The sequence below is a fragment of the Crinia signifera genome, chromosome 2, assembly GCF_055691185.1.
Source record: "Crinia signifera chromosome 2, ASM5569118v1, whole genome shotgun sequence".
In the NCBI taxonomy this organism is placed as follows: Eukaryota; Metazoa; Chordata; class Amphibia; order Anura; family Myobatrachidae; genus Crinia; species Crinia signifera.
Window position 1 is genome coordinate 22,542,669 of NC_139218.1, and position 72,089 is coordinate 22,614,757.

Sequence of the window (72,089 nt, forward strand, 5' to 3'; positions counted from 1 at the left end):
GGCCACTTTTCACCCGATTCCGACAGATTGGGGTGAGAAAGTGGCCAAATCGCAAGCGTTCGACATTAGATTCGATTGGATGGGATCGGAGGCAGAGATCGGACCTGTCTGCACGTCTGACTCAGACAACCCCCCAGGGGCGGAGAATGGGATTGCATGCGATATATAAAAAATATAGCGGTAGGCAACAAAGACACAATATAACTCTTAGATGCACGTGGTAGAGAATGTAGATCGTAAGCTCCATTTACATCAGGGACTGATGCAAAAGGCCAAATATTCTCCGTACAGCGCTGCCGAATATGTGCGCGCGCTACATAAATAACCGGTATTAATAAATATAAATGTTTTTATGCTAATGAGCTGGGAGCAACTAAAGTACAGCCAAAGTGTACACCCTCTGTTTAAATTCCCTCTTTCTCTCTCTTGTACCATTTCCCATATTTCCAGATTTATTTTTTGGGTAAAGTGAAAAGTCCCCGTCCCATCTTGTAATCACGCGTTGAGTTTCCATTAGAACGCAGCCTCCTATTCACATTGGCTGTATTCCTCATCTGGAATAGTTTCCCTGAGTGTGTAATTCCTCCCGCCGATGTCAGAGACTCACAAAGACTTGTTTTACCGAAAAGCTACATTTGAATTTTGGTGATTTATCCAAACTGAGCTTTCTGTGTACATGGCTGTAAATTTATACTAAAAATTCATTTTTTTGGCTTACGCGTTCAAGAAAATCATTTTAACAGTTGCGGAATGTAAGTGTTTGTGAAAGTGCTCAGGATTTGTGCTTGTCCACGTCACCGCGATGTGTGCTGGTCCTTCTGTTCTGGAAGTAATGGCTTGTTCATCTACATGTATTACAACATACATCATCGTTACAAGCGTGGCTACTGAAGTTTTCATTATCGCCACTTTGTTATCCTCAACTCATTTGTATTGTATTATCAGTGGAAATGAGAGGGGGCATCGTGTGCTGAGCTGGGAAGGCAGCTGCACCATTTATTTATTTTTGCGGGCCATGGCCACACCCCCTCCAAGAGGCCACGCCCATTTCCCCGGGGCCTGGGGGACCTGCCGGCGCCCCGCTGTGTATCATTATTGTTTCTGATTTATAATGTATAAATATAAGGTGTGCCCAATCGAAAAGGAGACTATGGTTGTATGTAAAGAATATTTAATTACAGGTCATGTGTATCAATACAAGTACACATAATTGGCATTAATATAGATGTACTGATCCCAGCGTGTGGGAAGGGAGTGGCTGGCTTCAGTGTAGAAACTCCTGGGTTGCTGATGGACCCAGTTTCTACGGTGTCCGGTACTTCATGGTCACAAGTGAACCATTGATCTTTCAGTGATCGGAGGATGTGATGAAGGATGTTTCAGGACCTTCCAAATGATTTGCATGCTCCTGGATATATATATATATATATATATATATATATATATATATATATATTCCCTTTTTGTCCTATTAAAACCATGATATTACTGTATATTCATATAAGAAAATACCCACCACACTAAATATTAAATTGTATACAAGCAGGAGGTGGTGTGCAGGCAGGAGGCGGTATGGAGGAATGTGGTGGTATGAAGGCAGGTGGTGGTATGTAGGCAGGAGGTGGTATGCAGGCAGGTGGTGGTATGTAGGCAGGAGGTGATATGCAGGCAGGTGGTGGTGGTATGGAGGCAGCTGGTGGTGTGCAGGCAGGAGGTGGTGTGCAAGCAGGTGGTGGTATGCAGGCAGGAGGTGGTATGCAGGAAGGAGATGGTATGCAGGAAGGAGATGGTATGTAGGCAGGAGGTGATATGCAGGCAGGAGATGGTATGCAGGCAGGAGGTGGTATGCAGGCAGGAGGTGGTATGCAGGAAGGAGGTGATATGCAGGCAGGAGGTGGTATGCAGGCAGGAGATGGTATGCAGGCAGGAGGTGGTAAGCAGGCAGGAGGTGGTATGCAGGCAGTTGGTGGTAAGCAGGCAGGAGGTAGTATGGAGACAGGGGGTGGTGTGCGCCTCCTCCTGCATTTGCATTGCAAGCAGCTTATCATCTGCGATCCCTACTGAATAATTAGGCCTTAAGACCGCTGTGACCTTGGTAGCTCTGTCTGATTGATTTAATGACCCCAGCATTGTGAAACCGCGATACTAACCACTGTGCCACTGTTCTGCCCAATTAACAAAGTGATCATTAATTCCTAATAGTTTTGCTACATTTACTACCCGAGAGGAGTCGTGGAATCTCCTTGTATTTCCCCACTGCTGCGATACAACAGCATTTCGCTGTCCCCTTATAGGCAAAAGGATATTCCCACTGGATCTGTATTACAAGGGCACAAAACCATCAACCAAACTCAGTATCAGCGACCTCTTTATTAAATGTGTTTGCTGAACAGATAATGCTAACACCTCCCCAAACACACCTGCTCTCGCCCTGCCATTGGAGCCATGCGTCTGCAAACAGACCAGCCCGGAGCCAGCTAGAACAGGAAACATAAAGCGCTTTGTAGCCTGTTACAAGACAGCAGAGGCTTAGCTGAAGCCAAGGTGTGTTCAGATACGGCGAGCAGGAAAATATCCCCATCCTTCTTAGTCAGCAGCGTGTGTATTGTCACTACCATAGCCTAAGCCCTGCTCAGCTCAGCGTATTGACATAGCACACCACTAGAGATGTGTATTAGCAGCTAATCTAGATATTGTAGCCCTATTATCACCTAGAAGGTGTGTGAAATGTCACCTTTCCCAATCTAGAGCTCATTACTGTGGGTCACTTGCTTACACATGGAGATACTCAGCGGAAGGGTGGGAGGTGTCTGTAAAGTAAAACATCAGCTGTTGGATTTTATTATTACTAGCTGAGGTACCCGGCATATCCTGGCCACTCCAAAAGCCATCCCAGACCATGGGGGAGATTCTCTAAACTAAAAATGCGGTAAAAACCCCGTTATCTGGGTTTTCACTGCATTTTAGGCAGCTCTAAGCATCCTCCGACGGGTTACCGCGACGGGGGGGCATCGCCAGAAAAATCGGGTGATGCCTCGTAGAAGCCTATGGGCTTCTACCGTGACCCACCACCGCCCTGCACCCACCCCCGCCGCCCCGCATCGACACCCCCCCCCCCCCTCACTTGTGTCCGGGCAGCACAGTGCTGTGCTGTCCGGACCTGTGACCTCCTCCTTCCATGCACTATGATCCTCTCTCGGGTACATGGAGGAGGAGAACCGGCGCATCAGCGCCGGGTAAGGTAGGGAGGGGAGAGCCGCCGGGTACCCGGCGATGTGCGGCGGTAAGGGGGCGCGGATGTTAGAGCATCCCCCCCATATGCCATCTCTACAAAGTTCTATTTGTTCTTTTCGACTAAACGTGGGCATAAATGTCATCGGAACTGTCACCAATCAGCTTAGCGACCCCGAAAACTATGAATTTGTCACCAGTGTTGGTGATTTTGGACATTTTATTTTTCCCCCCTTCTCACCGCCCATGCTGATGGGGCTAAACATGGACAGAAACGGCATCGGGAGTGTCACTATACATCTTAGCGACCCCAAAAACGTTTAATCGGTCTTTTCAATTACTTATTTTTACACGTCACCCCCTTTCCCACCCATAGGGGTGCTAGTGGTGTCTTACCCCCACTGTATTGTTTTCCAGATTGTACTGTAAGTCATATGTGTACCAAGTTTGGTGTAAATTGGTCTAGTGCAGGGGTGGCCAACCCGCGGCTCGCGAGCCACATGTGGCTCTCCTCCCCTTTATCTGCGGCTCGGTGGCGGTGTGCCATGGCCGCACAAGCTGTGAGTAGTATTGAACAGGCGCTGGAGACGCTGCTGCTGCCAATGTCCTCCTAGAGCGACAGCGCACATGCCAGGTCACTCCTTATGCTGCCGCGGCCCCACAGTGCTGTGCGCGCCCTGGCCTTGGTCACATGAGGAGTGATCCGGCGCATGCGCTATCATGTTAGGACGACGCTGCCTGTTCAATACTACTCACAGCATGTTCGGCTCCTGCTCCGCCTGCCATCTAAAATGGGTTTTTATATACTGTGTGTATAACTATTTATGTATATATGTTGATATGTATATATATATATATATATATATATATATATATATATAGTAGAAAACGGACCGGCACTCTCCCCTCTCTTGCAATGGCCCCGGTGCCTTTCAAAGCAATGGTTAGTTGATAGAAGAAAGATGGCACTCTGAGGTCTTTTTAAAGTTGTAAAGGTGTATTAAACAGCAAGTAAAAAGGCCAACGTTTCGGGGCTACAAAGCCCCTTTGTCAAGGCATAAATGTGAATAAAAGTACAATCCTGGTAGCCCTGAAGAAGATCTGCGAAGCGTACGCCGGCCTAACTAGCCGTGCGGTCGCTCCATATGCACCACTATATTTGTGTCTTTGATTAGTCCTTGTAAGGACTCTAATGTAATATACCTGTGCCTTCTGTGTCGGACCAGACGATACACATAATCCCGCTTCACAGGAAAGTCTCTGTGTGCTACAATAGATACTGTGCAGTGTGTAACAATCTATGAGAGTGTGAAGAGCTGCAGCAACGGACTGTTCAGCCCTCCCACATTACCGCTCATACTATCTGTACTTCATATCAGAAGCAGCATATGACCCTGCGATCCACAATATAGCGATTGCAACAGTTTACAATCATAAAAGTATTATCACTATGAGTGCTACTCAGCCGATTGGAATCGCAATTAGAGAATGCCCAGATTGTGCAGAATAAATCTGCCAAACTAAATTGCATAATGTGTGTTCAATTTATTGTTACTGTGTGCCACAAACTGATTGCAACATGGTATATGAGCATTTGAGCCTCTAAATAAAAATCCAAGTGCAATCAATCCCTGCAAGAGAATTGTTGCAGTGTATGTCAAACACACACACACCAATTGGAAAGGCTGCATATTGCTGTCTTCTTTAATAAAATCATCTTGGAACCACATCTATTGAATATCACACAGTAATAAATACGTTTTCAAATGTGACTGAGAATACTGACACAGTGACACTTCTTCATGTGCCTGGATTGATACATCTGTAAAAATCCATCCACATGTCTTCAAATCGGTCCGTTATATTAAAAAGTGTTGTAGATACTTTGTCCTCCACATAAAGAAAATTTGAGGCATTTTTGCCCACATTAATAAAGGTTCGGACAGATAGTAGCTCACACTATTTTCATTAGAACATAGAAATTTATTAGTTAGCGCATATGGACACCGCACATGCATGTTAACATTGCACTTATTCACCCAGTCTCTGTTTTATGTTATATGTAGTCTGTTATATTTCGCAGTTTTTTAACATTAACCTAATTAAAAGGTATATTTTAAAGTGTTGTTTTTTGTTTTTGTTTTTTGTTTTTTTTGTTGTTGTCCGTGGTAGCACACTCCCGCATATCTATCTATTACATTTAGCAGGAGGCCTATAGGATCATAAGATTATTTAAACTCTTGTTGGTCTTGTGCGATTGACACTCAAAAACTTTGTCTGTCTTAGTAAATAACCCCGCAGAGTCAGTTCATATCGTTACAAAGGTCTTTTAAACAGGTTTGTTCCATTATTCCATGAAGTGGGAAGGAGGGGGGATAAAGGTTGCGGCCAAATCTAATTTGCATTTGGAACCGCCGCAGCACAAATAAACAGTTTTGCCCCTGCATACATGTAAGAAAAACATACACGACTCCACATACATAGTCACGGGTTCCGCACATGGAGATTCAAATAAACCGTGGCTTGTTTTTGCGAAAAGTGTCTTTCTAAATAAATAAATGAAGCCTCAGATCGCTCCCTGACCCGCGGACTCTTTGATAGTGTTTGTTTCATTGGCAAGCAGCAGTAATAAGAATATTATTGACAGACACGGCTGCCAAAAAAACAAAAATTGGACTGTAAAAAAATAAAATAAACCACTGGAACATCGGCCAAGTTAATCACGGATACCAGCTCTGCCCGCGCTCATCTGACTATGCCGCGCTCAGTGGGGGTCATTCTGATTGCATCGCTCCCCTGTGTGAGCGCGCAGGGAAGCGATGTTTTGCGACTGCTCATGCGCATAAACTTTTATGAGTTTGTGCAGCCGCTTGGTGTCTATCTCACAGGGGAGCCCCAACCTAACCATCACTGCCTGTCTCACAGGACAGCCCCAACCTAACCATCACTGCCTGTCTCACAGGAGAGCTCCAACCTAACCATCCCTGCATGTCTCACAGGACAGCCCCAACCTAACCATCACTGCCTGTCTCACAGGAGAGCTCCAACCTAACCATCCCTGCATGTCTCACAGGACAGCCCCAACCTAACCATCACCGCCTGTCTCACAGGACAGCCCCAACCTAACCATCACTGCCTGTCTCACAGGAGAGCTCCAACCTAACCATCACTGCCTGTCTCACAGGAGAGCTCCAACCTAACCATCACTGCCTGTCTCACAGGAGAGCTCCAACCTAACCATCACTGCCTGTCTCACAGGAGAGCTCCAACCTAACCATCACTGCCTGTCTCACAGGAGAGCTCCAACCTAACAATCACTGCCTGTCTCACAGGAGAGCTTCAACCTAACCATCACTGCCTGTCTCACAGGACAGCCCCAACCTAACCATCACCGCCTGTCTCACAGGACAGCCCCAACCTAACCATCACTGCCTGTCTCACAGGAGAGCTCCAACCTAACCATCACTGCCTGTCTCACAGGAGAGCTCCAACCTAACAATCACTGCCTGTCTCACAGGACAGCCCCAACCTAACCATCACCGCCTGTCTCACAGGACAGCCCCAACCTAACCATCACTGCCTGTCTCACAGGAGAGCTCCAACCTAACAATCACTGCCTGTCTCACAGGAGAGCTCCAACCTAACCATCACTGCCTGTCTCACAGGACAGCCCCAACCTAACCATCACCGCCTGTCTCACAGGACAGCCCCAACCTAACCATCACTGCCTGTCTCACAGGAGAGCTCCAACCTAACCATCACTGCCTGTCTCACAGGAGAGCTCCAACCTAACCATCACTGCCTGTCTCATAGGAGAGCTCCAACCTAACCATCACTGCCTGTCTCACAGAACAGCCCCAACCTAACCATCACTGACTGTCTCACAGCGGAGCCCCAACCTAACCATCCCTGCATGTCTCACAGGAGAGCCCCAACCTAACCATCAATGCCTGTCTCACAGGGAAGCCCCAACCTAACCATCCCTGCGTGTCTCACAGGGAAGCCCCAACCTAACCGTCACTGCCTGTCTCACAGAGGAGCCCCATCCTAACCATCACTGCCTGTCTCACAGGAGAGCCCCAACCTTACCATCCCTGCCTGTCTTACAGGGAACCCCAACCTAACCATCACTGCCTGTATCACAGGGAAGCCCCATCCTAACCACCACTGCCTGTCTCACAGGGGAGCCGCAGCCTAACCATCACTGCCTGTATCACAGAGGAGCCCCATCCTAACCATCAATGCCTGTCTCACAGGGAAGCCCCAACCTAACCATCCCTGCGTGTCTCACAGGGGAGCCCCAACCTAACCATCACTGCCTGTCTCACAGAGGAGCCCCAACCTAACCATCACTGCCTGTCTCACAGAGGAGCCCCATCCTAACCATCACTGCCTGTATCACAGGGAAGCCCCAACCTAACTATTATTGCCTGTCTCACAGAGGAGCCCCATCCTAACCATCACTGCCTGTATCACAGGGGAGCCGCAGCCTAACCATCACTGCCTGTCTCACAGAGGAGCCCCATCCTAACCATCACTGCCTGTATCACAGAGAAGCCCCAACCTAACCATCACTGCCTGTCTCACAGGGGAGCCGCAGCCTAACCATCACTGCCTGTATCACAGAGGAGCCCCATCCTAACCATCACTGCCTGTCTCACAGAGGAGCCCCATCCTAACCATCACTGCCTGTATCACAGAGAAGCCCCAACCTAACCATCACTGCCTGTCTCACAGAGAAGCCCCAACCTAACCATCACTGCCTGTGTCACAGAGAAGCCCCATCCTAACCATCCCTGCCTGTATCACAGGGAAGCCCCATCCTAACCATCACTGCCTGTATCACAGGGAAGCCCCATCCTAACCATCACTGCCTGTCTCACAGAGGAGCCCCATCCTAACCATCACTGCCTGTATCACAGGGAAGCCCCATCCTAACCATCACTGCCTGTCTCACAGAGGAGCCCCATCCTAACCATCACTGCCTGTATCACAGAGGAGCCCCATCCTAACCATCACTGCCTGTCTCACAGAGGAGCCCCATCCTAACCTTCACTGCCTGTATCAGAGAGAAGCCCCATCCTAACCATCACTGCCTGTATCACAGGGAAGCCGCAACCTAACCATCACTGCCTGTCTCACAGAGGAGCCCCATCCTAACCATCACTGCCTGTATCACAGGGAAGCCGCAACCTAACCATCACTGCCTGTCTCACAGGGAACCCCCAACCTAACCATCACTGCCTGTCTCACAGAGGAGCCCCATCCTAACCATCACTGCCTGTATCACAGGGAAGCCGCAACCTAACCATCACTGCCTGTCTCACAGAGGAGCCCCATCCTAACCTTCACTGCCTGTATCAGAGAGAAGCCCCATCCTAACCATCACTGCCTGTATCACAGGGAAGCCCCAACCTAACCATCACTGCCTGTATCACAGAGGAGCCCCAACCTAACCATCACTGCCTGTCTCACAGAGGAGCCCCATCCTAACCATCACTGCCTGTCTCACAGAGGAGCCCCATCCTAACCATCACTGCCTGTATCACAGGGAAGCCCCAACGTAACCATCACTGCCTGTCTCACAGGGGAGCCCCATCCTAACCATCACTGCCTGTATCACAGAGAAGCCCCATCCTAACCATCACTGCCTGTCTCACAGAGGAGCCCCAACCTAACCATCACTGCCTGTCTCACAGAGGAGCCCCATCCTAACCATCACTGCCTGTCTCACAGAGGAGCCCCATCCTAACCATCACTGCCTGTATCACAGGGAAGCCCCAACCTAACCGTCACTGCCTGTCTCACAGAGGAGCCCCATCCTAACCATCACTGCCTGTCTCACAGGAGAGCCCCAACCTTACCATCCCTGCCTGTCTTACAGGGAACCCCAACCTAACCATCACTGCCTGTATCACAGGGAAGCCCCATCCTAACCACCACTGCCTGTCTCACAGGGGAGCCGCAGCCTAACCATCACTGCCTGTATCACAGGGGAGCCCCAACCTAACCATCACTGCCTGTCTCACAGAGGAGCCCTAACCTAACCATCACTGCCTGTCTCACAGAGGAGCCCCATCCTAACCATCACTGCCTGTATCACAGGGAAGCCCCAACCTAACTATTATTGCCTGTCTCACAGAGGAGCCCCATCCTAACCATCACTGCCTGTATCACAGGGGAGCCGCAGCCTAACCATCACTGCCTGTCTCACAGAGGAGCCCCATCCTAACCATCACTGCCTGTATCACAGAGAAGCCCCAACCTAACCATCACTGCCTGTCTCACAGGGGAGCCGCAGCCTAACCATCACTGCCTGTATCACAGAGGAGCCCCATCCTAACCATCACTGCCTGTCTCACAGAGGAGCCCCATCCTAACCATCACTGCCTGTATCACAGAGAAGCCCCAACCTAACCATCACTGCCTGTCTCACAGAGAAGCCCCAACCTAACCATCACTGCCTGTGTCACAGAGAAGCCCCATCCTAACCATCCCTGCCTGTATCACAGGGAAGCCCCATCCTAACCATCACTGCCTGTATCACAGGGAAGCCCCATCCTAACCATCACTGCCTGTCTCACAGAGGAGCCCCATCCTAACCATCACTGCCTGTATCACAGGGAAGCCCCATCCTAACCATCACTGCCTGTCTCACAGAGGAGCCCCATCCTAACCATCACTGCCTGTATCACAGAGGAGCCCCATCCTAACCATCACTGCCTGTCTCACAGAGGAGCCCCATCCTAACCTTCACTGCCTGTATCAGAGAGAAGCCCCATCCTAACCATCACTGCCTGTATCACAGGGAAGCCGCAACCTAACCATCACTGCCTGTCTCACAGAGGAGCCCCATCCTAACCATCACTGCCTGTATCACAGGGAAGCCGCAACCTAACCATCACTGCCTGTCTCACAGGGAACCCCCAACCTAACCATCACTGCCTGTCTCACAGAGGAGCCCCATCCTAACCATCACTGCCTGTATCACAGGGAAGCCGCAACCTAACCATCACTGCCTGTCTCACAGAGGAGCCCCATCCTAACCTTCACTGCCTGTATCAGAGAGAAGCCCCATCCTAACCATCACTGCCTGTATCACAGGGAAGCCCCAACCTAACCATCACTGCCTGTATCACAGGGGAGCCCCATCCTAACCATCACTGCCTGTCTCACAGAGGAGCCCCAACCTAACCATCACTGCCTGTCTCACAGAGGAGCCCCATCCTAACCATCACTGCCTGTCTCACAGAGGAGCCCCATCCTAACCATCACTGCCTGTATCACAGGGAAGCCCCAACGTAACCATCACTGCCTGTCTCACAGGGGAGCCCCATCCTAACCATCACTGCCTGTATCACAGAGAAGCCCCATCCTAACCATCACTGCCTGTCTCACAGAGGAGCCCCAACCTAACCATCACTGCCTGTATCACAGGGAAGCCCCATCCTAACCATCACTGCCTGTCTCACAGAGGAGCCCCATCCTAACCATCACTGCCTGTCTCACAGAGGAGCCCCATCCTAACCATCACTGCCTGTCTCACAGAGGAGCCCCATCCTAACCATCACTGCCTGTCTCACAGGACAGCCCCAACCTAACCATCACTGCCTGTCTCACAGAGGAGCCCCATCCTAACCATCACTGCCTGTATCACAGGGGAGCCCCAACCTAACCATCACTGCCTGTCTCACAGAGGAGCCCCAACCTAACCATCACTGCCTGTCTCACAGAGGAGCCCCATCCTAACCATCACTGCCTGTCTCACAGAGGAGCCCCATCCTAACCATCACTGCCTGTATAACAGGGAAGCCCCAACCTAACCATCACTGCCTGTATCCCAGGGGAGCCCCAACCTAACTATTATTGCCTGTCTCACAGAGAAGCCCCAACCTAACTATTATTGCCTGTCTCACAGAGGAGCCCCATCCTAACCATCACTGCCTGTATCACAGGGGAGCCGCAGCCTAACCATCACTGCCTGTCTCACAGAGGAGCCCCATCCTAACCATCACTGCCTGTATCACAGAGAAGCCCCAACCTAACCATCACTGCCTGTCTCACAGGGGAGCCCCAACCTAACCATCACTGCCTGTCTCACAGGGGAGCCGCAGCCTAACCATCACTGCCTGTATCACAGAGGAGCCCCATCCTAACCATCACTGCCTGTCTCACAGAGGAGCCCCATCCTAACCATCACTGCCTGTCTCACAGAGAAGCCCCAACCTAACCATCACTGCCTGTCTCACAGAGAAGCCCCATCCTAACCATCCCTGCCTGTATCACAGGGAAGCCCCATCCTAACCATCACTGCCTGTATCACAGGGAAGCCCCATCCTAACCATCACTGCCTGTCTCACAGAGAAGCCCCATCCTAACCATCACTGCCTGTATCACAGGGAAGCCCCATCCTAACCATCACTGCCTGTCTCACAGAGGAGCCCCATCCTAACCATCACTGCCTGTATCACAGAGGAGCCCCATCCTAACCATCACTGCCTGTATCACAGGGAAGCCCCAACCTAACCATCACTGCCTGTCTCACAGAGGAGCCCCATCCTAACCATCACTGCCTGTATCACAGGGAAGCCGCAACCTAACCATCACTGCCTGTCTCACAGAGGAGCCCCATCCTAACCTTCACTGCCTGTATCAGAGAGAAGCCCCATCCTAACCATCACTGCCTGTATCACAGGGAAGCCCCAACCTAACCATCACTGCCTGTATCACAGGGAAGCCGCAACCTAACCATCACTGCCTGTCTCACAGAGGAGCCCCAACCTAACCATCACTGCCTGTCTCACAGAGGAGCCCCATCCTAACCATCACTGCCTGTCTCACAGAGGAGCCCCATCCTAACCATCACTGCCTGTATCACAGGGAAGCCCCAACGTAACCATCACTGCCTGTCTCACAGGGGAGCCCCAACCTAACCATCACTGCCTGTATCACAGGGAAGCCCCATCCTAACCATCACTGCCTGTCTCACAGAGGAGCCCCATCCTAACCATCACTGCCTGTCTCACAGAGGAGCCCCATCCTAACCATCACTGCCTGTCTCACAGAGGAGCCCCAACCTAACCATCACTGCCTGTATCACAGGGAAGCCCCAACCTAACCATCACTGCCTGTCTCACAGAGGAGCCCCATCCTAACCATCACTGCCTGTCTCACAGAGGAGCCCCATCCTAACCATCACTGCCTGTCTCACAGAGGAGCCCCATCCTAACCATCACTGCCTGTCTCACAGAGGAGCCCCAACCTAACCATCACTGCCTGTCTCACAGAGGAGCCCCATCCTAACCATCACTGCCTGTATCACAGGGAAGCCCCAACCTAACCATCACTGCCTGTCTCACAGAGGAGCCCCATCCTTACCATCACTGCCTGTCTCACAGAGGAGCCCCATCCTAACCATCACTGCCTGTCTCACAGAGGAGCCCCATCCTAACCATCACTGCCTGTCTCACAGAGGAGCCCCATCCTAACCATCACTGCCTGTATCACAGGGAAGCCCCAACCTAACCATCCCGGCCTGTCTCACAGGGGAGCCCCAACCTTACCATCCCTGCCTGTCTCACAGAGGAGCCCCATCCTAACCATCACTGCCTGTCTCACAGAGGAGCCCCATCATAACCATCACTGCCTGTCTCACAGAGGAGCCCCATCCTAAGCTGTGTATTTTTTTTTATGGAAAATGTTTTTTTTTTTAATGGGATGAAATTACTACTAACAGGTGTTACACGAGTAAACAAATAACCCTGATGACAAATATGCTCAATAAATAATAATGGAACATACAGTCCCATGGAACAGCCAGTAATTAGCGTTACTGTAACGACGTAGATAATCCGGAACAACAATGACGATGTTTAGCTTTGTTCAAACAGCCGTATTATCATGCAGTAAATATTGGTGGTATAGCTCAGAGGCTACGGCTCCAGCCCTGAGTTAGGGTAAACTGTGCACAGGCTGCAGCTGATTTCCTTATATACAGGCTTACAGTATATACAGTATTACCACTCACACATGGGTATAATGCCCAGTACCACCACCCACAAAGAAACAATTTAAATATATTAAACATTAAAAGGCATTATATATTCAAAATGCCAATGAAAAATAAACTCTTCCATTACAATACATTGGATCAAAGCAGCGTAATAATCTGTCATTAAATTGCATAATATTTTATTATAATCGCACAATCCTTTAGGAACTATTTTGTTATAACCTATATCATAAAAGGCGAATGCTGCTCCTCACCTCTATGGGGAGAATTCAAGTGTTGCTCGGTTCATGTGCACACAATCGGTGCTAACATTTCTGTTCTGATGTTCCTTCATTTTGAGGAGCTGGGAATTAGTTGTAGATATAAAAAGCATAAAATTCTAGTAATAGAAAGTCCGATGGAGGTTTTTGTGAGCTGTTACTTTATTGAACATAAATTGTCCTGGTGGCTGGTCACGTGGCAATGTCCTGGTGGCTGGTGGCAATGTCCTGGTGACTATGGCCTGGTGGCTATATCCTGGTTTCTGCTGACAATGTCCTGGTGGCTATGTCCTGGTGGCAATTGTCCTGGTAGCTATTGCAAATGTCCTAGTGGCTGGTGGCAATGTCCTGGTGGCTGGTGGCAATTTCCTAGTGGCTGGTGGCTATGTCCTGGTGGCAATGTCCTGGTGGCAATGTCCTGGTGGCTGGTAGCTATGTCCTGGTGGCTTGTGGCACTGTTCTAGTGGCTGTTGGCAATGTCCTTGTGGCTGGTGGCTATGTCCTGGTGGCAATGTCCTAGTGGCTGATGGCTATGTCCTGGTGGCAATGTCCTGGTGGCTGGTAGCTATGTCCTGGTGGCTTGTGGCACTGTCATAGTGGCTGGTGGCAATGTCTTTGTGGCTGGTGGCTATGTCCTGGTGGCTGATGGCAATGTCCTGGTGGCTGATGGCTATGTCCTGGTGGCTGATGGCAATGTCCTGGTGGCTGGTAGCTATGTCCTGGTGGCTTGTGGCAACGTCCTGGTGGCTGTTCCAGGCAGTTATTCAAGCGCATTGTTATTTGGTGTTGTGAGAGCTTTATCACTTCCAGAGTAGAAAAATGTATCCTACATCTAGCAGGATAAAAGAAGCTATGGGAATACCCGACGCGTTTCACTGCAGATGGCAATTTATTATCCAATCCGTTATGTGTCCTTACATTTCTGCAGGCAGATTATCATTCTATGTATATTTCTTTTACATTTAAGTTCCTATTTAATACGCATTGAAAAAAAATCTATGATCATTTTCAGTTACAGAACAAAAAACATTGATTAATTATATGTGATCATGCGTAGAAGTTGGGGTGAAGTTATGAAACTTAATCCAGGTATATTTTTTGGCTTAGTCATTTATAACTGTTTAATCTCCGCTCAGAACTGCCTCAGAGTTCAAATTGTTAGTGAAAGACACAGCCGCAGACCCCCACCCTAAATGTGTCAATACTCACATCACCCCATGCTACAATTGTGTGCAAGGAATCAATGACCCCTCCGCAAGGTCGTTTGTGTATACAACAAGACTCGGTCCTTAGCAGTGATGAGGCGGGAGCGGGTACTGTTACCCATACCCAAGCTTGTTGGAAACCCCCTCATAGCACTTGTTACTAGGGATGGCCATCGATCCCAATCGTACACCCGACACCATGTTTTGATTGACCCACAGGCCAATCACTCGAAGAAAATAGATAACCATCGATAGGCAGAAACATCGATGGTCATCCATAGTATAGTATGCTACTATCAATGGCCAGTGGCACTATTGCCATTGAAGGCAACCATTGAAGGCCATCCTTACTTCTGACCGTCAGTGACAGCAGCCTCGTTCCCCAGCCTAGCTTATGGCCTGCTCTCATCTCTAAATCTGCACCTGGCGGAACAACTCGCAGTATTTTTTATATAGCGGAACTGGTCACGCCTCCACTATTTGCCACGCCCCCAGTGACCGGGCCCATCCCCACTGTCGATGGCCCTGCTCTTCAGCACCTGATCATGGTCATTGGGAATTCTGTTGCCATGGAGAGTAATTTGCCTTATGTCCATGTGATAGCCTTCAGCCTTGAGACTAAAAATTGTACAGCTCTGTTTTATATTGCTATTTCCAGAAGCCAGCACCAGTGTCCCAGGAGACAGTATTAGATCATCTCCGACACCATCAACCCATGGTGCCTTGCAAGATGGCCGCCGCAGCTGCTACCTAGAGGCTAGGAAATCTCAATCCTCTCACAGAGATTCTGGCCGCATCCCTCCCCTGTAACAGTGGCGACACACCTCTGTTTGGAGAAAAAAATGACTGTTACCTCCCTATCTTCAACCCTAAAGAGCATCAGACTGCCAATCACTGGCAGCCCGATTCTGTCCTGCGGCCCATTGTCGCAGGAAACATTCGCACATGCGCAGAATGGGCCCTACACATGCGTAAAGTACAGGTTATGGGTATGTTGGGGCCATATTTTATGAGGTAATGTGTCCCATTTGCTATGTGTTTCAGGTGCGGTTACAGGGCGACGTCACGGTAGGAGGGCGAGGCCTTTTCAGAGCACTTTGCCCGATACCACAGACGAAACCACTAAACTGAGATCCAGAGGAGCGTAATGCACTTAATGTATCAGCTGCCTACAGAGTCACATATACACAGTACATACATACACGCATATATCAATGGCTTATTTATACATTGCACGTCCTCTGGATTTCTTTGTTCATTTGAGCTGACAGGTTACTCGAGCCACTTCGGTAAACACAGTATGAATTGTAAATGCCCAATAAAGCTCTTAAAAGTGCAACATTTCTGTCATGAATCGCTGTATTGTTAAGAAGCAGCATTACGAGGCCACAGAGCTTAATACAAGAAAAAAGTAAAACGGGGGGAAAGTCCTGTCCAATCAGCTTCAACGTAAAATCCGCCGCTATATTTTACCATTATTATCTGCCACCTTAAAGTCAGTGGAGCATGATCGGTTTTGACACACTGAATATATTTACATTTGGCACAGACTTGCTTATTAGCTGTTACAGGATACAGTTACTGAGACAAGGAGGCCACATAGCGAGCCTTCAAAGAAAGTAGCATTCCGTAACCTAACGCCTGGCATCAGCCATCTTCTGCTCAGCCCGGGAGCTGCGTCATGTGGCTGCTGCTGCGTTCGGATTTAGCATCACCAGGCCTCAGACAACCGGCGAGCAGCTTGCTGGACACATTTGCAGTATATCAAATTGATATAGGTTTATGAGCAAACATTGGGCCTGATTCAGTACCGCTCGCTAAGAAGCTTAGCGAGCAGCTTAACTTTGCACGCCGCCCAGTCAGATGTCCGCCCCCACCACCACTGAATCCCCTCGGTAACATGTAAGGGGATGTACGCAAACACATCCCCTCGCGTGCGGCCGAAGGGGGGAGAGAAAACATTCGGAGTCCGCCGAAGAGAGGCGCTGACGTCAGTTGCCCGCCCTCGGCAGACATTGGCCCACAACCGGCAGACATTGGCCCGTCAGCATTTTCATGGGGACGTCTATAAAACACTGGGCTCCGAACCCCTGCCCCCTCCCTCCTCTACCTGTGCGAACGCTTGGTGACTTTGACAGATGTTGAAGGCGTTCGAACAGCGGCCGTACACATACGCAGAGCCGCATCAGTCCCCGGCGCGAATACGCTGGGGACCGATCACTGCTGAATCACCCCCTAATTTTGGTGATAGCAATGCTTTAGCTTACTTGGAAGGGGATGCGGTTAATATCCTGGCGGACGGGGTGTCAGCAGTTAGAATACCGATGCCGGCATCCCGACTCACGGGCAGAGACAAAGATGGAGATGCTGATGCTGGAATCCCAACTGTCAGCATTCAGTAAGCGGGGCAGGGTGGGTTAGCATTAGCCTGGGGGGGGGACCGGAGGGTTAGGCTGTGGGGTAAGACGGTTAGGGTTAGGTACTACTGGTAAAGGCTAGGGGTAGGCTGCAGGGAGAAGGTGGGTTAGGGTTAGGCTGTGGGAAACACAGGTTTGCGCGGGGGGGGGGGGGTGTATGTTTACCGGCCCCCTGTCGGGATGCGGACAATCTGAATAAGCCCCATAGATTGTCCATGTGTTACCGGATGTATTGTCAAGCCCTGGAGAGAGATAAACTACCCACCAATCAGCACTTCATTTTTTCTAACACAACCTGTAAAATGCCAGGATTGGTTACTTTATCTCTCTCCACTTTATCTTTCCCTGTCCTAGGTCTGGTATATATGTCCCCCAGGGTATTTTTTGTCTCAAAAGCAGGAAAGCCGATTACAACCACCGGCTCCTCATGCGATGGCCATGTATGGGAGCCCATAATCTCATGGGGTTCTGTGACAGCCGGAATATTGCTCATTCTCCCAGGTATCTTCTGTGATATGAGAGAAACTTGGTCTGTACTGGAATCCAGCCACCATCTAATGCTACCCACACAGCCTCCCAGGTTACAGAATGGCTATAGCAGGCATATAAGTGTAGCACCAGGATGCCTACAGACAGAATCAGAATCAGCTTTATTGGCCACGTATATTTGCATTTACTAGGAATTAGATTTGGATTGCTGTGCAACAGCCAGATAGGTACAGAGCAGAGGGACTTATTCTAGTTCACTCTTTCTGACAAAATCCTTCTTAGATGGACGAAACCATGTGCACTGCAGGGGGGCCGATGTTACTTGTGCAGAGAGAGTTAGATTTGGGTGGAGTTTTACTTTAAAGTCAGATCTATATTGCAGTGTAAAATAAAGCAGCCAGTATTTACCCTGCACAGAAACAAAATAACTCACCCAAATCTAATTCTCTCTGCACATTTTAGATCTGCCCCCCTGCAGTGCACATGGTTTTGTCCATCTAAGGATTTTGTCAGAAAGAGTGAACTAGAATAAGGCCCAGAGTGACAGAGTGACAGGAAAGAGATATGGATTAGACAGATATAAGAGAAGACGCGCAGGATAGGATCAGAGTGCAGAGGCACAGCCATAGCTGGTCTGGTAATGCATCGAACCCAGCAAAGTCCAAGAATCAAGCCTGCCTCTCATTGCACCATCCAGGACACACAGAATCTCATGGCAAATAAGAGCCCATCTGTAAACATTAGGGTTCTTTTTTTTTTTATCAGGAGCCAATTACCCTATCGCATACCTCCCAACTTTTATAGCCGCGCGCGCTCCCGAAAAGGGGGCGTGCCCTCGAGAAAAGGGGCGTGGCCTCACGGGGTGACGCGAAATCCGGCCACGCCCCCGTTTTCGCCGCTCGTCGTAATATTATCGACCCACAGAGAAAAAAAAAAATACTAAATATAACCACCCCATGATATTTACTCCCCCCACCCCCACCACCCAGCACATGACATTTATTTTACTTCCCCAATCACCCCCCACAACCCAGCACCAGCACATCAGCGAGTGCCTGCAGAGTGAGGGCGTGACTGCAGGCACACCTACACCCGGCCGTGTCTCCTGAGGTACAGACGCTTCTTAACGAGGCTGAAGTTGGCTTCAATAAGAATAAGAAGCAGGCCGAATAAGAAGCCAACTTCAGCCTCGTCGCTTCTTAGGAGGCACTGGCAATTCCCCCCCCACACACACACCAACCAAACCCCCCCCCCCCTGCCCGCCCGCCCGCCCGTACTTACCGCTCGCTGGCTCTGCAGGACTTCAGGCTCCACTCAGACGCGCAGAGATGGCAGCTGCTGGATAGGAAGAGGACGTCACTGTGACCGCCCAGCAGCTTGCGCACATACGCTGGAGGCACAGTGACGTCCTAGAGAGCGTGGGGGCGTGGTTTATATCTCCCAACCGTCTCGGGAAGCCGGGACTGCGGTAAGCAGTACCGGGACGACGGGACATCGGCCGTAAATCGTGAATGTCCCGCCGAATCCGGGACGGTTGGGAGGTATGCCTATCGGTATATTTCTGGAATGTAGGAGGAAGCCGGAGTAACCTGAAGAAACCCACACAAGCACGTGGGGAATATATAAACTCCACACAGTTATGGCAATGGTGGGAATCTGTCGTCAAACATCCCTGGTAGTCTAGTGGTGTTTTACGTTCTCCTGGCGGCTGCTGCATGTCCAGCATTGTCTTCCAGGTTCCTAGAGGAAACCGTTGAAGCTGCTGCAGGCCACATTGGATGATTTGGCCGGGCTGTCACATGATTAGGCCCTGCCCCCATGTCTGAGCCAACCAGTCAGCACAATGAAAGCAGAACTACACGGGGTCAGTCCTCCTCTGCCTGCTTATAAACACCTCCTCCCTGACACAGTAAGTCCATGTCGACTTGTGGGACAAAAAATTTGAAAAACTCATAAACATCCCAGCATCTGATGTGTGTGACCTCTAGCATGTGTATACATCACATTTCAAATCTTACAAACTAAACCTGAAATAAAGACTCGGAGACTTAGGTTTGGCAGAAATTGTTAGCTGATTTATTTTAGCACTTTTAAGCTAGATTAATATATTAATAATTAATTAATAGTGGCCCACAAAGAACGGCTAATTAACTAAGCTCCACCCACACAATCTGCATACGTAATCAAGCCTACCCTAACAAGCGGTATCCTGCTCGACCTGCTGCATTGCCTACCCACCCATCAGGGTGGGGTCGCTGCCCCCCGAGCGGGTGATCGAGCGAAGGCCTAAGCCAATGAGAGGCGAGCGCACCGAAAAGAAAACATATACGTACTGTAGCATCATCATTTGAATAAGAACTAATTCTATTCACCTGCCGTTCTTTCCCGCCTATCAGCCAACGCGATTAACACCCACCCAACCATAATAACACAAGGGAGGGAGGGCGGGAAAACCTTCAGGAAAGAGAGGATGACTCCTCCCTTTCCTGCCCTAACACCCCAGCTAACACTGCCCTTCTCTAAAGGCCCCCATACACTAGGGTGACTTGTCCTAAGGACAAGTCAGCCCCGATTTCCCCTGAGCTTCCCGGGCAGCTCCCCGGGGAGCTTGATAAGTTTTGGCAGTTGATGTGCCATTTTTTACATGTGATAAATCGGATGTCCGAGGAGTGGCAGGAGCAGGGACTGGTCCGGGGAGCGGCACAAGGTGTAGCGGCAGGCAGCGGATGGTTGTGGGTACCTGTCTCCCAGACTCCTGACTCCCAGAGTGGGTACCTGACCGGGGAGTGACAGGAGCAGGGACTGGTCCGGGGAGCGGCACAAGGTGTAGCGGCAGGCAGGGAGCAGGGACCGCGGCACAGATGCTGAGCAGAGACCGGGGGTGCGGCGGGAGAATAGAAGGAAATCCTATTCGAAAGACTGAGCGGCCGCTGATTGGCTGGGAACTCAGCCAATCAGCGGCCGCCCGGTGTTTTGAATAGGATGGTTTAGATTCTCCCGCTCGCCGTGGGGACCGCAGAGCGGCGGGAGAATAGAAACCATCCTATTCAAAAGACCGGGCGGCCGCTGATTGGCTGAGTTCCCAGCCAATCAGCGGCCGCTCAGTCTTTTGAATAGGATGTCCTTCTATTCTCCCGCCGCGCCCCCGGTCTCTGCTCAGCATCTGCGCCGCGGTCCCCGCTCCCTGCCTGCCGCTACACATTGTGCCACTCCCCAGACCAGTCCCTGCTCCTGCCGCTCCCCGGTCAGGTACCCACTCTGGGAGACAGGTACCCACAACCATCCGCTGCCTGCCGCTACACCTTGTGCCGCTCCCCGGACCAGTCCCTGCTCCTGCCGCTCCCCGGACAGGTCCCCACTGCCAGCCTGCTCCTGATGCTCCCCCCCCCCCCCGCGCCAGACGGCTGCACATGATTAATCTTATGTGCAGACCATCCGACATCTGGATCTGATCCGATGCGCACGGGACCGCGCATCGGATCAGATCAGATGTCATACCCTACGCAATTTGGCCAATTTCACCCGATTTCTCGGTCCAATCCTCCAGAATCGGGTGAAATCGGGGCCAAATCGCGTAGTGTATGGGGGCCTTAAGCCCTTATTGGACCACCGAGTCACATGCTCCCCTAGGTCACACAACAGTCTTGGATGTTTAACCCACTCCATGCCTATTGCAGACATTACGTTATTCTGATGACCTTTTAACTGTCCACCTTCCCATTGTCGACCTATGTCATGTGTCGACCTTTAGTGTCCGACCTAATGTATGTCGACTTTCATAGTATCGACCCTATGACCCATACACATTCCAGGTACAGTATATTGTTCAGGTTGATGACACCCAGCCTCCGATATATATCATATAATAATTACTGGCTTATGATGGAAGCGGATGAACGCTGGGTGGCAGATGATTTCCCGTCACCCTTACGTGTGTATTAAACTTGGACTTCAAAATACAAAGTCTTATTGGCTCAGTAACAATCTTGATTCCATGAACAGAGTTTTTCTTCATAAATAAGGAACCATCGTAAGCGAGACGGACCCAGCCAATGTTTGCATTGGCCGTACCGCACAAAGTGGGCAGCTCTGGAACCACCTGACGGTAAGCAGCGCCAAACCCGGTATCTCTCTCCCCCCCAACATGTCATCCATCCGACACCTCATTCTCATAACAAAGGCTCAAGTGAATTAGACAAAACTTGGTGCCTGTCCACAAAATCAGGGTTTACCAGACAAAAGACCTTTAACAGAAACCCAGAAACGTCCTACAAAGAAGACATTGAACCTGGGGTTCAGGACTCCGGGATAATCTGACCGGTCATTTATATCTTTCTCTTCGCAGTTTTGTCTGGACCGGTGTTTCAAAAATAGTTCTGTTTTTTTATTTCCCCCCTGACTTTGGCAACGCAGTTGTGGATCATGTACGAGTGAAGATTAAAAAAAAACTTGTGAGTCTTTGCCAACTCTCGACACTGTATAATCAACTGCAAATGTTTTTGAGTGGTTGACTGATGAATTTGGTAAGGTTACAGTATCATTTATACCATTTGGGGGGGGGGGGGGGGGGCTGCTTTTTTTTTTGCTTGACAGGATTCAAAATGTAATCCTAAGAAAAAGTCCAGCTTAAATCCAATGAGTAATATTACGAGATGATAAATGCGATGTGGACAAGCGCAGTGCGGACTGCCTAATAATAGTATCTGATGACATGCCTGCGATCGACGTGCCTGACGCCAAACACAAAACAATATGGCTTTGTTACTTCGGTGTCAGAGTCCCAGCTTTATTTATAAGGGAGGCAGGATCCCTGTGATGGGTTACTAGAAATATTGGGGCCGATTCACACCTGTTCATTCGGGACCGAATTCAGCCCGGAGACCGATGGTGGGATGTTTGCGCACACTCGCCGAGCTGTTTGCTCTAGGAGGGGCAGAATGGGGGCAGGCAGGGGTGGCAGCAGAGGAATGCCCAGAATTTTATGGGTGCCGCTCACTCACTCACCTGCTCTCAACCGCTTCCTGCTCTCCTCCGTGGGAGCTTTGCTGCTGCTACTTCTGATCAGTACCGCCCTCCAGTGGCCGCCCTCCAGTGCATGCGTCCAGATAGCGCACACTCAGGGATGCGATAGAGGCCACTGGGAAACACCCAGTAAGAGCCGTGAGACATTTTCTGGGTCCTGGGTACTGGGACACCGATACCAAATCTGCAGTAGGCCCCGCCCACACAATGCATTGGGGCCCTACACAATTGGAACCAATTTTTTTTAAACTTAGCTTACTGTACCCCTTCTGCAGTCCTGCATTGTCTCTCTACAAGTTTCATACAGTGAATGGCTGTCAGCACTCAATAGGTCCAGCCACCCATCATGTTCCCGGAGACCGGCACATGCACAGTAGACTCCTGCATAATGCCAGAGGCTGTACGCGGGTCATCTCCTCTCTTGAAACGCCCCCACACCAAGCGGTGTTACAGTTTTATTTCTACACTGCAATGTAGATCTCACTTTGAAGTAAAACCCCACCCAAATCTAACTCTCTGCACATGTTACATCTGCCCCACCTGCAGTGCACATGGTTTTGTCCATTTGAGAAGGAATTTGCCTTTGCAATAAGGGCCTCAGTCCTTGCACGTAGCTTCTGCTTGTGGATCATTAGATCAATAGTGTCTAGGTCAACAGTTAAAAGGTTGTCACATGAAAAGAGTCGACATACATTAGGTTGCTATGATCAAAAGATCGACACAAACAGAAGATTGACATGGAAAAATGTCCACAAGTTTTTCAGATATTTTTTGGGTGTCAACATTGACACCGTATAAGTGTACCGCGTCCCCTCACATGGCGCGGTGCCACACTGCGCTCGGCACACCATTATATTCTCCCTCTATGCCCACTGGGATGGTAGGGTATAAAAAACTCATGTCAACCTTTTTCCATGTTGATCTTTTGCTTGTGTCAACTGTCGACCTAATAACCGCATACCATTGCTTCTTACTGGTAAATCACGGTCTCAGCATTCGAGTACTAATCAGGAGTAAATAGTTTCCTTTTAACACCCGGCTGTCTGTATCACTGTTCCGTGATACAGACCTCAGTGGCCACACAATGTAGATAACTGGGGCTTTCTACCTCTCAGCCATTCACCAGTGCACAGCAAAGGATGATCAGGTAAGACGGACACTTGCCCACAGTCTGGGGTCTCAAGTTATATATAATATTAATGGCACAATATTGGAAACTACTGAGGAGGAAAGAGATCTAGGAGTCACTATTTCAGGGGACTTAAAGGCAGGTAGGCAATGTAACAAAGCAATGAGGAAGGCAAGTCAGATGCTAGGTGCATAGGGAGAGGATCAGTAGCAGAGGGAAAGAAGTAATAATGCCACTGTATAGGTCATTGGTACGTCCCCATCCAGATAGAAGACTGTGCCCAGTTCTGTATACTGTAGGTCATTGGTGCGGCCTCATCTAGAATACTGTGTCCTGTTCTGTATAGGTCATTGGTACGGCTTCATCTAGAATACTGTGCCCAGTTCTGTATATGTCATTGGTACGGCTTCATCTAGAATACTGTGCCCAGTTCTGTATAGGTCATTAATACGGCTTCATCTAGAATACTGTGTCCAGTTCTGTATAGGTCATTGGTACGGTTTCATCTGGAATACTGTGCCCAGTTCTGTATATGTCATTGGTACGGCCTCTTCTAGATACTGTGTTCAGTACTGTATGGGCCATTGGTGCGGCCTCATCTAGAATACTGTGCCCAGTACTGTATAGGTCCTTGGTACAACCTTATCTAGATACGGTGCCCAGTTCTGTATAAGTCACTGGTACGGCCTCATCTTGAATACTGTGCCCAGTTCTGTTTAGGTCATTGGTGCGACCTCATCTAGATACGGTGCCCAGTTCTGTATAGGTCATTGGTGCGACCTCATCTAGATACTGTGTCCAGTTCTATATAGGTCATTGGTACAACTTCATCTACAATACTGTGCCCAGTTCTGTATAGGTCATTGGTGCGGCTTAATCTAGAATACTGTGTCCAGTTCTGTATAGGTCATTGGTGCGGTCTCATCCAGATAGAAGACTGTGCCCAGTTCTGTATACTGTAGGTCATTGGTGCGGTCTCATCTAGAATACTGTGTCCAGTTCTGTATAGGTCACTGGTACGTCCTCATCTAGAATACTGTGCCCAGTACTGTATAGGTCATTGGTACAACCTTATCTAGATACTGTGTCCAGTTCTGTATAAGTCACTGGTACGGCCTCATCTAGAATACTGTGCCCAGTTCTGTATAGGTCATTGGTGCGGCTTAATCTAGAATACTGTGTCCAGTTCTGTATACTGTAGGTCATTGGTGCGGCCTCATCCAGATACACTAGTGTCCAGTTCTGTATAGGTCACTGGTACGTCCTCATCTAGAATACTGTGTCCAGTTCTGTATAAGTCACTGGTACGGCCTCATCTAGAATACTGTGTCCAGTTCTGTATAGGTCATTGGTATAGCGTCATCTAGATACTGTGCCCAGTACTGTATAAGTCACTGGTACGGCCTCATCTAGAGTACTGTGTCCAGTTCTGTATAGGTCATTGGTACAGCGTCATCTAGATACTGTGCCCAGTTCTGTATAGGTCACTGGAACCCTGAGAAAAATTACTACACAGAAAGGGTAGTGGACAAGTGGAATAGGCTCCCATCAGAGGCGGTAGTGATATAAGGACATCCTTACACAGAAATAAGGATCAACTTTGGTTGGAAATTCTATATTTCTCCCTTGTGGTAGAAGAACAGTTTCCTCAGAAGATGTCTGTTTTGCGTTTACTTTTTGTACAAATACCATATACAGTACTGTAACATTCCATAATGTAGCTGTAGGTGTTACCGGACAGGAGCAGATCCCTGATACAGGAAGTACAGCGGCAGTCATACGTATTGCCAATACCGCCGATCTATTACAGTACGATGAGGACAGAACGCCTCGCGGCTGCAGACCACAGCTATGTTATTGGGAAGGTTAGGGAGACCGAGCCCAGACAAATTCCTAATCTCGGATAACTCAGCCCTACTGGCAAATGCCCAGGTTGCAAAATGGCCCATCCAGACCTGGCTGTATTTTTAAAAATTTTGCGTTATTAAGTGTATTAGGGGGAAACCGTTCCAAACTTTACTATCAGTTTACACAAAAGACAAATGGTCTATTCATATAATTTAAGAATAAGTAAACAGAAAAGCAAGAAGGATCGGGAGGAACTTTGAAGACCTAGTTAAAAAATGACTACTATTTCCAGCCATGTTATAACGGCTATAGAGGATTTTCCATCTCCACATTTACAAAAATAAATTCCCACGTACAAGGTTTTCAACTCTAAAGGTCATATTTTCCAACTAAATATGCTATTTATATACTAAATTCTGCTGCCTCCTGGGCTGTGTGAGGCCATACCTTGGGGTGTGGTCTTGATAGTTAGAAGGCGTGGCCTTAATCATCTGAATTTTTCTATCGTGATCGTTGAGATCCCATGACACCGGCGGTTACACCATAATACACAGTTTGCCCCTTGCTATTATTTTAGTGTCACTGTGCACCTATTGCAGGAGAGAATACGAAACTTTCAGCACCGTACTACACAAAGGCGAGATAGGATACAGTTATGATGAAGGGTTAAAGAAAAAATGTAAGTTTTAAAGGTCCACTTTAAAGGCCAGTGTTGGAATGTTTATGCTGCATATGAGGAAACAAGATTTTTTTTTTTATAATATTATTATTATCATTTTTATTACATAATTTTTGAGCCATTTCTCTTTCTGATGCCTCCTGACGGCGCTGTTGAGCGTACACCCTGTGTAACGCATGCGGCATATGCGAATCCCGGCATTTGCATGCGAGTGAGTGTGTACGCTTACACATCCAATCACAGGCAGCCGCACAAATTTAAAACTCATTCAATGGTCGCTCACCATCAAATGTTTTTTTTTTTATCGGTTCGTGGATAACAGTAAGATCTATACTTACTTTTATCGTGGACGGAGATGCCCGAATTGGAGGCGGGCGCTGGTGTCCTGTGACGCCAGCCTCCCGCCCCAAGCACATGCGCAATCGTTAAAAAATTATTAAAGGAGCATCGGCATTGCGCGCAGATTGCATGAGGCCCCGAATCAGGCCCTATAAGTTTCAGAAACCGCCACCAGTTGCCGACACCGGCTTAGCTGACCATAAATTGCAAAGGAACATCACTATTATTATCACATGGAAGCAGCTCAGCACTTAAATACAGACATGAACAGATAACACATCGGCAATTTCGCCATCCGTACGTGACCCCACGGACAACCAACGCCTTTGTACCGCGCCTCCGCCTCTCACACACACACACACAGACACACATCCGCGGTGACACCTTCAAGTGACTTGATAAATCAGTCTGGGGGATAATGCCTGGTGTTTTTTTCAAGGCACGGAGCTTCTAATGACCGTCGTTCCACAGAGAACATGTCCCGTTCCATGAAACCGCTCTGTGTTCTGGTGTAAATCTGTAGAAAAATAAAGCGGGGCACCTGCGTTAGCCATTTATTACGCCTTTGGACAGGGCTCCTGGCGTGGACAGCCCTACCTTACATTTTGAGGTTTTCGTTGCCATTTTTTTTTCCTTTCCAAACGCTTTTCAGCACTAAATAAATCTTACTCATTTTACAGTTCTCTGAAACACTCCTGACCATGTTAGCTTAGCCTATTATTGATAACTTAGCAGTTGTTTAAAATGATTACCATGAGAGGCAGGAATACATTTCTCCGCAGAACACTCGGGGCTTCTGTGCTCCGGGATTTTTTAAGGCGAATGTGTTAAGTAAGTGTTCCCGTCTAGAGCGGAGTGGAGGACATATTTCATCAGACGCTGCAAGAGTTTTTAACCCAGTGGCGGGGACGGACGTGTTCAGCGAGAGAGAGAAAACAGGGCCCGGGAATTGCGCAATGGCTGCACGGCATCTGGGAAAGCTGAACTTTAATTAAAAACAACGTTTACAACAGAAAATCCCCAAAATGTAAACTTACTAGCTGTAGTTTATATGAAACGTTATGGCTTTGCCACAGTTATGTACATTTAATTATTAAAGAATTTATGTTATTCCTTTTACTTTTTTTTTTTTAAACAAATGAACCAAAGTTAAAGTGGACCGGATTGAGTTGTACGCAATTCCGATAGTTTGTGCACAGCTTCGATGTTTTCAGATCTGTGCATGCACGGGATCTTTACGGATCTCCATGCAATAACAGGCGGGGGATATGGTAGGCACCGCCAGCCCATAAAACGCTTGGGCACGTCTAGAGTTTTTTTTCGACACATAAAATAGGTCAACAGGGTCGAAAGGTCAACAATAAAAAGGTCAATAGGCCACCATAGTTTTTCACGTTTTTTTTGTGCCGATAGGCGGTATTTCATTCCTTACCATCCGCTAGGGTGTGGAGGGGGAATATAAATGTGTGCCTAACGCAGCGAGGCTCCATGCCCGAAGCATGCAGGGGCGGATTGGCCATAAAACTCACCGGGAAGTTTCCCGGGAGGCCGACCACAGTGAGGCCGAAAGATGTGGGGCTGGTGTGTAGCACGCCTGCGCTGCCCACACAATTCGGCCGGGTGCCATTACATATTGTAATTGTACAGCTGAGCCGCAGCCTCAGCGGCAGGTTGCAGCCCATGTCCCAGCCCAGTTCGGCCTCCTCTCCTCCCCCCATGTGGCCACGCCTCCTCGCACCCGCTGCTGAGGAGTGAGGACTTTCCTCCTCCCGAGTGTGGCCCACCTCCTCCTCTCCTTAATTACATACCTTGTCCCCGTCTATCAGCGCCGCACTGTGCCCCATGGCATCTGTCATCATCATCACGCGCTCTCTAGCGCTGGAGAGAGGCTCCACCCGCTGACAGATGCCGGGGCTGAGTACATACAGATACCACCGAGGCCCCCCTCACCCAAACCGGGCCACACTGCATCACAGCGCAGAGTACCACAGATGCAAGCTGTGCCCGCCCCTACCCCAGCAGCAGAGCCGGGTGCTATGTAATAGCATGCTGGAGGAACAAGTCTGCGGGACCAGGCATTCCAGGAAGAAACACCTGCACGCACCAACAACTGCAGGTCAGTGCTCCTTCATCGCCAGCCCAGTTAACCCTACTGTTACTGACTCCCCCCATCCCAGTGCCCCCCCCCCGTGCGTGGGGCTTCGCGGGACCCGATGGGGGCGGAGCTAAACGTGACCCGGTCGGGGGGCGGAGCTACATGGTTTAATGGCTGCTGCTGCTGCTGCCTGGGCCAGAGGGAGAGGGAAAGGACAGGAGATGCTGCTGTGCAACCACAGTTCCAGGCTTTCCCAGAACCAGCCAGACTGCCCTCTGTGCATGTTCCAAAGGTAAGGGTGTGGGTATTTGGTATGTGTTTATATTTGGGGGGTGGGTTAGGCTGGGGGGGGGGGGGGGTTATGCTCAAGGAAGGGGGGTAAGTGTTAGGCTGAGGGGGGGGGGTGGTAAGAGTTAGGCCTCAGGGTATGAGGGTTAACCCCTTGAGTGGTGGGTTTTGCTGGGGAAGGACAAACCTACCAGGTCAGCTTTGTCCTGTCCCAGCAAAACCCACCACAGGAATTTGGAAGCCCCCCCTCCCTCACCACTGCTCCGGCGTTAGTTAGCCAGAGCTTCCCTGCCACCGCTGTCCCCGCTGCCTTAGCCGCCTGTCACATTCAGCAGTGATGTCAGTGGCAGGCTGGGGGATGTTCGCGGCGGCGCAAGATTACTCGGGTGCCTGAGCGCTCCCGAGTCCTCCCGAGCCGTGCCGACCATACCCGAGCCTGCCGCCGACGTCCCTGTAAAATGAGTGACGGCTGGCGGGCGGGTCAGGGGAGCTCCGGCGTACTGATCGTCGCAGCAAAGGTGATGGGGGGACTGGAGGTTTGTGATGGGGGATGGGCTCTAGAAGTGATGCGCCAGTGGTGTTCCCCTGGACACCACTAGCGTGCACCTATTGTATATTAGTGGCATGCCCGGAGATTTTCCGGGACAGCCCACTGCGGCAGTGCAGCTGAGTCCGTAAAATCTCTGGGCATACCACTCAAGGGGTTAAGCATTATCCTGTGGGGGGTCAGGATGGAGGGTTAGGGAGCTCGTCGGTGTAATAGAACACATGCCACAAGGTTTGTCAGCATTATAGAGCGCACATGCGGGATGATTTAGTGTGTAGTCGGATATCGTGCAGGGTAAGGGAGTGTGTCAGTGTGATATTGCGCAGGCTGCAGGGTGAGTGAGTGCGTCAGTGTGATATAGCACAGGGTAAGGGAGTGCATCAGTGTGTTAGAATGCAGGGTGAGGGAGTGCGTCAGTTTGATATAACACAGGGTGAGTGAGTGCATCACTGTGATAAAACACAGGAAGCATGGTGAGTGAGGGCTTCAGTGTGATAGAGGGCAGGGTGAGGGAGTGCGTCAGTGTGATAGAACGCAGGCAGCATGGTGAGGGTGTGTGTCAGTGTGATATTGCGCAGGGTGAGTGAGTGCGTCAGTTTGATATTGCACAAGGTGAGGAGGTGCATCAGTGTGATAGAGCGCAGGCCGTAGGGTGAGTGAGTGCGTCAGTGTGATATAGCGCAGGGTGAGGGAGTGTGTCAGTGTGATATGGTGAGGGAGGGCTTCAGTGTGATAGAGTAGGGTGAGGGTGTGTGTCAGTGTGATATAGCACTGGCTGCAGTGTAAGGGAGTGTGTTGGTGTTACAGAGCCCTAGCCGAGGGGTGAGGGAGCACGTCAGTGTGATAGAACAAAAGGCCACGGGTTGAGGGAGTGCGTTAGTGTGATAGAACGCAGGCCGCTGTGTGAGGTAACGCGTCAATGTGGTAGAGATCAGGCCACAGGGTGAGGGAGCGCTTCGGCGTGATAGAATGCAGGGTGAAGGTCAGTATGATAGAGCACAGGCCAAAGGGGCAGAGAGTCAGTTTATGTTGCAGCATGGGAAGGAATTGATGACGTTCGATGGGGAAGGGGGGGCAGAGATAACAGTGTATGGGGCCCCATTACGGTGTGTGGTATATTCTGTAATTTGTATAACTAGTGGTGGACTCCACGTGCCCCCTGTCATTTAGGTGATTCTTTTTTTTTATCTAGTTTTTTAATCTGACACCAGAAGCAAGAGCCGAGAGCTGGAGTCTGAACCTCGCTGGAGCCTGACCCTCAAAGCTGCCTGGAGCTGACACCAGAAGCAAGAGCCAGGAGCTGGGGTAAGAACTTTGCGCTAGCCGGAAGCTGACATCTAGAAGCAGGAGCCGGGAGATGGGGTCTGACCCTCGCAGCTGTCGGGAGCTGGCAACCAGAAGCGGGAGCCGTGCAGCAGCCGGGAGCTGACAGGTAAGTCGGGAGGTCTAGCGCAGCTTAGGGTGTGGCAGTATGGCCCTCTACCTCACAAGCTACTTCACAACACACTTGCACCAATGTTACATCACTCCATCTTTCTCTCTCTGACCTCTCCGTCCCTCTCTCTCTCTATCCACCCCCCTGATTTCTCCATTTCACTCTCCTCCCCTTCTCTCCCTCTCTCTTCATCTCTCCCTTTTCTTTGTCTCTCTCTCTCTTCCTCTCTCTCCCATTTCTCCTCCCCATTCTCTCTCTCTCCCCCTCCTTAGCCTCTATCTCTCCCTCCTTCTCATCCTTTGTCTCTCCATTTCCCTCTACCCCACTCTCTCTATCCCCCTCCTTTCTCTCCCTCCCCGCCTTCCCCTCTATCCCCGCTCCTCCCTCCCCCCCATCTCTTTCTGTCACCTCTCTCTGCTGTCATCCAATGCCTCTACCTGCCATCCTCTGTCACACATTGCCTTCCCCTGGCATCACCACTTACTACCTCTTTTACTCTCTCCCTGAGGTCAAACACTGCTTCTCACTGTCACCCTTTGTCTCTCCCTGTTAATCACTGCCCCTCTATATCCCACTATCCTTCCCCTTTATCCACTACATCCCCATCTACCTCTCCCCGTGTGACTGTCACTATCTCCCCATTTACCTCTCTCTCCTGTCGGTCTCTGCCTTTATCAGACATCACTCTTTGCCTCCCCTTGTTACCTTTTCACTGTCCACTGCCTCTCTACATCATTCCCTTTGAGACCATGCCAATGTGAGGCCATTGCCACTGTTCCAGGAGCTCGCACAAATAATCTCTCCCACTGTTGTGGTGCCCTGTCACTTTTTTCTGGATCTGCCCCTGGGTATTACGGTGTGTGGCATAATGTGTAATTGGCATTACATTGTTGAGTAATATGTATTTGGCATAACAGAATTTTTTTTTTTGGCTGGGGGAGCACAATTTCTAGTTACGCCACTGGTAATCCTGTGTCATTTCTATGTCACTGTAGCGGTTCAGTTTTTCTTTTACATAAAACTAATTGATTTGTGCTCAACAGCGCTTGTTGCATCTAAAAACACCAGCTAAACCGGTCTAAAGTCCTGGTTATGGCCCCCAAATTGCTGTTTGGTCCCCCAAACCACAGACCTTTTTTTAACATTTCCTCTCCCTGTCACCTCCCTGGTATCACCCACTGTTTCTCACCCTCTCCTCCGCTGCCTGTAACCCTCTGCCTTGCATCAACCACTGCCTTTCCCTTTACCCATTGCCTCTCCTATCATCCTCCCTCTGTCCCCTACTGCTGGTCTCCCTCTCACTGGCCATCTACTGCCTCTCCCTGGTATCAGCCACTGCCTCTCCCCTTTCCCCTCTTCTTGTGTCACACAATGCCTCTTACCAACTTTATGTCATCCTCTCCCTGACATCACCCATTTACACTCCCTGTCACCCTCTCCAGTCACAGTTTGCTTATATTTGTCACCTATTGCCTCTCTGCCTCTCCCCATCATGATGGTCTCTTCCTGTCACTATCTGCATCTCCATCACCATATTTTTGTCATCCTCTTGCCCACAGCTTCTCTTTTTCTTTTTTCCTTTTTCTGTTCTCACATCTGTGGATGGTGTTATTGGAACAGGGACACCAGAAAAATAGGTGCTCTCAATGGGGTTTTAACTATGGGCTGTTACCCATGGGCCAGTAATTTTTACATGCCACACAGGCTAAAATTTGCCAGTCAGCCCCAGTGCATGTGTAATGTGCGACGGGGCGTCATGATGTCACCGCGCACATTACTACATGCACAAACTGTGCTGGGCCAGGACGGGTGGATGCCCGCCAGACCACGTGAAAATGTCTGAGCACCCGCCGCAGCTAAATATAAAGAGTTGTGCACACTGTCTGCAGTGTGCTGGTGCAGAAGACTGCCAGAGGTAACCAGTAAGTAATAAGCACTGATTAAGCAGAATTATTTTAGTTTAGTTTGTGTCCTCTCCTGCCTCCACTGCCTGCTTTTTCCAATCCCTTCCAGTCTCAATCCAGAGGTAGTAGGTGATGAGGGTGCTGCCATGTGTCATGCTTGCCTTCCCTCCTGAAAATTGGGTCCCCCTCCTGGCCCCCAATCATCTTGGAGCCCCTGCACCCCCCTTCCCTGCACCTACAAATGCTGGAATTCATGCTGTCCCCGGGGGGGGTTAAAAGGTAGGCAATTATGCCATCCGTTTAATTCCAGCAGTGCCTCATGTGTGCCATATGATTCCAGGAGTGTCCCATGTATCAGTCCGGGAGTGCTGCCATGTGTGCTGCATAGTTCCAGGAGTACCGATGTGTGTGCAGTATTATTATAGAGGTGATGCAATGTGTGCCGTCTCAGTCCATAGGTGCCGCCATGTGTGCTGTATCAGTAGAGGGCAGCTATGTTGTTTTTTTTTTTTTATAATTAAAATATATATATATTTTTTTTCTTACTGCCAGGTTGCTGTTAAGTGTGCCATATCAGTCAAGGGGTACGGCCGTGTGTGCTGTATAATTTCAGGGGTGTGGCCATGTGTGCAGTATAATTTCAGGCGTGCTGCCATATGTGCTGTATAATTTCAGGGGTGCCGCTATGTGTGCTGTATAATTTCAGGGGTGCCGCTATGTGTGCAATATAATTCTTGGGGAGCTGGCTTTTTTTTTTTTAATAAAAAGAAAAAAAAGGTGTTGTATTTTTTTCTTACTGCCAAGTTACTGTTAAGTGTGCCATATCAGTCAAGGGGTCATGTGTGCTGTATAATTCCAGAAACTATTGATGCTTTAGTCTTGCCTGTCACCGATGTCTCTTAATATAGTGATGTAGCAATACTTCCTACTGTTATGCTGGCTCCTCCCATTTTTGACCCGTTGCGGCCTACATGAGGCCACTTTCCTCAAAATTTCCAGGGCCACTTTTAGACCCCAATCCGCCCCTGGAAGCATGGCAAGACATGAGTGGTGACGCGGTACACTGATACAGTGTCCATGTTGACTTCGAAATTGGGGATAATGAACGTTAAAATCTTGTGTCGACCTTTTGACTGCCAACTTTCCAATTGTCAACCTAATGCTTGTGTCAATGCTCTGACCACGTCGACCAATTTCTGTGTTGACCTAATATATGTCGATCTTCATAGATCCATACCCCCCCCCCTCCCCCCCCCCCCCAGCCATCTACTTCCCGTCAATCACAAGGTGGATGGCTAGCGAAGGAAACAAGTACCGGATTTCTTCGCTAGAAGACAACGAGCATGAATACTACAGGACGTACGCAGGGTCCATCTATCGATAATAGGCCGCTGTGCGACTTTGGCCTCAATAGGGGTCATTCACTGTACTCATATTGCATACATAAGATCAGTGACGGCAGGTGGGGCTGCAGCACAGTCCAAAATTCAAATAGGGGAGCAACACCAACTGCCAGTGAGTCCGGGTCAGCAATGTTTGGAGTGGCAGTTGGTCTGGCTCCCCTATTTATATATATATATTTGGAATGTCCTGCAGCCCCACCTCTGGAGCCGCCACTGCATAAGATAGTTGTTGTTTTTGGGTTGTGGGAGAAAACCGGAGCACCCGGAGAAAACCCACGCAAACACGATTAGAACATACAGACTCCACACAATTAGGGCTATGGTGGGAATCAAACCCATGACCTCAGTGCTGTGAGGCAGTAATGTGAACCATTACACCACTACACTATTATTATTATGGGGGGGGGGGGGGGGGGGTGGTATTTTATTTGTTCTTTTTACTTTATTTCCTATGATGCCTCCCCTCAATACCATTTAATCCACTGCTGCTCTTGATGTTTATGGTGTTGTTTTCTATACTGATTGATCGCAAAGCACAGAGCGCCACCTATAGGTAAATTAATGGTAGTGTCACTCAAAGCATTTCTGATTCTTTTTATCAAGTTTTCCAAAATGTTGCTTGGAAATTGAACCCTGCAAAATGGTAAATCCATGGTCATATTTTCCACTTGTATATTGACAATTGCATGTTTCTGGTATAAGATTCATGGCTGTAAAATAACACAAATCCCATATACTAGGAGGGGGCGGAACTGGAGGAGATTAATGACATCATTTTATTTATATCGCCACACGTACAGTAGTAATAAACAGTTCTGTGTCTTATAAATGAGACCCATATTATTCCTGTTTCCATTACATTTATTTCTTCACGTTTCTGTAGTCAACTAATGTGTAATAAACTTGAGATTTGGTGACAGTTTCCTATTAGTCTCTAAGGGGTCGATTTACTAAGCTATGGTGAAATATAGGGGGAATTCAATTGTGGTGGAAATAGCGGCACTCGTCTATTCCATGCCGCTGTTACCGACACCATTGAAGGCCGTCAGATCTGACTTTTTTAAAGTTGGATCTGTTTTTTTCGGAAATGACAGCGGAATGTTGAATTTTCGCCTGTTTTTCATACTTGCCTACTTTGGATTTCACCTCTCCGGGAGAAGCCCGGAGAGGCAACACGTCAGGGGGCGGGGGCAAGGCTGACACCACTTGGCCTCGCCCCCCATGCCTAAAAACGCTGTGATTCGCGGGCAGTGGAGAGAGGGTGGGGCTTAAATGACGCGAAATGCAGTGATAAGTGTTAAGCCCCGCCCCCTCCCTTCGGATCCGCAATTTTACAGTAATTAAACCAGTGGGCAAGGGGGGAGCGGGAGCAATCACCAAAAAGTAGGAGACTTGCCCACCTTACCAGGGGGGCGGGAGAAGGACCCGATTTTCGGGAGGCTCCCGGCCATTCCGGGAGGGTAGGCAATCCTGCTGTTTTTCAACAATCTGCGCCAGTTTTAGCCTATCCGTGGACATTCCGACATTTGAAACATTGAATTACGACTGTCATGTGCCTGCCAGAAGTGCTTGCTACCCTTCTGAGTGAGATCAGCAGTGCTGTAAAGTGTTACTGTGCAGGGCAAATCCGTCTAGCACAAACTGCATTCTTCACATAAAGGGGAGAGAGATAAAGTACCAACCACTCCATTCATAACTGTCATGTTACAGGCTATGATTGATGACAGGATTTGGTTGGTTGGTACTATCACACGCTCCAAGGCTAAGCAAATAGACCCCCTGTATTTTTTTGGGAAAAGTTGGATAACAGAGAGAAATACAGTAGCTTGCACTGCACTGCACTGCTCTGTCAAAAGATGGGGATTCTAACAAAGACAGCAGTGTAAAACCATAGTTGCCTACTCTCCAGGAAGTTGCGGAAGGCTCTTGATTTTTGGGATAGGCCCCGCACCCTAGGAAGAGCAGGTAGATATCCTGTATCCTGCCTACACCCTAGTGAAGCAGGGCATTTGCGTGTTTGTGGGGAGGGGCTAAACCAATGCGAATCACATCATTTTAGCCATGACCACTTCCTGCGGACCGGCGAATCATGGCAGTTTTGTTAAATCCAGAGCCAGCCTCCGAAGTTCCCTGCAGCTTCTCCTACCCAGACGTGTGTAGATGAATACTAGACAGACAGATAGATAGATAGATAGATAGATAGATAATAAATGCTCCTCTTTGTGTTTCATAAGACGTATGCGGTATTCCTTAAATAAATAGTCTGATATAACCTTGGCATTTATGTAAACCACATAATAAAATTTATGACTATACTGTTACCATTGCGTAATACTGCATGGTATGATGTATATATAATAATACGATTCAAGAGACTTTAGAGAAAGTTATTAGCTCTTATATATATATATATATATATATATATTTGCAATTTGGATAAGCGTTAAGAGTCTCACTCTAAAATTGTTTTTCATTTGTTAGTTTCAATGTTAGTCTTTTTTTTAAGGTAGAAAATATATTTTTGCCTCCTGACAATAAATATAAAACGTTTATTATCTCTTATCAAGGGCCAGATGTAATAAACTTGAAAAGTGATAAAATGGAGAGTGATAAACCACCAACCAATCAGCTCGTAACTGCCATGTCACAGGCTTGGATTGAGAAATTGCAGGTAGTAGTTGATTGGTTGGTGGTTTATCACTCTCCATTTTATCACTTTTTAAGGTTTGGTACATCTTGCCCCTAATCCTTATTGAGCAGAATTCATTTTCACATTATCAGGCTTGTATAACACCTCATTGGACTATCATCAATAACTTGAATTCTCTTTCTTACTTCGTTATCTTCTTGTTTGTGCACTTTTGGACCCTTCACCAAAAGGAAAAACAAAACTGGAAGATAATTTGCATCAAAAATGTTAAATCTCTCCCATCGTCATTTTTTTATGCAAAATATGGATCAGATAACACATAATGTCAAATATTACAGGGTTTTATTTGTTGACATTTTTTTTTAGCCATATACCTAAATAATTACAGGTAATTTACAAAAGCTCCTAAAAATAAAAAAAGTGTGATGTTTCCCATAGCGACCATCCAGATTCTGTCTATCATTTTCTAGGATGCAATGGGATGGGCAATATCACCTCTTTTCATTTTTAGAAGCCTAATGCCCCTTTCAGACCGCACTTTTTACCCGTTATTTTGCTGGTTTTTTACCGTTTTAAAACGGTAATTTGTGCAGTCTGAAAGGTGCAGAGTGAATTTACTGGTTCTATTGAACTGGTATTTCTAAACGGTAATAAAGCAGGGTCCTACCCGTTTCAGACCCGTTTTTTTTCATCCACTGTTTTCTATGGGTTAAAACAGGTTCAGTGTTGTGAAGGAACAAAAACTGCATTGAAATACCGTTTAAGGACAAAAACTGCATTGAAATACCATTTAAGGACAGAAACTGCACTGAAATACCGTTTAAAGACATGCGGTGTGAAAGGGGCTTTAGCTGGCAGACCCGTTTTTAGAAATGTTTTAAAATACCTGGTCAAAGACAATTTTGCGGTCTGAAAGCAGCATTAGTACGTACCTCATATTGTCCAATCTGGCTGGTTGGAACAAAAATCGGGTAATATATAGGTGCAAATAGTAAATTATATTTTTTTTAAAACACTGAAAATCAGTGACAGAAATTGTCACACACATTGGATCAATCCACTTGATTTAACCAATTTGTCTGAATGACCGAATTTGTCACTTCATTTAAGACCAAATATTTAATTGTAATTCGTTCCCATAAATTGCCAGATTTTTTTTTTCCAACCAGCTAGATTGGACAATAAATCTTTAGGTGTATGGCCAGATTTAGAAACAGCTGGATGTATTAAAGGCAAAATCATTAGAAAATGGGCAAAAAAATTGTGATTTGCAATCAGGACCATTTTGTGAGTGTACGGAATACAAATCATCAGCTGCAAGTTCACTAGTTATCAGCAAATGCATTGAATAAAATTGTCTAATAATAGCGGTGTCCTTGACCGGTGAGACGCAAAACTGATGCAAAAATCTGCATTTAGCTGGACTTTTCTGTCTGCCCAGAACATATTACAGTGGCTCACTAATCATATGTATTAAGTAGTCAATAATCACTCATTTTTTAAGGGGCCAAAAAACAAGAAAATATGTTTAAGGTACCCATTTATTTAATTAATTCATTATTGAGGCAAGTAAATACTATATAATAAAAATAAAAATAATATATTTATTATGCACCAATTATATTACACCACAACTGCCAGCATGCAAGTGTTGGCATCCTTAATCTAAAATTATTATTCAATTTAGAAATATTTGTTCCCCTTAATATTTATTCAGTACTGTATTGTCTGGATTATTAAAAAATAGATTTTTTTTTCTATGTATTAATAATTTATCTCCAGTAAATTAATTAGTTGTGTTCCATAAATCTATATTAAAAATATATCTGCATGATTTAAATACAGTAATTTTTTTATTATGTAGTATTAATTTGCCTCCAGTAATAAAATGAATTAATTGCGCTCCTGAAATATATCTGCATGGTTAAATATATATTATTATATTATTATTATTATTATTATTATTATTATTATGTAGTAGTAGTAGTAGTAGTAGTATTGATTTGTCTCCATTTGTCTATATTTATAGATGACAAATTAATTAATTGTCATCTATAAATATATTTGTGCAAATTTTTGGAGAAAATAAGTGAAGTTTATTTCCAACCCGCTGATTTTTTTTGCACCAGGGAATTGCATATTTAGCCTCCAAACCACTGGGTATTAAATTGCAAATGATGTAAATGGTTATCAACAAAAACACAATGAAAAAAAAAACAAATAACTATGTATACCTTAAAACATGCAATTTTCAGGGCGTCAATGTAAGCAACATATAGAAGACTATTATTATTATAATTATTATTATTATCATCATTATTATGTATCCACATAGAATTTGTATATATGTAGGCGAATGCAAATTAGTCATTTTTAATAAATAAATCAAAACATTTCTGGACTATATTGAAGTATAATAGATGTTTATCAAGATTTTTTAAGGGGAACACTTTTTCATTCACTGTTATTGAAGTGCATTTTACTAGTACATCTACACATTAGAGCACCTGTCCGGTATATATTGCATTTTCTATATCATATCCCATTACTGCAGCAGAGGACAGACAGATTAATGAAGCAGTGTGTTATGTTATTTCAGCATTAAGAATGTACACAGTCAGAATGCATTCACCGGAATATCATATGTTCCGAACATCATTCAAAGTGGTGACATGGGTGTTATGTCATACGTGACATGTCGGCAAACAGGAATGTCGACATCGTATATGGCATCTCTGCAGGCTGCACCCCTGAGGGTTATTTTATTTATTTGCAAAACTATCCCACAGATTCCTTCCAGTCTCCGGCATTAGTGATGAGAATTAAAATGATACCATAGAAAAGATCACGCTGGGCACCACTGAGTATGTCTGAAAAAAGTAACGACTGTCATATACTGCAGTTATGCCAAATGTTGTGGCAATCAATCACTTTTGTCATAAAGATTTTTATTTGAGATAATACCACGATTTTGCTGATTGCGAATTTACTAAGCAGCAAATTGCATGTCAAACAGACCAAATCACCATCGGAACCAACATTGTCAAAAAAAGGTTGGTATCAATGCAAATCACAAAGTTACTGACAATTGTTTTTGTGAATTCACTCAAACTCAATGTTCAATGCTCCAAATCAATGCTCTTGCTTTCAGTAAGCCCGTTTGGGCGTTTATTCAGATCTATAGATTGTAAGCATGAGAGCAGGGCCCTCCTACCTTTTGACTGTCTGTGAATACCCTGTTTTTTGTATCACTGTCTCCTTTTGTAAAGCGCAACGGAATATGATGCTCTGTATAAGAAACTGTTAATAAATCTGATCGTAGTACAAATTTGTTCTCAAAATGGGCAAAACCATGTGCACTGCAGGTGGGGCAGATGTAACATGTGCAGAGAGAGTTAGATTTGTGTGAGTTATTTTGTTTCTGTGCAGGGTAAATACTGGCTGCATTATTTTTACACTGCAATTTAGATTTCAGTTTCACTTTCAAATGTAACTCTGCACATGTTACATCTGCCCCACCTGCAGTGAACATAGTTTTGCCCATTTTGAGAACAAATTTGTACTGCGATCAGATTTGAATAAGGGCCTTGGTGCAGAGGTGAGATCTGTGTATACGTTTGTGTTTTAAGTGTAATAAAACAAATCCATGCGGGGTCCCCCCTCACTCTACTGCTTAATCAGCACTGGATTTTGTGAGTCGGCCCCAGTTTTGGAAATATTTGAGAAAAATGCAAAGGGTTCCGCTGTAATACCGAAATCCAGAACCGGCTCTTACTAGCGGGGAGTAATGCCATAGCCATGGGACACATCGACCAAAGCATTAAACCCCTATCTACTTGTCATCCCTGGCCATGGATTCCTGGGGAAGAGGGGATCCCCCCAAAAAATGTCTCCCCCCCCTCTCCAATGCACCCAAGGCCTATGCTGAAGCCCGGGGCAATGCATGACAACCCGTGCGCTTTAGGTGCCGAGTTGATAGTGTTCAGTTAAAGGTAGAATTTTAAAGGAGAAATACAGCCTCCTCCGCATGTACGTACTTGGAGAACCATAATCAATACCAGCCTGGCTATGATAGACATCCAGCCCTCCCACAGCTCATCAGCATCCTGCTCCAATACAAATGACAGAAACCATGAGGGTTCCGGGATTCGTGGAGAGGCGCTAAATGTGTACAGTATACACCGATAGCTCCTCTAGGTCCGGCTTGTTTGGAAAATTCTTTTTTTTTTTTAATGCTCTGGATGCTACTGGACAAGTGGACTGATCTTCTCTAAGGGGTAGGTGAGAATAGATTTCCCCTCCCCCTTACATTTAGCAGATTCTACTTAGAAAAGAGGATCGAACATGTCAGGGTATAAGTTGAGTATATGTAAAGGTGCCCACACACGGTAAAGATATATTAAATGATATGGCCGTTTCCAACCAATTGGAACAACCGATTGTTTAATAACTTACCATGTGTGGGCACGATCATGATCAAATGCAGGTGCCCGCGGGGCATTCATCCAGCCTGCTGATCACTTCAGCAGGTGGAAATATGAACAACCCATCAAGCAGAATTTGGCCACATCATTCCTTCATTGCATGATGAATGATGTGGTCATGACCCCTGGCTCCTGCCAGCGGCATCACCCGCTCCCCCCTCCTGCGTTAGCGGCGGGGGGCAGGAGATTTCTAAACTCCCGTTCGAATGAATGAGCGGCCAGTGATTTGCTGAGAGTGCTCATTCAGCCAATCAGCTGATTGCCCACCTGCCACTACTGCAGCCTCTCTCCCGTCAGTGACATCTCCTGCTCCTCCCCCCAACCCCCGACCACAGTCACCTTCTGATGGGTCACATGGATAGATATTGTGTCCAATACAATATCTATCCTATTTCCCTAGAAATCCAGAACACCCCTCTGTTCATTTACTCAATCGTTCTGTGTGTGGCGATGATCAGGGGTGTTCTGGATTTCAAGGGAAATTGGATAGATATTGGATTGGACACAATATCTACCCGTGTGTGGGCACCTTTATAGTGTGTTTATTAATGTAATACTGTCAATAGTGGGTGTGTACTGTCTTTATTGTATTAGTTCTTCTTCAGGAGGATTATAGGTACCAGCGAGCCCTTAATACTCTGCATGCTGGTGCTTGCAGTTCCCCAAGGACAGGCTTGCTGGTACCTATAGTCCTCCTGTAAAAGATCATATATTTCTACCTTTAATTGAATGCTACCAACTCGGCACCTACCATCCAGGGGTACTCTGGATTGCCCCAGGATTCAGGCCAAGCCTTGGGTGTCCTGGAGAGAGGGGACCCCTTTATTGGGGGGTTCCCACTTCCCCAGAAATGCTGTTTGTTCAAAATACCGGGGGACCCCAATGCACTTTTCCTCCATATTCCCAGAACCAGGATCGTCTTAAGAGCCCAAAGCTGGTTCATTGAAATGCCATCCACCACCCCCCAGGTCACCAAGCCCAGTGATGTTTATAGGGGGGGGGGTGTTTATATATTGGGGGGGCTGATTTAAAAAAAAAAAACTTTATTACACATACAAGTTACAACACATAAGATTGGACAGATCTTGATGATCCTTGGATGGTTTCGCATCAAACATGTTGCTTTATCGCAGCTTATTCCCTCCTCACAACGCTGCACAATTCGACTCAATCATCTATAGAAAGACAATACACCAGCCAAAACAATTCTTAGCAAATGTGCGGTCTGCGGTGCACAAACGTTCTTGTATTAAAGGGCAATAACGGATCGCACCCAAAAATGATTATTAGTACACTTCCCCTTAGGAGAAGGTGATTATTTTGCAGACCTCAAATAAGCAGTGCTGGGGGATTCTGCACCCTTGCTATGCCCCATTCCCGAAAATGAGTCATTGGGTGAGATGTACTAAGCTTAAAAAGTGATAAAATGGAGAGTGATAAACCAGCAGCCAATCAGCTCCTACTTGTCATTTTTTAAACACAGCCAGTGTAGGAGGCAGGTAGGAGCTGATTGGCTGGTGGTTTATCACACTCCATTGTATCACTTTTCAAGCTTAGTACATCTAGCCCATTGTGATGTCACAGCAAGGGGGCGGGATGGCCTGCACTGGGAGGTGAAGCTGTACAGGCTTCATGGTGCAACCCGCATGAGACAGCAACAGTGCCGCAACCTTTTTGTGTCACATCAAATGCTATCCCATTATATATATATATATATATATATATATATATATATATATGTTCTTATCTGATAATCACTGGTATATAGATAAGAGTGCTACAGTCTATGTGTATTACAGTGCTACAGAAGCCACTAGCAGACCCATCTCCGCCCTGACATCTACACCATGTAACCATGTTATGCTTCAGGTAACTGCACAAATAGCCCAATCACCGGGTAAGGGCTCATTAATCAAACGCTAGAGTGACGGCCGGACTATTGGGGTAATGGGAGTGATTAGACGTCCGTGTAGGTGGGTGGTCTCCATCACTAGTACTTAGTCCCTCTCAGGCACCTGACAGCACTTAGCTCCCGGCTAACGGCGGCTTACACTCTCGTGTACTATTCTCTCTTCTGGGGTCGCTCATTAAATCCGTATTCTCCACATTTTACACTTTCACCTTGTTGTGTAGTCTGAAGGGCTGAGCTCACATCCAGGTTATTATTTATTTATTAACAGTGTCTTATATAGCGCACACATATTCCGCAGCGCTGTACAGAGTATAGTTGAACATTAACATCAGTCCCTGCACCTGTGGAGCTTACAATCTTACAAAGCCACAGAAAAATGCCTTTTCTATGTTTTCATTTATTTAAATTAAACATTCCATCTAGTTTTATAAACTTTTGGGGGGATTTTTTCTGTTATTTTAACCATTTTTTTATTAGTGCACTTTTTTTTTTTTTTTTAAACAAAAGTGGAATTGGAAGCTCAAGCGCACTGTTGGTGACGCTGACAAGCTCCTCCTACCATTGCCAGTTAGTATCGCTGGGAGTCAGAGGCAGAACTATGGGAGGCAATAGAGTCATCTGCCGACGGGCTCCTGCTCCCAAGGGGGCACCTCTCCTCCCTTGCAAGTTTAAATCAGTTAATTGAAAGCCAACAATATCACTTATGTGGCTGAGTTCTGAGAAATATGTGTGTTCTCTCCTTCTCTCTCTCTCTATATATATATATAGATACAGACAAATATAGAGAGCGATATAGATATAAATTGAACACATATATTTCAGAACAGACATTTATTTAGTGGTGGTGGTGACGGGGGGGCACAATATATATATCTTGCCTCCGGGCAACTGGAGCGAACTTACTCCACGTTTTATTAGTAAATTGCAGCAATAAATTATTTTCTATTGACTGACAAAATTTGTTATCACTGTTTCTAAATAAACAGACTTGTTATTGAACGAGGCCCCTTCATATTTTGTTTTAGTGTTTCCAATATGCTTGATATATTTGCTGTCTGCCTTATTGTACAGCGTAAATGGTGCTTTCTATATACAGGATAAAAGTGTTTCTATTAGTGCAAGCACAATGACAAAACTGGCGCAACATTTTAGCAGATCCAAGTGCCATCTAGTGGCCATGTAATGCGTAGCAGCAAAAATTGATCCAAGTGCCACCTAGTGGCCGTAAAATGCAAAGCAAAAAAAAAGGTTGATCCAAGCGCCATCTAGTGGTTATTTAGTGCAAATCAGAAAAGCATTAAACGCTAACAATGTTTAACTTCTACTAATAACTTTCACCCACTGACACTCAAAGACTCAAGTAGAACCAATTGAAAAATGCTTTATAAATATCACTGATTTCGAGACACTCAACTATCCCTGTTCTCAGCTGTAATTGTCGGAATTCGATTTTGTTGCAAAATGCACAGTACTGTAATATACAGCTAGGTCCATAAATATTGGGACATCTACACAATTCTCATATTTTGAACTCTATACACCCCCACCAGCGGAGCTTACAATCTATATTCCCTACCACATGTACACGCATTCACAGAATTCATCCTGCTGCTTCAGTCACATTATCAATAAATACAAGGGAACCAGTTCCATTGGCAGCCACGCCATGACACTACCACCTCCATGCTTCACTGATGAGGTGGTACGTTTTGGATCATGAGCAGGTTCCTTTCCTTCTTCATACTCTTCTCTAGCCCTCACCTGTCCATGAAATGGCTTTTGAGTCGATTGTGCCATTACTTTTGGTGCCTTAAGTAGGAGGCGCATATAGAAACCGCTGTAATTCCTGCACCGTTCACCTGATTTGGATGTATATACCCTCAAACTAAAGCTGAACGTCTGCAGTTAAAGCCCATCTTGTTTGGTTCATTTCAAACCCATTGGGCAGTATTCAATGTGAATACTGGCGACGTGCAGCGAATCCTGTTTCGGATTCGCTGCACATTCGCCACTGCTCGCTGCGTTCCGGAGCCTCGCGGCTCCGGTAATTAACGAGTCAGGGGCTCGCTGCCCCTGACCGTCGAATTTGAGCTCCTGCGGTGGAAGCCGCAGGGAGCCTGAGGACGGTGGCAAGCAGGGAGATGGAAGTCTCCCTGCCTGCCCCAGAACGTTTGTGGGGGGGAGGTGGGCTCCCCGGGTGCCAGGCAGCACAGGCTGCCCCCCGGGGGTGCCAACAGGGGACTGGGTATATTCACTACACCCGATCATGCATATGTAATGATCGGGTGAAGTGAATATATGAATATCTAATGAGCAGCTCGGCTCCGGCCCCCTGCTGGCTGCTCTGTGTAAAAAAAATATATATATATTTTTTTTTTATTAAATATATATTCATGTGCTTACAGCACATGAATAAAAATAGCATGCCCCTCCTCAGAATAAAATTCCTGATTTTTTGACACCAATTGTAAAAAACAAAACACTTTATTTTAAAAGTTCACATTCCACTTCACCATAAAAAGATAGCGATTGCTACTCGGTGAATCATGGCGAAAAAAACCTTGAAATGTATTCGCCATGTGGTCATTGAATAGGCTGATTCACCGTTTTAGTCAGAAATTCGCCTTACAGCACAAAATCACCATAAAAACCTGGCGAATCAGCCTCATTGAATACCGCCAATAGTGTTGGTGTATAGAGCCCGAAATATGAGCATTGTGTCGATGTCCCAATATTTATGGACCTGACTGTATGTAGAGTATAGTAAACATTTATTCCTGTTTTCTCCAGCAGAGAACAGCTGTGTATATATACTATGGGGTATGGGTCATTGGGTCGACCAAATTAAGGTTGACATGCATTGGGGTCAACCACAGAAGGTCGACACGGCTTAGACAAACACATGAAAAAGGTCGACGGGGTCAAAAGGTCGACACGAGCATTAGGTCGACAATGGGAAGGTTGACAGTCAAAAGGTTGGCATGTGTTTTTCGTATATTTTTTGTGTCCAACTGTCATCATGGTCGGCACGGACACTGTATCGGTACAGTGGCCGACCTCCTGTCAGTGGCCGACCTCAATAGTGTGGACATAACAAGCGAACACCATACTATGGGCTGCAGCGCCAATAGACTACTATAAAACTAGCCAATGAGAGTCTGGGAGCGGGTTTAGGGGAGATCGATGTGAAAATGGTCAAATCTCTGCCTACTTACCATTCAGTTGGGGGGAACAGTTCCCCCTACACCTGACTGCCCGGGTTGGGATCATTTGGTCTACAGCATGATGGTCGACAGTCATTAGGTAAACATGGGTCTAGGTTGACATGGGAAAAGGTTGACATGGCTATAGGTCGAAAGGTCATTAGTTCGACAGGTCGTTAGTGCCACAGGTCATTAGTTCGACAATGTCTAGGTCGACAACCAAAAGGTCGACATGGGGTTTTTCACTGTTTTTTAACCTGAATGTCAACACAGTCAACATGGACACAGTATAAAGTGCGCCGCATCGCTCACTATGAGTCAGGCACGGTGCCTCGCTGCGCTCAGCACACTATTTTATTCTCCCACCATGCCCTAGTGGATGGTAGGGCATGAAATACCGCCTGTCGGCACATGTTGGCTCAAAAAACTGTGAAAAACCCCATGTCGACCTTTTGACTGTCGACCTAGACACTGTCGAACTAATGACCTGTCGAACTAACGAGCTGTCGAACTAATGACCTTTTGATCAAGAAACATGTCAACTTTTTCCCATGTCAACCTAGACCCATGTCGACCTAATGATGTCGAACTAATGACTGTCAACCATCATCCTGTAGACCAAATGACCGTATCCCAACTGATCAGTTGGAAAAAAAATAGGTTTGATTTTTCCCAGCTAGTTGGTCCGACCGTTTTTGCTGTGTTTCAGCGTGTGCGAGCCAACGGCTGATAATCATTTGCTCCCACACACTAGACAGATTATCATTCCAACCAACCAAATAGTCGGCTGGTTGGAACGATATCGCTTTGGTGTATGGCCTGGGCACCAGAACTAAATTATCATTACCACAATCTACGTTCTACCTCAGGAATGACATTTTCTTTGCCATAACATACAGGAGCTGCGTAACCTAAACATGCCCAGACCACATATTATATATAATAAAAGTTTAATGACTGTTTCCCAGCTCTGCTTAAGTTTCCCGTACAATTTATGACTACTCCGCGGTTCATTGACATTTTAGGGTCGTGTTAAAGAGCACTTTCTTGGCAAGATGAAGTGTTTGTCCATATACAATAAATAATATGATTCTTACTACTCACTCCAGAACCATTTTCCCCTTTATGTTTCACGTGTTGTTAATATTTTATTTCTGTGTTTTGTTTTTCTGCATAATTTATTGACGGTTATAAATAAAAAAATACCGACTCACCTGAGCAATTCTAAAGAGTATATCCATTGTAAGACATTCACGTCAGATAGTAATAAATACCAAATGGTAGGTAACCTGATCTATGTGCCATCAGTGGATCTTATCACAAGCTCTGGAGAGAGATAAAGTGGAGAGATATTAAGTACTGGCCAATCAGCTTCTGTCATGTTACAGGCTGTGCTTGGTACGTTATCTCTGTCCAATACTTAGTTCATTGCCCTCTTATGCCCCTTTCACATGGCATCCTTGACCCGGGTTTTTCCCAGGTTGATTATGTATCAACCCGGGTGAAGTTGCAGTGTGAAAGCACAAAAGCCTATAACCCGGGTCCATCAATCCGGCGTTCTGACCCGGGTTAAAAGAAGGGTTAATTCCGGGTGCTCTGCAGTGTGAACGGGTAACTCAGGTCAATTCTGTTTTTTGGTCAATCCACGTCCGTTTTTGCTGATCCGCAGAGTATGAGGAGAGAGAGCACAGTCTGATGTGATGAAGCTCTCTCTGTTTATGCTCTGTCAATGAACACTGCAGAGCTCCCAGTTTAGAATAGTGGCGAATAATGCCACTGTATAGATCATTGGTACGACCTCACCTAGAGTATTGTGTTCAGTTCTGGAGGCCATATCTCCAGAAGGATATAAATACATTAGAGACTGTACAAAGAAGGGCAACTAAAATGGTGCATGGCTTACATCACAAAACGTACCTAGAAAGACTAAAAGATCTTAATATGTATACTTTAGAGCAGAGATGGGAAAGGGGGGACATGATAGAAACTTTCAAATATATCAAGGGTTTTAACAAGGTACAGGTGGGAGACATTCTTCACAGGAAGAGGAACAACAGAACACGAGGACATGCACTGACACTAGAGGGAGGAAGGTACAGGTGGGAGACATTCTTCACAGGAAGAGGAGCAGCAGAACACGAGGACATGCACTGACACTAGAGGGAGGAAGATTCAGGGGAAATTTGAGGAAGAATTACTTCACAGAAAGAGTAGTAGATAAGTGGAATAGCCTCCCATCAGAGGAGATAGTAGGCGACAGAGGGCCCAGTTCAGTGCTGAATGCTGCTGAGTGAATTAGTAGCGGCCAGCAAACAGGAAGACGCCGCCCCACTATACTGAAATCCCGCCTCGTGTATTGATGAGCTCGCTGGGTGAATGGATGTATATGGCTAGCGAAGAATTTGCATCCGAGTAAAATTTTAAAAAACTCGTCGCTAGACGCTCCCCATGGAAGGATTCTTCTCCTGGACACCAGTCATCACAAGCTAGGAGTAGCCAGGGACCTTCTCAGTGGCTGCAATGAATTCAGGCATATCCGGCCTGGAGCTGACCCTCCCGTAAAACACTTCGGCAAACCAAGCATTTGTTCTGTTATGCTGCGTTTTTCTTAGCACTCCCACTAATCGTCCGGTTCCAGTGACAAATGCACGATTTTGAGAGGGGGGGTTTCCAAATGTAACCCAAAGTCTCCCACTCTGTAGCGCATTGGAGTAAGTATGGGAGGGGACTGGTAATAGCCTTGAAATTTGGTCTTTTTATACACTGGATACTGTATGGAATACTGCAGTATTACTATGTAACAGTACAGCTGGTCTATAGTATAGGCTCTTTCAAATATTTAAATAATATAAGTGGTCAGGAAAAGGTTAAACATATAATAAATAAATACACAAACATAACAGAACCAGTAATGCACTTTTTAAGCTCAGTCTCCCACTTCATTTTAAGGCTCCTGTCTCTTCCTCCTGGCAGCTACTCTCTGGTCCATTGCGATGTTTAAGGGCTCAGATACACACACGTACAGTACATGTGTTAGAAGCTGGTACAAACCTGCGTTTGCCTATGGTTTCCCACCCCTTGTGAACAGCTAGCAAAGGAAAAAAGTAGCAGGATTCATTCGCTAGCAGGAACCACACACATGCATTGTAGCCCATATGCATGGGCCATGTATCATTTATCGTTTTATCGTTATATTATGCTGTGGAAAAAGTGGGTGACAGGGAGACAGTGGGTGACAGGGGGTCACAGTAAGTCAGTGGGTGACAGGGTGATAGTGGGTGACAGGAAGTCAGTGAGTGACAGGAAGACAGTGGGTGACAGGGAGTCAGTGCATGACAGGGAGATAGTGAATGACAGGTAAACAGGGGGTCATAGTAAGCCAGAGGGTGAAAGGGAGATAGTGGGTGACAGGGGGTCCCAGGAAGTCATTGAGTGACTGGGAAATAGTGAGTTACAGGTATACAGTGGATCTCAGGAAGTCAGTGAGTGACAGGTAAATATGGGGTGACAGGGAGATAGTGGGTGACAGCAAGTCAGTGGGTGACAGGGCGATAGTGAGTGACAGGTAGACATTGGGGCACAGGAAGTCAGTGAGTGGCAGGAAAATATGGGGTGACAGGGAGATAGGGGACTTGTGTATTATCACGGCGCCCGATATTAAGTCGCACGATTTTTCGTGCGATGTAAGCCCCCTATACAATGTTAAATTGTATAAGCACCCTAATGGGTGCTTTTAAGCACCCTAATGGGTGCTTACAAGGTTAAATGCACCCCCACGCCACCCCCCAGTATGAACATGAACCTGAAGCGCGGTGAGCGCAGCGAGCCCGCGAGGGGTGTTGGTACGCGTCCTCCGACCTTTTCATACCCCCACTATCCACGTCGGCGTGGAGTTGATTTCATACAGTGTGGCGAGCGCAGCGAGCCACCGTGCCCAAAGCGTGGCGAGCGCAGCGATACCTGTGAAGTTATGCGCATCCCCACGCAGGGCTCGCTGCGCTCGCCACGCTTCGGGCTCGGTACGCTCGCCACACTATATAAAATCAACTCCACGCCGACGTGGATAGTGGGGGTATGAAAAGGTTTGTAGGACGCGTACCGCCGACCCTCGCGGGCTCGCTGCGCTCGCCACACTTCGGGTTCACGTTCATACTGGGGGTGGCGTGGGGGTGCATTTAACATTGTAAGCACCCATTAGGGTGCTTAGACAATTTATAATCGCATCGCATTGTATGGCATTGTATGCAATATACAATGCCATACAATTTTAACATTGTATGACATTGGGGAACATCGCGGGACATCGCATCGCATCGCATCCCATTGCATGCCTTATCGTCTGCGATGCGATGTGGGCCATGGCAATACACAAGTACCGGAGATAGTAAGTGACAGAGAGACAGTGGGTCACAGGGAGTCAGTGAGATACAGGGAGTCAGTGGGTTACAAGAAGTAAGCGGGTGATAAGGAGATAGTGGGTGACAGGGAGATAGTGGGTGACAGGAAGACAGTGGGTGAAATCAGTGGGTGACAGGGAGACAGTGGGTGACAGCAAGATAGTGAGTGACAGGGAGACAGTGGGTGACAGGGAGACAGTGGGTGACAGGGAGACAGTAGGTGACAGGGAGATAGTGGGTGACAGGGAGACAGTGGGTGACAGGGAGATAGTGGGTGACAGGGAGACAGTGGGTGACAGGGAGACAGTGGGTTACAGTGAGACAGTGGGTGACAGAGATAGTGGTTGAAAAGGAAACAGTGGGTGACAGGAAGTAGCATACATACATAGTAACAGCGGATGACAGAGGGGGTAGTGGATGAAAGCTGTGAGGTGGCTGGAGACAGACGGGCTGTGCAGAGTGACCTCAGACCACATCACACTGCGCAGAGCCGCACACAGCATCAACATGCACAGTCTAATCCCAATATCCCAGGATTGAAATTTTAACGCTAAATCCCAGGATCCCGCCGATCCCAATCCCAACCTTGGTTACCAGCTGCAACCCGGAACCTATGGGTTAATGCCTAGTAAATACCGGCTGCTTTTGCTGGGGAAACTTTATTTTTACACTGCAATTTAGGCCACACCCCTCCTAAACCCTCTGCATGTGTTTCATCTGCCCCCCTGCATTTCAGCATGGTTTTAAGATGCAAAGTTACTTGCTGTTTGGGATACCAGCACTGCAGTACATGGAAACCTACAAATAATGAGATTAAAACAAAGCAGTTTGTGGAAGAAAATTATTTTGCATAACTCCGCACTATCTAAGTATATTGATACCGTTGAACATATGGAGGTTAGATATTTTCCGAGACGAGTTACCCAAGTACCCATAGAACCTGAGCACCTGCAGGTCAGGCTTCTGCTTAGCATAAGTTTTCCCATTTTAGAAACTTTAATTTTAGCTCCAAGCAGAGAGCTAAAAATAGCGCATTAATGATGTCTAAAAATAACCAGTAGGAAAATGAATATATTAGCGCCCATTAACACGTGAGGGCACTTCCTGCGAGCAGTAATGTCATTAGCGTTCTCTGTTTTCCTAAATGTATCATTAATCTAATGAATGACCTTGAATATTGATCGCTAATAAGGGGGATTGTCCAAAAGTGTCGTGCTTTAGCCACAATGACCACGTGACTTTAATCGTCTCTATCGTTTTATAAGCAATACAAGTCTATAAGGTGTGACACAAGTTTGCTCAGACTTTCCCCTTGTATTAATGATTCTAATTACTACAGCTTCTATTTCCTCTTTTCTCGCTGCGAATAGATGGCTTGAGAGATCAAGTGGATGGAAACAAAGTACCAGATAAACAGCTTCTAACTGCTATTTTTCAAACACAGCATGTAACATGAAAGTTAGGAGCTGATTGGCTGGTCCTGTATTGCAGTCCACTTTGGACCACATTTATCAAACCATATTTGCGGCTAAATCGGGTGATTTCGGGGGTTAGCCGCAAATATTAAGTAGGTTTCACTGAAACCTACCAAAGGGGGACCGCAGCCGGAATCTCCGATCCCTGCTGCGATCCCCCCTGCATTATCCCCCCCTGCACATTTATCAAACCATATTTGCGGCTAAATCGGGTGATTTCGGGGGTTAGCCGCAAATATTTGGTAGGTTTCACTGAAACCTACCAAAGGGGGACCGCAGCCGGAATCTCCGATCCCTGCTGCGATCCCCCCTGCATCACCACCAGCCACCTCCCCCATAGGTTTCTAAGGGGAATGCAAAGCTGCCCAATGTATCAACATCGGGCAGCCCAGCTTCGCATCCCTGGGCTATTGCCATTCTGAGATGTATGTTCATATGTGTGTATGTATGAGAAGTGGATCTGTATAATCTTTGTATTTAGTTATTTTCCAGAATGTAACAGCCTGTAACGACTTTTCTAGCAGCTCAGGCCGTTTGTATGCTAATTGTCAGCCCAGCTCCCATTGGCCGCATAATTAACACATTTATTCAATGTTTAACTTCTGCCCCTGTTTCTCCAGCTATTAGTGCAGGCAGGAGCGTGAAACCGGCTGACAATCCCCAAATTGACGTTAGATCTGGATGTCAGTGAAGTCGACCCACAGAGCCGGCACTAGAGAATGGCGAGCATGGCACTGCAGTTACTGGGCTTTTTCATCTCTCTTACTGGTCTCATTGGTACCATCACTGCCACTCTGCTCCCACACTGGTGGAGAACTGCCCATGTTGGCACCAACATCATCACCGCAGTGGCATACATGAAGGGCCTGTGGATGGAATGTGTATGGCACAGCACCGGAATTTACCAGTGCCAGTTCCACCAGTCTCAGCTGGCACTCCCCCGCGATCTTCAGATTGCCCGAGGCATGATGGTGACCTCCTGTGTCCTTTCAGTCCAGGCGTGCATTACCGCCGTGTTTGGCATGAAGTGCACCCAGTGTGCCAAGAGCTCTGCGGCCAAGAAGATGATCTCGGTTTTTGGCGGCATCTCCTTTCTCCTAGCTGGGATGGCGTGCCTGATTCCGGTGGCGTGGTCTACCAGTGATGTTGTCCGAGACTTTTACAACCCAGTACTTCCTTACGGCATGAAGTTTGAGATCGGGCAAGCCCTCTACGTTGGGTTTATCTCAGGCGGGTTGTCAGTCGTTGGTGGAATTATGCTCCTCTTTACCTCTTGTCAAAAGACTATCGACCAAGTACCATATGGTTACCCAACGCGTAACATCAGGAGGGTGTCAATAAACAGGCCACCACCAGTCCACAAATCCAGCCACGGACCTTCTTGGTCTTCTGCTTCACTCCACGGTTACCAGATCAATGACTTTGTCTGAGCCACCTCCCGTCTGCAAGAACTTTAACCTCACTTACCTGGGATTTTATTTGTAACAATGCAATGTTTACTGTAGTTCTAGAGCATCTAGAAAGAATCTGGGGTAGCCCCAGAAGGACTTGTATATATGTAATATTGTAGCTTTCTTTTTTATTTTATTTATTGCAATGAAACGCACACACTGTACAGCAAAAAGTTTGACTATGAAACTCCGTTAGCTGTGTTCCTATTTTGCAACTCTCAGAATAAATGACAGCAAAAAATGTGAATGTTTTTGTGTTTTATTTCCATCTTGATTGAAATTATATTAACGTTTTTGTAAAATCTAATAAATCTAATAAAGTTGTCCAGGCCTGTGCAATAAAATACATTTAGGCTGCGTCTACACGTGGTGTTTTAGCAGGATGCAGCCGGCTTGTGCATATATTCTCTTGAGTAAGCATCCTGCTCAACAGCACCTGTCCGACTGCATCCTGCTAAAACTCAAACAGGTCCCTTTAAAGGGGGCCTGTTAAAACGCAATGTGTGGACGCAGCCTTCGGGGGAAATTTACTAAGATCAAGTGGATACGAATGCAAATTAGGGTACTTATGTAATATCTGGGCTCCCGTTTTTCTTATGAGACAGCGTCCCCTCGCGGGGCTCGCTGCGCTCGCCACGCTTTGGGCACGGTGGCTCGCTGCGCTCACCACACTATATAAAATCAACTCCATGCGTAGTTGGATAGTAGGGGTATGAAAAAATGGGGTGCATTTAACATGGGAGCCCAGATAATACATAAGTACCCAAATTAGCATAACAGGCCCCAGGCTCATTGAGCCAATCCTGATTGCGGAAATACAGGGGGGGGGGATTAAATGGGGTCCCCCTATATTTCTATACCCAGCACCAGGCTCTTGGCCCGGTCCTGGTTCCCAATAGGAGTAGGGGTCCCCTGAATTTCAGAAACCAGCACCGAGCTCCAAAAGCCAGTGGTGCCATGCCACAGCTGGGGGAACTATTTATATAAGTTCCCCCGGCCAAAACATGACACCCTGGCTGGTCAGCCCAGACCGGGTCCCTGGGGAAGTGGTGATCCCCCAAATAAAGGCCCTCCCAGCATCCCTGGGTGGTGGACACTGGGCTGGTGGGGTTAAAAAAAAAGTTTAACAAGTGTTAAAAAAATATATTGGGCTCTGTAGTAGAACTACAATGCTGGGACTTGGAGCCCCTACATAACCAATACCAAAATAAATGAGACCCACACAAAAAATGTATACATTTATTACACCCTTCACACATATATACGTACATATCTTGGTCATGTTAGTTTGGTCCACTTCTCTATGTAGAATCCAAAAGGGCACCTGTGAAAATATATTATACTCACCATCCATCCAGTGTAGATCGTATCCTCTTCTTTCCATGTAGGCATCCAGAGGTTAAAAAAAAAGTAAAAAAACATGGTCCAAACAAACTGAAGCAAGCCCATGTATATACATGGGCTTCCTTCCCCCAAAATGCAGTGTCCCCCCTTGACTCCTTTTACTGCAGGATCCAGCAGCGCTACAGCAGCAGCGCTCCCTTGATTGGCTGAGCTCCTCTGACCTGTCAGTCAAGCAGAGCTCTGTTTCTATTTAGAACGGGGAGGGATTCCCCGCACTAAACAGCCGCAGGAACTTTGTGGTTTCCAAAACCACAAAGGTAAATTAGGTCAAGCATGTGGTCTGACAGCCAAACTCGGCAGCGAAATACGAATCACTTCACCATCAGATAATACAAACCAGAGAGTATGGCAGTAAATCAGCTGTATTCTCCGTTTGTATTTTCGGCCAATCCTGGTTGTACCCGTTCTTACACTGGATAGGCCGTAATAGACCTTCTTAGTAAATTTCTCCCTTAGTGTCAGCGAATTCATTCAACCCAATTTATTGCAAATGGAAAACAAACACGCATGTAGGAGGTTGTATCATTATAAAACAGAAAACTGAGATATCCGTGTGACAAGAAGCTTTCTCGGTTTATTAAGAAACACTTTAGGGGGAATGTAATAGTCAGAGCGTTAATAACTAAATTAATCATAAGTTTCCCCTCTCCCCTTCTGTAATAGGTTCATGCAATTATGCGGAGAAAATGTCACATAGGATGTTGCTATGGGCAACCATCCAGATACTAACGTCTTCTATATATATATTTTTTTATCATCCAACACTACCCTACAGACGGAGCCCCTCATTCAATCCCGGCGTCACCCAGAACGTCCCCTGAGCGCCAGCAGAGAGGGACTCCAGTAAACTGGAGGGCAGGGTTAGGGGGGGTCGGTGATGGGGATCGACGTGTCGGCGGGGGATGGTGGCAGGGAGCTTTGTTGCCACGGGGCGCACGAGTGTCTGTGTGTGCACGCCCCCTGGTGGGAGCTGGCTGCTGGCGGGGGCTGGCGATAGTTTCGCCAGCCCCTACAATGATGGAGCTGGCTCCATCTGTGCCATGCAATTGTACAATGTACAAAATTGAATTTAATCTCGCTCTCAGACGTGCTGTGCTACTGAAGTCACAGCCTTGCCCGGCATGCAAACTGCAACACGGAGGATGGTAACTGGAACCCGCAGGCCGTAAAAAGAACGAACTCCGCTGTCAGCAATGACAACCGATATGCCCAGGTGACAAAATCCAAATGTAACATTATGGGAAATTATAACTTTTCCAGCTGACTAATTATATTTGATATCCAGAGCATTTCCCGTCCCGCTCTCCTATTTAACGGCTCCTTTTAAATTTACATTTGGGGTCTGACTAGGGTATTAACAGCCTCCTGCGTCTGGCCGCCTCTCCCCTGTACGCAGCCCATATCATGCACAGAGAAGTGTATATTGTGCTGCTCTCATGAAAGCTAAGAGTAACATCAGCCCAGGAGTCAGGTTAATACCTCTATAAACCTGGCAGGACCATCTGTTCAGCCCTGAGCCCACCAGCCAAGTCAAACAAGCCTAAGGACACTCCAGAGATCCTAGTGCTGGGAAATGGGGTCCGGTGAGTCCTGAGCGAAGGCCTGGCTCTTCCGCAGGTACTGCGTTACACCTCTATTGTAAATCTTTCCCAGTCCCGCTCTCTCCTCTCTGCCATGTCACTAATAATGTTATTCTTTTTTCCTTCGGCTTCAAAGGAGAGAGCGGCAGTCGGTGGAGGGGACGGACGCGGTGCAAGGAGACGAGGATTCATGGGGAAAGGTGTGAGAATCTCACTTTTCATTTTTCAGAACCATTAATGTCAGCGTGTTTTTCCAATAATTACTAGTTTGCGAATGATTTGAAAGACAGAAGTCTGACACCTTGGAAGGGACAATAAACTTATAAACCCTGTTCCTACATGAATAGTTAGAAAATGTAGGCCCGTCCCAGCGAGCGTGTGATCTAAACGGGGTCCAGATAGGATCGAAGGACCCTGCTGGAGCACAGGTGTCTTGGTAACTGACTGACACGTGTTGAAGGATCCACAAGTGGTTCTAATTGTGTCATTCTGTGGGGAGAGCAGGAGAACTGGGCTTCCTTTATGGCGTACTCTGATCTGTAATCACATCGTAACTCAACATTTTAATATATAAAATTGCAAAACAAACACATTACAATGACATATTAAGGAATACTTCATCAGCTTAGTAATAGCTTGTTATGAAAGGTTAGATATAGGACCATAAATTGTTGCAGGACAGGTTGGGTCGGTAAGCAACAAAATTCGCTGCTTACCGAGCGCTGAAACGGCGCCATCCGGGCGAGCAAATGCCCACCGTCGAGCAAATATATGCACAAGCATTTAAATGGATGTGTACGTTAACCAGCATCACCACCCTAGACTGTAATGATATCAGAACCGGTACTTATATGTTAGCCGGGCAGCCGGCTACGCTATGCTGATAACATAGCTTTAACTACGTTGTCATTGTAGCCATTGCCGGGCGGCCGGCTAATCTTGGGCGTTGGGCGGGGATTGTGCGGCGGGCGGGGGCGGCCGGGCAGACAGGGGGGTTTACTTACATTGTCCTGTTGAAGGCCGGGGCGGGGGCGAAACATGTAGGCGGCGGTGCAGCAATGGCGGTGATTTAGCGTGGTCAACGCTGGGGAAGCATCACATGGTTTCCCAGCTCCCCCAGCGGCACTACGCTAATAGCGTATATGCCTGGCGCAGGGGAGGACTGTCATGGCGGTCGGGACTGCAGGGAGCCGAGTGCCGGGGACATCGTGGATGGTAAGTATCATATACACACACTTACACAATCATATCCCCACTATCCACGTCATACCCCCAGTGTCCACGTGGGCGTGGAGTTAATCTTAGAAAGTGTGGTGTGCCACGCTTCGGGCTCGCCACACTTTCTAAAATTAACTCCATGCCCACATGGACACTGGGCGTATGACGTGGATAGTGGCCATATGATCCTTTGTGTTAGCTGGGCTCCAGTTACATAATTTGCGTCATTTACGTAAGTCACGTAGTTTACGTAGGCAGCATAGTGGTGTATTGGTATTCTCAATACACCACTACGCAAACTACGTAACGGGCGCCCAACTAACATATAAGTACCTCAGAACCTTTACAGAACTGTGTATAATATATGTCAGTGAGAGTATCTCTATATATACAATATATCATCCTATATAATAAAACTCTGCTCCTCACCTCTATGGGGTGAATTCAAGTGTTATGCGCTGCTCATGCGTGCACAGCCTCCTGCGCTGACATTACTATAAAGTTGTTCCGTCATTTTGGGCTGATAACTAGTCTCCATGGAGACTCACACATGTGCGCGTCACCCTATATACAATATAATAATATAGTATATTCTAAACGGAAGCTTTAATCAGAGAGCACTCTGTCAGCATGGTCACTTGTGCCATCATTCTCCTATAAGCGATAGAGGAGCACAGTTTAGGAGTAGGATAGGCACACAGTTTGGGAGAGGGATAGTGGGCACAGTTTTGATGTCCCAAAATGTTTAGCTATAGGATACACCAATATGTTATGTTGGGGTAACAGGAAGAAGGATTTGACCCCCCCCCTGCTGTATACAAACTTTGTTGACTCTCAAGAGCGACTTTTAAATTTATTCCCTGAAATGACTTGGAAGGTGGGGGATAGATGTAGCACAAATACGGCAGCACTCAACTAACAACTTTTCATTAATGCAGAGAACTTTTATGCACGTTAGGAAGCCATGGAAGTAGGATAGATGAAGACTCAGGGGTACTAAAGCTTCTAGTAATGAAAAGAGGGGACGTTGACCCTAGCAACCAGATTCTTTATTTTTCTAGTATGTTATAGAGAAGTAGTTCTCAAACTGTGGGTCCCGACCCCAAAGTGGGTCCCAAACTTCTCAGCATGGGGTCGCGGTCACCGTCAGGCTGATGACTTTTCTAATCTCAGTCAGTGATTCAAGGAGTCTAAAAAAACCTGTTCAATTGTCTGTTATTTTAGAATCCTCCCATCACTCTGTGCCTCCACAATGCTGCCATGTATGTGCTGTCTGCTGACTACACGTGTGATGTGATGGGTTATGGTATATTAGACTCCTCCCATCACTCTGTGCCTCCACAGTGCTGCCATGTATGTGCTGTTTGCTGACTACACGTGTGGTGTGATGTGATGGGTTATGGTATATTAGACTCCTCCCATCACTCTGTGCCTCCACAGTGCTGCCATGTATGTGCTGTCTGCTGACTACACGTGTGATGTGATGGGTTATGGTATATTAGACTCCTCCCATCACTCTGTGCCCCCACACTGCTGCCATGTATGTGCTGTCTGCTGACTACACGTGTGATGTGATGGGTTATGGTATATTAGACTCCTCCCATCACTCTGTGCCTCCACAATGCTGCCATGTATGTGCTGTCTGCTGACTACACGTGTGATGTGATGGGTTATGGTATATTAGACTCCTCCCATCACTCTGTGCCTCCACAATGCTGCCATGTATGTGCTGTCTGCTGACTACACGTGTGATGTGATGGGTTATGGTATATTAGACTCCTCCCATCACTCTGTGCCTCCACAATGCTGCCATGTATGTGCTGTCTGCTGACTACACGTGTGATGTGATGGGTTATGGTATATTAGACTCCTCCCATCACTCTGTGCCTCCACAGTGCTGCCATGTATGTGCTGTCTGCTGACTACACGTGTGATGTGATGGGTTATGGTATATTAGACTCCTCCCATCACTCTGTGCCTCCACAGTGCTGCCATGTATGTGCTGTCTGCTGACTACACGTGTGATGTGATGGGTTATGGTATATTAGACTCCTCCCATCACTCTGTGCCCCCACAATGCTGCCATGTATGTGCTGTCTGCTGACTACACGTGTGATGTGATGGGTTATGGTATATTAGACTCCTCCCATCACTCTGTGCCCCCACAATGCTGCCATGTATGTGCTGTCTGCTGACTACACGTGTGATGTGATGGGTTATGGTATATTAGACTCCTCCCATCACTCTGTGCCTCCACAGTGCTGCCATGTATGTGCTGTCTGCTGACTACACGTGTGATGTGATGGGTTATGGTATATTAGACTACTCCCATCACTCTGTGCCTCCACAGTGCTGCCATGTATGTGCTGTCTGCTGACTACACGTGTGATGTGATGGGTTATGGTATATTAGACTCCTCCCATCACTCTGTGCCTCCACAGTGCTGCCATGTATGTGCTGTCTGCTGACTAAACGTGTGATGTGATGGGTTATGGTATATTAGACTCCTCCCATCACTCTGTGCCTCCACAGTGCTGCCATGTATGTGCTGTTTGCTGACTACACGTGTGATGTGATGGGTTATGGTATATTAGACTCCTCCCATCACTCTGTGCCCCCACAATGCTGCCATGTATGTGCTGTCTGCTGACTACACGTGTGATGTGATGGGTTATGGTATATTAGACTCCTCCCATCACTCTGTGCCCCCACAGTGCTGCCATGTATGTGCTGTCTGCTGACTACACGTGTGATGTGATGGGTTATGGTATATTAGACTCCTCCCATCACTCTGTGCCTCCACAGTGCTGCCATGTATGTGCTGTCTGCTGACTACACGTGTGATGTGATGGGTTATGGTATATTAGACTCCTCCCATCACTCTGTGCCTCCACAGTGCTGCCATGTATGTGCTGTCTGCTGACTACACGTGTGATGTGATGGGTTATGGTATATTAGACTCCTCCCATCACTCTGTGCCTCCACAGTGCTGCCATGTATGTGCTGTCTGCTGACTACACGTGTGATGTGATGGGTTATGGTATATTAGACTCCTCCCATCACTCTGTGCCTCCACAGTGCTGCCATGTATGTGCTGTCTGCTGACTACACGTGTGATGTGATGGGTTATGGTATATTAGACTCCTCCCATCACTCTGTGCCTCCACAATGCTGCCATGTATGTGCTGTCTGCTGACTACGCGTGTGATGTGATGGGTTATGGTATATTAGACTCCTCCCATCACTCTGTGCCTCCACAATGCTGCCATGTATGTGCTGTCTGCTGACTACGCGTGTGATGTGATGGGTTATGGTATATTAGACTCCTCCGATCACTCTGTGCCTCCACAATGCTGCCATGTATGTGCTGTCTGCTGACTACACGTGTGATGTGATGGGTTATGGTATATCAGACTCCTCCCATCACTCTGTACCTCCACAATGCTGCCATGTATGTGCTGTCTGCTGACTACACATGTGATGGGTTATGGTCTATTAGACTCCTCCCATCACTCTGTGCCTCCACAATGCTGCCATGTATGTGCTGTCTGCTGACTACACGTGTGATGTGATGGGTTATGGTCTATTAGACTCCTCCCATCATTCTGTGCCAACACAATGCTGCCATGTATGTGCTGTCTGCTGACTACACGTGTGATGTGATGGGTTATGGTATATTAGACTCCTCCCATCACTCTGTGCCCCAACAATGCTGCCATGTATGTGCTGTCTGCTGACTACACATGTGATGTGATGGGTTATGGCACGGGTGTCAAACACAAGGCCCGCGGGCCAAATCCGGCCCGCCAGACCTCGTCATGTGGCCCGCGCGAGGAGATAGCACGCAGGGCAGTGTGTCCCAGCTCCTGCCTAGGCCACCTCCTCTCACCCACCCCACCGCGGCCGCCTTACCTGTTCCTCCACTGTCGGCGGCCATGTTCCTGTAGGCACATATGTATGCGGCTAAAGAAACATGGCCGCCGGCCTCCACGGCTACGTGGAGGGCCCGGCCGCCTGTTCCCTCTGATGCCCGGCAGTGACAGACACTGGGTGGGGACGTCATGACGATGACGACACCCGCCCATGCGTCTGTAGAGAAGTAGGAGCAGGCAGGGAAGCTGGACCGGGAGTCGGGGACAGTGTGGCCGCAGCAAGCAGTAAAGAAAAGCTGTAAGCCGCAGCAGCTGCAGGACAGACGGAGAAACAGTAATACCCCTTTTACACCAAAAACCCTGGTCGGACCCTGGTCTTTGAATGCTGGAGTATCCAGGGTCTGACCCTGCTTTATACCCCATTTACACAGCACTTTGACCTGGGTCGGACCTGGGTCTGCACCATTTACACTGAACCTGGGTCAGCCCTGCCTTAAATAATATTTTATATATATATTTATAGAAAAATATATATATATATATAGAAATATATATATATATATATATATATATAGAAATATATAATATATAGAAATATATAGAAATATAATATATATATATATATATATATATATATATATATATATATATATATATATAATCAGGGCTGACCCAGGTTGTGTTTTTTTTTTTTTTTTTTTAAGGTGCTGGGGGTGCCGGAGGGTACCTGTCCTGCCTGCTGTGCTTGGTGTACCTGGGGGTACCGGGGGGTGCAAGGGGTGCTGAAGGTACCTGTCCTGTCTGCGGTCGGATCTCAGCGGAGAAGATGATGTGCGCCGTTGCTGTACCACCACCCCCCCCCCCCCCTCCCCGGCAGACGGTCCCTGCGGCGTGCGGCGTATGGAGTGTCAGTGGCGGGGGTCCCTCTGGCGCATGGGAACTAGTACTAGTTCCTATGCGCTGGAGGGACCGCCGATACTGACACTCCATACGCCGCAGGGACCGGCTGCCGGATGCGGGGGGGGGGGGGGGGGTGATACAGCAGCGGCGCACATCATCTTCTCCGCTGAGATCCGACCGCAGGCAGGACAGGTACCCCCAGCACCCCTAGCACCCCCGTACCCCAGCACAGCAGGCTGACAGGTACCCCCCTCTCCTCAGCAGCCGCAGGGACCCCCCTCCTCCCGCAGCAGCTGGGAACATCTTCCCCAGCGCTGCACGCTGTGGACCCGCTGCGGGTGCCTGCACCCGCAGTGGGACCATTTACACCGACATTTACACGGGTCCTATCCGTGTTCTACCCAGGTCAGGACCTGGGTAGAGGACCCGTGTAAATGGAAACGGATACCCCCCATTTACACCGCCGCGGATCCGGGTCTGACCCGCCGCTGACCCGGATTTTTCGGCGGTGTAAAAGGGGTATAAGTGAGGATGAGGATCACACTCACAATAAAAAAAAAATATATATATCTGCTGTTTCCTGAGGTGTCCCCGTGTATAATAATAATAATGCCATGACACCACAGGCTGCTCCTCCTGTATAATCATTTATGTGTCATGGCATTACTTTTATTATATTATACAGGGGGAGCAGTCTGTGGTGTCATGGCATTATTATTATACAGGGGGAGCAGCCTGTGGTTTCATGGCATTCATTTTATATTATACAGGGGGAGCAGCCTGTGGTGTCATGGCATTATAATTATACAGCGGGACCTACAGATACAACGGGCCCTTTGAGGGTGACCAAACTGCTGATGCGGCCCCCGATGAATTTGAGTTTGACAACCCTGGGTTATGGTATATCAGACTCCTCCCATCACTCTGTGCCTCCACAATGCTGCCATGTATGTGCTGTCTGCTGACTACACATGTAATGGGTTATGGTATATCAGACTTCTCCCATCACTCTGTGCCTCCACACTGCCGCCATGTATGTGCTGTCTGCTGACTACACGTGTGATGTGATGGGTTATGGTATATCAGACTCCTCCCATCACTCTGTGCCTCCACAATACTGCCATGTATGTGCTGTCTGCTGACTACACATGTGATGTGATGGGTTATGGTATATCAGACTCCTCCCATCACTCTCTACCTCCACAATGCTGCCATGTATGTGCTGTCTGCTGACTACACATGTGATGTGATGGGGTTATGGTATATTAGACTCCTCCTATTACTCTGTGCCTCCACAATGCTGCCATGTATGTGCTGTCTGCTGACTACACGTGTGATGTGATGGGTTATGGTATATCAGACTCCTCCCATCACTCTGTACCTCCACAATGCTGCTATGTATGTGCTGTCTGCTGACTACACATGTGATGTGTTATGGTATATCAGACTCCTCCCATCACTCTGTACCTCCACAATGCTGCCATGTATGTGCTGTCAGCTGACTACACGTGTGATGTGATGGGCTATGGTATATCAGACTCCTCCCATCACTCTGTACCTCCACAATGCTGCCATGTATGTGCTGTCTGCTGACTGCACGTGTGATGTGATGGGTTATGGTATATCAGACTCCTCCCATCACTCTGTACCTCCACAATGCTGCCATGTATGTGCTGTCAGCTGACTACACGTGTGATGTGATGGGTTATGGTATATCAGACTCCTCCCATCACTCTGTACCTCCACAATGCTGCCATGTATGTGCTGTCAGCTGACTGCATATGTGATGTGATGGGTTATGGTATATTAGACTCCTCCCATCACTCTGTGCCTCCACAATGCTGCCATGTATGTGCTGTCAGCTGACTGCATATGTGATGTGTTATGGTCTATTAGACTCCTCCCATCATTCTGTGCCTCCACAATGCTGCCATGTATGTGCTGTCTGCTGACTACACGTGTGATGACCTTCTGCAGTAACTTGCAGGGGTCCTGAAATTAATTTTATTGTCTGATGGGGTCCCAGAGCAAATTTACCACTAAGTTGACCTACAACTCTGTAAACAGCCAATCACAACAAATATAGATACGTCAGAGATCTGTGCCATTGTTCTCATTAATGTTCCCCTGTAACACTAACTAAATGTAACAGGATTCAGTAGCTCAGCTCCCGGGGCTGCTCGGCATGTAGAGAACCAGCATAATTACCTCCCAATTATTCGCTCAGAGCACTTTCCCACCATTATACAGAGATTTGTTGGAAGGAAAGCAGCACATTAGCACATTGGCTGCTGCAGAGGTCAATGACTTGGGGCCTGATTCAAGCCTGTACGCTAGGCTGTGTATATTTGCCGCTTAGCAAGCAGGTAAACCTTTGTTCACAGGGGCGCGCCCGTAAAACGCTGGGTATTCCACCGCTTCCGCCACAAACCACAAACATCAGCCGGGGACCTAGTAAATCATACATTATTGCAAATAAAAATGTTTAAGTATTTTTCCTAGTATCAATGCAAAGTTCGCTGTCTCTATGAAATTTTTTAGCAAATTCCAAACTATCATGCAGTAAGGGGCAGGGCCGGATACAAGTGTCAGCCCGCAACTAGGCACCACATATCCCCCCCCCTCCTCCCCCCTATTATATATCTATCTATAACTTTATATCACGTGGCTTTGCATGTCGGGCACCTGCCTCCACCTTCCCTGCAGCCATAGGCTGCTGCTGAGCCGCACCTTAAAAGTGAACCGGTGCAGCCCAGCGCAGGCGGCTGCAGGGCTATCATTGAGAGCAGAACTGCAGATCCCCAATCCCCCCCCCCCCCCCCCCACACTTAATCCGGCTCTGCTGCTGCCTCTAGTCGTCTAGGGTTGCCACCTTTGTGTTGAGAGATTCCCGGGCAGTGGTCTGACCCTGGACCCACCCCCATCCCCACCTCTTGACCCACCTTGTTGTGTATTTTGCTTCAATTCTATTCTTGATAGCCACTTAGACATTACGTCGCATACTGTAATGCTCATTACATGTTAAGCCACACGGTGATGCCCCTTACACTATACCCCGTGATGCCCTCACCCTCACTCTCTGTCAGCACCACCGCGGCTGGGGAGGGCGGACACTGACAGAGTGGCCTGCTGGACTCTGTTGCATGTCTGGCTCTCACCTAATTCCATCCCACTGCTGCTCCTAAGAGGTTGGCTCTGCACACCCCTCCTCCGGGCTGCAGAAAGCAGGTGCCACCCATGAGCCCGTGCCTACAGCATTCCTCTGTGGAGAGAGAACATTCCAGAAGGACAACTGTCTATGCAGCAATCCACCAATCAAGCACGGTAGAGTGGGCAGATAGAAGTCACTCATTAGCAAAAAGCATATGGCAGCCTGGAGTTTACCAGAATGCACCTGTAGGACTATTAGGCCATGAGAAACCAAATGCTCTGGTCTGATGAGACATAGATTGAACTCTTGGCGTGAATGCCAGGTAACATGTTTGGAGGAAACCAGGCACCGCTCATCACCTGACCACCACCATCCCGACAGTGAAGCATGGTGGTGGCAGCACCAAGTTTGGGGATGTTTTATAGCGGCAGGAACTGGGAGACTAGTCAGGATAGAGGGAAAGATGGATGCAGCAATGTACAGAGACATCCTGGATGAAAACCTGCCCCAGAGCCCTCATGACCTCAGACTGGGGCGACGGTTCATCTCTCAGCAGGACAACAACCCTAAGCACACAGTCAAGATATCAGAGTGGCGGCTTCTGGACAACTCTATGAATATCCCAGCCAGAGCCCAGACTGGTATCCGATTAAACATCTCTGGAGAGATCTGAAAGTGTCTGCGCAACGACGCTTTCCATCCAACCGGATGGAGCTTGGGAGGTGCTGCAAAGAGGAATGGGGCAAAACTGCCCAAAGATAGGTGTGCCAAGCTCGAGTTATCATATTCAAAGACTTGAGGCTGTAATTCAGGGGTGGGGAACCTAAGGCCCTGGGGCTGTATGCGGCCTCCGTAGCCGGTTTGAGTGGCCCGCCCGCTGGCTTTGCCGGGAGTCAAGTACAGGGGAATTCTCGCGAGAGGTCTGTAGTTCTCATGAGATTCCTCTTAATTAACAGCAGCCGGAGACTGTCAGTCCTATTCGGCGGCAGCCGCCGGAGTGTGTACAGATAGGGCAGGCCTTATGCTTGCTGGCGAATCGCCAGCAGCATGCTGCTGGCGATCCGCCAGCAACACGGCGCGCCATCTGACTGAGACGCGCGTGCGTCCCCCACGCACGTGCGTCTCAGTATCCGGGCGGCCGGCGGGCGAGGCGGACGCAATACTGTCCGCCTCCCGCTCGAGGGGGGCTGGGGGGACCCGAGGAGGCTGTGGGGGGGTGCGACACACAGATGGCGCGGGAGCAGGGAATGGCGATGGCATCGCCATCCCCTGCAAAGATGAGCCCGGCCCCATCTGTACTTTCTAATAGTTAGCATTAATACTTGGGTATTAAGGGGTCTCTTTTCTAAGCCTTGGATGGAGAGAAAGTAGACAGAGATAAAGTACTACCTGCTTCTAACCATGAGCCTGTAACGTGGCAGTTAGGAGCAGTACTTTACTGTATGTCTGCCCAGTCACGCTCCAAGAACATACCATTAGGCCAGGCGTGTCCAAACTATAGCCCTCCAGCTGAGGTGAAACTACAAGCCCCATCATGCCGTGCCATAGTTTTGCTATTAGAGAATACTAAACTTTGGCAAGGCATGCTGGGATGTGTAGTTCCACAACAGCTGGAGGGCCATAGTTTGGACATGCCTGCCTTAGGCTCTTGGACAGCTTTAGAACATGACCAAAGGTGTCTTCCTCTCTATCCCTCTCTCCTCTCCCCTCCCCCCCCCCCCCCCCCCCCCCCCCCCCCCTAGATCATAGATTCTCAAACTTGGCCCTCAGGACCCCACACAGTGCATGTTTTGCAGGTCTCACAGAATCACTAGTGAAATAATTAGCTCCACCTGTGGATCTTTTAAAATGTGTCGTGAGTAAGGAGTGCACCTGTGGGGTGATCTGGAAAACGTGAACTGTGTGGGGTCCTGACGACCGAGTTTGAGAATCCCTGACCTAGAGTAAAATTCTCAAATACTTAAGATACCATTAAACTTCCACTTGTAATCTCCAATTTACCTGGGCACAATCCCAATTAAGCAAGATTCTTCGTGAACAGTGCCGCCACCATTACAATTTGTTTCCTGTTCCACTTATAAGAGGATATTACTCCATAACAAAAGTTTAATTTATTTAAATCATGGAAGAGGTCACTGAAAGTACTACCTTCTAGAACCAGCCTGTCTCTAAAATCAAGGTCTGCCAAATGGCGCTGGTTAAGTAGACTCGTTTCTGGAGTGCTTTTTTCAGACTTGGAAATGCCTCCCAAATTTTAACAATTGTTCCACCCTTCCCCCTTTTTTTCTTAGAGAAAAATGAACTACAAGCAAGTAATATAATAAGTCTTCAAATGTGACCCATGAGTAATGTACGATTTGACCCCAATCTTCCCAATTTCGATACAATCTCGACAATGTATGTAAATTGGGCATGTTTTGGGCCAAATACGATCCAATTCCAATCCGATGCGCGTCCCTGCTGGTCGTTTTACAGATCATACCTGCAGCAGGTAGGATCTGTATACAACCATTAAGCCCGGTACAGGTCTTGATCGTATTGGATTCAGATCGTGTGCACCAACAGATCGTGAGCCGACCGTACAATCGTCTTACGATCTGCATCGTTCTGGTGTGTGCCCAGCATAACTCCATCCCACCCCTGCCCCCCTCCCCAAAAATTACCAAAAACTGTGAATCCGTTGACAGGCTAGGCTTATGGTTGTGTATATCACAGGCTTGCTACACTTCAGTCCCTTAATGCTCATTGGTTACTAAAGGCAACTGGTGGTGGCATTGATAGTAAAATTGGTGGTGCACCGACCTTGCTGCTGCCACATGGTATGTTCCATCGGTCACATGGTCCAAACTACATTCACAAGATAGGAACTAGCCGCTACCTTAGGCAAATGTTCAAGAGCACATCTGATGCAAAAGCCTTATCGGTATTTTCTATAAAGACCAACTCCATCTGTTCCCAGGATTGAGGTGCATGAGTCACTTGTTTGGAAAACTCTTCGTACGTAGATATGAAGGCCAACACACTCCATACATATCAGTCGTCGAAAAAATGAAAAATGGTGAGGAGACATGTTAGTAATTGGCCTAGGGGGCTGCAGAGTTCTCTCCCCCCGGCCAACGGCTATGTCAGCAATGATGCAGAAGGACGAATTTAAAAGAATCAAGCTATAATACTGTCCAGGTAGCAGAACACAAAGATGTAATTACAAAGCCAATGGGATTGGGGGAATCAGTCTCTCCAGCATTCTAAAAAATAGTCACACAAGAGTCCGCTCACGACACACACTTGCACAGGACACAAATAAAATGACAACCACAAACAATGCAAAACTTTTTTTTTCTTCATGTACAATAAAACAGTAATAATGCCAATGCACTAGTATGCTCGGTCTAATAGAAAGATTTACAACAAAAAGTCACAAAATCATCCAATAATAAAAGGTCATATTACAGCCCCCCTCCCCCCCCCCCCCCCCCCCGAACCTCAAAATGCACAAAGCAGGAATTACACGAGAAAATTGCTGTATTCTAAATGACAAAGTGCAGGTGACGTTATACCATGAAACACGGACGGATAGGGTAAGGGAATCTTCTGTGAGTAGGAGCATTTACACAAAGGGTCAAGTAGTTGATATGGAGAACAGTCAAACAAACATTACAATTTTTTTTACCATTTAACGTTATTTCATCAAAACCCAGGAAAAGGGTCCATTGTACATAACAGATGGAGCCGGCCTTGTCTTTGCAGGGGCTGACGAAAATCAGACCCTCAGCGATATGAAGTATCACAGATCTATAGAAATATCGGAACCAAAAGGTAAATAAACAAGGTCAGACAGAGGCACTGGATAATACAACGATGTGTGTATGTGTGTATGTGGGGGGGTGGGGAGGGTTGTTGTTTGATGCAATACTCTTCTTAAAGATGAAGTTAAGGCATCTGTATTCTTTCCCTCGAAGGGCCACTGCAAGCACCAACTAAGGAAAGAGCAGCTCTGTGAAGGAAAGACGCAGCATCTTCAGCACACGGCACTAAACGCGCCACACAGGAAAGCCATTGTGCGCTACAAACTGATGCTCAACGAGAAACATCCATTGTGAAAGCAGTCAGTCCATTCAGGTTGGACCTTAAATGTTTGTGGCACCTGAACTGCAGCTCGGACTTTCATCTAAAGCAATCGGGATCTTCTCGGTTTTCAGACGTTTTGACTCCGGGGGTCTACATTTGGGGTCTTGAACTGGTGAGTTTTCTGAAAAGCAAAAGGGAAGTTTAAAAACAAATAAAAAATCAATACGTCTGAGCACGCGAGGTGGACAGAAGCTCTATGGCAGGTCGAGAACCAAGAAGAAAATGGGACTTCTCTGTATTTAATAGGACTTGACGTGCCGCCTGCATGGAGGTATATTGTGGGCTTAAACAATATTCATGGAAACCTGGCCTGCTAGCAATCTGTGACATCAGAGGTACAAACACTTTAACAGTGATGTCACAGGGCCCAGGGAAATGGATATATTCTCATTAATCAGTCACGTAACCAAGTAAACCAATACAAATCAAAAATGACATGCATGTGGACCAATGGCACATTATACCATAACCACGGAAGATACAGTAGTTTGAGATATAGAGGATCAATGCGGTCTAGATAGACTACGTTATGGTCAACCTCCCATAGTCGAACCAGTCTATTAGAATCTTCACTTGGATAGGAAAATATGAACCAAGTCGACCTCTGACATTCGGCACCAAAAAAACATGATATCTTGATGCGGTCGACTATCTTTAGGCGTTTAGATAGGTTCGACTAAGCGTGGTCACCATAACATGAATTATCTGGACAGCATAGATCCGTCAACCGGATTCAATCTACCGCAGCATGCAACAAGCCTTTCCAGAGTGTGTGAAGTGGACAGGGGCTGTAAAGGGCGGAAAATTTGGCCAGCATAAACTGAGAAAGGGTCCAGTCACTGACCGCTGCTGCTCGGTTCCACGCGGCTGGGCGGTGGGGACATCAGCGTTTTCTGCTCCGTGCCTGGTGAATTTGTCTTTACCGGGATCAAACTGATTCTCCTGCAAAAATGTGAAAGGGAGGCAGAGGTCAGAGAACAGGCTCACGTGTAGTTTTGAAAGTCCTACTGACATGATGGATGCTGGCTTCAGCCAAACAATACAGAAATGACACCAGAGAGCTGTAAGATCGTCAAAAAGTTCAGAATGTTATGCCCCAGCAGCTACATAGAGTCTAGGGCAGATTTATTGAGCATTGTGAAGCAATCCTGCGTCCAGTGACAATGCAACAGCCAATCAGCTACAGACAGTTAGAAGCACATTGGCTGGTACTTGATCACTTCAATCGGGCTTCATACATCCGCCCCTCTGACATCTTACCTTGGACTGGGTGTAGTGGGCTTGGTCCAGGTCTCCAGCGTATTCAGCATAATTCTCCTAGGCTGTCCCCCTTTGCCCTTCTTGTCATCAGAGGTGGGTGTTGCATGAACACTGGTTTTTCCCACTGGCGTTGATGGTAGATCCCGGTTGGCAGCCTGCGCTGAAAGCTTGCTCTGGATAGGCGTGGAAGGGTTGGATTGTGACGGCTTATCCCGTTGGGCAGGGGCTGCTGTAGGCTTGCTATGGATAGGAGTGGAAGGGTTAGAATGTACAATGGGCCGGCCGGTAGGAACCTGCTCTCCCGCCCGTAACATCGGCGAAGACACTCTTCTGCCTTGAGCCCTTTTGAGCTTCTTCTCAGTGGTCGAGGGAGTCTTCAGGACTAACACCGGTTTCTCTTTCAGTGGAATGCCAAGTTCCCCCTCCTCAAAAGTCACAAATGAGCAGTATCCATCAGTGGAGGAGATCGCTAAGAATGTTCCATCATTGGACCTGTTAAGCACGAGAGAGAACGATCAGACAATGTGAATGAATGTCAAAAGGTCAACATGAGTTTTTCACATTTTATTTTGGTGTCAATGTCGATAACTGTCTTCATGAACCCCCAGTGTCACATGTACTCTCGTCATGCTTCGGGCATGCCGCCTTGCTACGCCCGGCACACTAGTCTATTCTCCCCACACACTATAGTGGATGGTAGG

General features: G+C 47.5%; 2 protein-coding genes across 7 annotated transcripts in view; one reads left to right on the forward strand and one right to left on the reverse strand.

Moving 5' to 3' along the window:
* Positions 1-28,322: 28,322 nt before the first annotated feature.
* On the forward strand, positions 28,323-54,104 carry CLDN14 (claudin 14). Of its 5 annotated transcripts, none has more exons than XM_083170950.1 (3): positions 28,323-28,747; positions 30,754-30,993; positions 53,045-54,104. In XM_083170950.1, the coding sequence occupies exon 3, from the start codon at positions 53,144-53,146 to the stop codon at positions 53,852-53,854; it is 711 nt and encodes a 236-aa protein (XP_083027076.1). In that variant the 5' UTR covers positions 28,323-28,747; positions 30,754-30,993; positions 53,045-53,143; the 3' UTR covers positions 53,855-54,104. The 5 variants fall into 5 exon arrangements, with proteins under 5 accessions (XP_083027076.1, XP_083027074.1, XP_083027077.1 ...); XM_083170948.1 differs by having other exon boundaries at positions 28,324-28,747; positions 30,754-30,866; XM_083170951.1 differs by having other exon boundaries at positions 28,324-28,747; positions 30,773-30,866.
* A 15,357-nt stretch (positions 54,105-69,461) lies between these two features.
* Positions 69,462-72,089, reverse strand: part of CHAF1B (chromatin assembly factor 1 subunit B) — a 32,910-nt gene continuing 30,282 nt past the window's right edge. The window contains exons 12-15 of one of the 2 annotated variants that reach the window (XM_083171737.1): positions 71,389-71,880; positions 70,973-71,070; positions 70,145-70,249; positions 69,462-69,792 (exon numbers count right to left, since the gene is read on the reverse strand). In XM_083171737.1, the coding sequence (XP_083027863.1) occupies positions 69,785-69,792; positions 70,145-70,249; positions 70,973-71,070; positions 71,389-71,880 (703 nt within the window). In that variant the 3' untranslated portion in view covers positions 69,462-69,784. Of the gene's footprint in view, positions 70,250-70,972; positions 71,071-71,388; positions 71,881-72,089 lie in introns of both variants that reach the window. The other variant, XM_083171736.1, reaches the window with a different exon arrangement.

Excerpts from the sequence above, each read along its gene's own strand:
- CLDN14 (XM_083170950.1), top strand. The coding sequence starts at position 53,144 with ATGGCGAGCATGGCACTGCAGTTACTGGGCTTTTTCATCTCTCTTACT.